Source organism: Larimichthys crocea, chromosome XVII (assembly GCF_000972845.2).
Source record: "Larimichthys crocea isolate SSNF chromosome XVII, L_crocea_2.0, whole genome shotgun sequence".
NCBI classification, from domain to species: domain Eukaryota; kingdom Metazoa; phylum Chordata; class Actinopteri; family Sciaenidae; genus Larimichthys; species Larimichthys crocea.
In genome coordinates, this window is record NC_040027.1 from 16398458 (window position 1) to 16457942 (window position 59485).

General features: G+C 40.6%; 2 protein-coding genes across 6 annotated transcripts; both read left to right on the forward strand.

Moving 5' to 3' along the window:
- Positions 1-1866: 1866 nt before the first annotated feature.
- Positions 1867-14774, forward strand: bsg (basigin). Of its 2 annotated transcripts, none has more exons than XM_010730597.3 (8): positions 1867-2045; positions 8428-8596; positions 10004-10092; positions 10173-10306; positions 10502-10778; positions 13297-13321; positions 13412-13484; positions 13591-14774. In XM_010730597.3, exons 1-7 carry the CDS (start codon positions 1985-1987, stop codon positions 13470-13472), a joined length of 816 nt encoding a protein of 271 aa, XP_010728899.1. In that variant the 5' UTR covers positions 1867-1984; the 3' UTR covers positions 13473-13484; positions 13591-14774. The 2 variants fall into 2 exon arrangements, with proteins under 2 accessions (XP_010728899.1, XP_019127938.1); XM_019272393.2 differs by having other exon boundaries at positions 13309-13321.
- A 799-nt stretch (positions 14775-15573) lies between these two features.
- hcn2b (hyperpolarization activated cyclic nucleotide-gated potassium channel 2b) lies at positions 15574-58198 on the forward strand. 4 transcript variants are annotated; one of them, XM_019272379.2, is made up of 9 exons: positions 15578-15788; positions 16051-17100; positions 18681-19104; positions 23380-23541; positions 33353-33571; positions 42441-42587; positions 43347-43587; positions 47342-47506; positions 52055-58196. In XM_019272379.2, the coding sequence occupies exons 2-9, from the start codon at positions 16232-16234 to the stop codon at positions 53023-53025; spliced, it is 3198 nt and encodes a 1065-aa protein (XP_019127924.2). In that variant the 5' UTR covers positions 15578-15788; positions 16051-16231; the 3' UTR covers positions 53026-58196. The 4 variants fall into 4 exon arrangements, with proteins under 4 accessions (XP_027146367.1, XP_019127924.2, XP_019127925.2 ...); XM_019272380.2 differs by having other exon boundaries at positions 15579-15788; positions 16241-17100; XM_027290566.1 differs by lacking the exon at positions 33353-33571 and having other exon boundaries at positions 15574-15788; positions 52055-58198.
- The last annotated feature ends 1287 nt before the right edge of the window (positions 58199-59485 follow it).

A 59485-nucleotide genomic window follows, 5' to 3' on the forward strand; every position in this document is an offset into this window, starting at 1 on the left:
AGAAGATGTCTTATCGCTGGCACATCTGTTAGATTTTATTCACAGAGACATCATATTTGTTGGATTTTACAGGTTTTACAAATAAAATAACATTTTTGGCAGTTTTTGCTTTAACATACATCTGGGTGATTTTTCTTTGTAGACATAATATTTATATGGCTGGTATGCATGTCTGTCCTATGAATATGCACTATGAAACATGTTTCTAAAACAAAACATACTAAATTTACACAATTATTTCATTACATTACATTTTTGAGACCTTAACCTTCAAAAATAACTCCTTTAAAAACAGGCAAAAATCAATGTAGTGGTGTTATTTTCTTATTTTTTCATTACACATTTTTAAATTGAGACTTTGTTTTGTCACATTACATAAGAATATGATCATTATTCCTGAGCAGCTCCTTCAGCAGCAGACTGTTACACCCATGGTGTAAGAAGGAGAGGAGAGAGACTTTACAACACCTGCACCACCTGATTATGTTGTAGTCTCCTGTTCATGTCTCATTGCAATTTATTTGTATTTTTATTTAATTTATACCTTGCAGTTATTATTTATATCATGGTCACTTACTTTTGTAATATTATTTATATTATGGTCATTACTCTTGCAATAATATTATTATTTGTATCATGGTCACTTTCTTTGCAATATTTCTTACACTATGGTCACTTTACATTACAATACTCTTTTTATACATCATGCCACTTTTATCCTCAGTACTTGTCTGTTTTGAAGGTTAATTGTTTTCCGTGTTTATTGCGTAGGTTATAGATATTTCTGTATGTCTGTCTGTTTATTTTAATGTCTTACTTATAGAAAATTAAATAATGTTTAAATAGCTTTTCTAAACTTTCTTTCTTTCATATTATTATTTGTATCATTGTGACTCTGTCTGCAAAATTTCTTACACTATGGTCACTTTACATTACAATACTCTTTATATATCATGCAACTTTTATCCTCTGTTTTGAAGGTTGATTGTTTTTCGTGTTTATTGTAGGTTATAGATATTTCTGTCTGTTTATTGTTGTTTTTTGCCTTTTTCTACTTTTTTCTAATTCTGTAGTGTATGCTACACTTCCCTCTGCTGCTGTAAGAAGTAGATTTCCCCGTGGTGGGATGAATAAAGCATATCTAATCTAATCTAATCAAAATTTACACGATTATTTCATTACATTACATCATTCATTTGAGACCTTAACCTTCAAAAATAACTCCTTTTTAAAACAAGCAAAAATCAGTCTTATTTTTTCATTACACTTTTTTAAATTGAGTCTTTGTTTTGTCACATTACATAAGAATATGATCATTATTCCTGAGCAGCTCCTTTAGCAGCAGACTGTTACACCCATGGTGTAAGAAGGAGAGGAGACTTTATGACACCTGCACCACCAAGGTTGATTGTTTTTCGTGTTTATTGTAGGTTATAGATATTTCTGTATTGTGTTTTTTTCTACTTTTTTCTAATTCTGTAGTGTATGCTACACTTTTCTCTGCTGCTGTAAGAAGTAGCTTTCCCCATGGTGGGATGAATAAAGCATATCTAATCTAATCAAAATGTACACGATTATTTCATTACATTACATCATTCATTTGACACCCTAACCTTCAAAAATAACTCCTTTTTAAAACAAGCAAAAATCAATGTCTTATTTTTTTAATACACATTTTTAAATTGAGCCTTTGTTTTGTCACATTACATAACAATATGATCATTAAATAGGTTTTAAGTGTAGAGCAATGTATGTGCATTGACGTGACCACGCCCCCCCGAGCATACGTCATGCGTACGTGCCGATCAGGGCGTGTACGTGAGGTGCAACTAGAGGACGAGCGGCTCCAATCGGCGTCACACTCACAAACACTCAGCTCCTACGTCTCGGCTGCCTCCAGAAAAAGGAGGAGGAAGAAGATTCACCTCGCCGTAGTTTATAGCTGCGTCCATTCGACGATTTAGTAAATACTAAACAAGCAGCCATGAAGTCGCTGTGGGCTGTCGCCCTTCTGTTGAGCTGTTGGCGAGCCGACGCGTCCACAGGTAAGGATTTTTTTTGGTTGTCAGCCATGTTGGTTTGAAGACTTTGCCCTAATTAATCGGACACGACACAAAATTTGCATTCCTGCTTTTTTTGTTTGTTGTTCACGTATATTATATATAACTCGACGTTAAATACGTGTTTACAGCTGCCAGCTTTAACAAAAAACAGCCTCCATAACATGAGGACGACACATTCAGCTCATTTTTCTGCCGTCGCGGTTAAACCGTGTTGTTACCAAACAATCATTAATGTTGACTAATACCTGCTATTCACCGTCTGTCGTCGTCTTACAGGAGATTATTTTGACGGTAAACGTTAACAAATGTAACCAATCACGTGATCTCTGTGGTTAATTTGAAGCCAGCGGTGTGTTGTTCCGCAATGTTTGCTGTTATTAGGCTAAGCTAAACAACAGCAGCAGCACAAATATGTCGCTTTATTGTTTTCTGTGCTTTTGTACGTTTTTCCTAAAACCTCCTCCACTGATAAAAGGGAGTTAAAGGAGGAGGGGGTTTGAATATTTTTAGCCCCTGTTCATCACAGGCTTTTAGGAGCTGGAGTCTGGGCTTGTTCAATTGTCATTGATTCAGTCAGTGAGCCTGTAGGCCCGAACCGATCCACGTGATGTGGATCAACTGGCACCGTGCAGTGTTTTCAGCTTTCTCTTGTACTCCGTGTGTGCTATTTAAAGGCTTGAGGACAAGTCTTATCGGTGGCACATATGCTATTTTCTTTTGTTTTGTTAAATAATCTATCATTTAAAAAAAACATCCCAACAAGAATGGCAGCAGTAGTTTTAGCTGTTAGTATGAAACATTTTTAGTGACACTGATTCAGTTGTTCTTGTTCAGACATGCCATGATTTTAATGTCTGTCTTATAGGAAATTGAATAATGTTTAAATAGCTTTTCTAAACTTTCTTTCTTTCATATTATTATTTGTATCATTGTGACTTTCTCTGCAATATTTTTTACACTATGGTCACTTTACATTACAATACTCTTTATATATCATGCCACTTTTATCCTCTGTTTTGAAGGTTGAATGTTTTTCGTGTTTATTGTAGGTTATAGATATTTCTGTATTGTGGTTTTTTCTACTTTTTTCTAATTCTGTAGTGTATGCTACATTTTCTTCTGCTGCTGTAAGAAGTAGATTTCCCAGTGGTGGGATGAATAAAGTATATCTAATCTGATCTAATCATTTACACGATTATTTAATTGCATTACATCATTCATTTGAGACCCTAACCTTCAAAAATAACTCCTTTTTATAACAAGCAAAAATCAATGTAGTGGTGTTATTTTCTTATTTTTCATTACACTTTTTTAAATTGAGTCTTGTCACTTTCTCTGCAAAATTTCTTACACTATGGTCACGTTACATTACAATACTCTTTATATATCATGCCACTTTTATCCTCAGTTTTGAAGGGTGATTATTTATTGTAGGTTATAGACATTTCTGTCATTGTGTTGTTGTTTTTTACCTTTTTCTAATTCTGTAGTGTATGCTACACTTTTCTTGCTGCTGTAACAAGTAAATTTCCCCGTGGTGGGATGAATAAAGTATATCTAATCTAATCTTTCCTGTTAGTTTAAACACACAGTTACTAGTAATTGCTTAACTACACAGAAAGCCCCAAACTGAGTCATTTTTCCTCTCAGTATTTAATCATCCTGAGGCAAGAGAGAAGTGCAAGCACATGAACTGACGCACTATGTTGTGAAACTATAGACCCATGGCAAATACACTCGTTATTTGGTCTGGCTTCCTAAAGCTTGGGGGGAGTAACTTGCAGAGCTGGTACCAGTAACCAGACTGTTTATCAATGTTAGGCACATATTAGTCTTAACACACGCCGACATTTCCTGATTTGGTAATGACCGCTCTGGAGAAGATCAGAAGTAAAATTAGATTTCCCTCGAGCGTCTGCTTCTTCTTCAGCTTAACTTTAGCAAGAAAAGTGGGTTATGAGGCACACACGTACGTGTGTGTGGGGAAAAAGCCCCTTTCACACGTTAAGTCGCAGTAATTTGGTACAGACTCATTTTGTTATTGACCACCATTTTGTGGCTCCTGCTTTACCTGCTCCCTGATAAATTGCCAGATAAAAGCCTGTGGTCTAAGCAGTACAGAACAGACTGATGTTTTTTTTTTTACTTTTCTCTTTTGAAGTGTGGGAGTTGACATCCTTTTTCATAGCGGTGACAAGTGCTGGTCTACCACAGCTGAATAATTACATTGAAAAGTGGGCCACACGATGCCACATACATAGACGAGAAATACTCGAGTGGATTCATGCAGGCTGAAAGTATTTGCCCCCACACATCAGAAGGTGTTAATTTCAACTCCTGACCTTAACCAAATATTACAGGGCTGGAATGGAAGCTTGAAATGGCCCCGTAACAATGTGTTTGTTTCCATGAGTGTCGCTGCTTTCGTCACTTTTTGAAACCGCTGCCATCCATCTTCTGTCGGAGGGGGACATTGCATTGTACTAGCTTTTCCTGTTAAGCAATCAATATTTCAGTATGTTTGTTGTACGAGTGTTGAATGTGGCCTGAGGATTATATGTTTTAGTCGTAACGGCTGAGTAAATTTTAACCAGCCGGTTCAATGAAAATGAACTTTATATGAAGATAAAGCATGTATCCCCATAGTGTGGATTTATCTGCTCCAGTCTAGTTTTTCTCTGTATTGCATCAAATATTTAATCTTCACTGTCATGCCTTATGTGGTTGACATTTAGGCCTAATCGTAGTTGGAGCTGGGTCCTAGACTATATTTAATTTTGAACTTTCACACAGCATGTTAAGAAGGTGACCTTTTGTAAAAGCGGGGAAGCCACAGAGGTAGTACAGTTACATGATATACATGTAGAAGCCGAGGCTCGTGGTGACAAGTTCACAAGGCTGGCTGTTTTTGTCTCTAATTGATATGTGTTGACGGTTTTGAAAATTGATCTCATCCATATCTTCACAAAAGGAATGTAATGTGAGATGTTGTGACATGTTTTTTGCTTTTTTTGGGAGGTTTAAAAACCGTTAACAGTTTGACATTCAGTGTGAGCTCTTTCATTTGTGCTGTTTTTCACCTTGAGCCCAGCCCTTTTGTTCGGCTGTATATTAGTCTAAGATCTTTCTGAAAAGGGGGGAACAAGCTCGCCGTGCTTTGGTCGGTATTGTGAGAATGTTATTCTTCCTTGGACCCACCTAAGACCCCCTCCGACCACCACTGAGTGTCCAAACAAATCCACCCTACCTGCTATGAATGTGAAGAGCTGCGGCAGAAAGGACGCAAATATCTAGTGAAGTATTTAGTTTATCACCCTAACCGCTGACACTAGCAGAGAAACGGCAGCAGCCAAACCCAAAATGCTCGGCATGTGTGTCCTCAGGCTCTCATGGATTTTTAATAAAACTTTCATTATGTGAAATGTTTTTCATTTCAGCATCATCTGCTTTTCTCTCCATGGTTTGTTTCATTCATTGCACATTGTTTTGATTTCACGGGAATGCTTTTTAATGTCTCTCGTTTTTGTTTCGTTATTTTGCTGCCTGCTTTTAGGGATGTCTCGATCAAGCTTACCAACATTTTTATGGAGTAATTGCTAATACTTAACTTTTATGATTTGAAATGAAAGTCTGCTGACAACAGATTGAGCCTATCACACTTAAGTGAGGTGGACAAAATATTATAAACACCTCCTGTTGTAATGCAACACGGACCCATAAACTGCAACACAAATTTAAAGCTTCCAAACCAAAAACTTACAACAGTTTGAACAAAAATGAAACATTATAACCATGTGTATGTGCAAAAACTGCAGAATTTCCTAGAAACTTTACATGGGAAGTTAAGCTGGGGATTTTTGGATATATCCAAAATCGGAAACTTTCCATGGGAATGTATGAGAATTAATGGGAATTTATAGAAAATAACTGGGGGTAAACTAGCATCATGATGGGATAGTATGAATACATTTGTGTGTGTGTGTTAATTTCAAGTTAAACATTAATAGCATACCTCAAATATATTTACCCCATAATATCATCTAAACTTACTTCACTCTATGTCAGTGTAGTCTTGCACTCTGGACTCAAAGTGTGGTCCAGGGTTGTCGACATCATCAGTGCATGTGATGAACAAATGCACAGGTCATGTAGGGGGCTCGACCTCAATAGCCCTGCAGTAAGCAGTGCATGTGATTGAGGAATAGTATAGATATTCAAAATCTGGTTGTTTAGTCAATTTTATTCTAAAATATATATTTCCTCAACTATATTTAAATTCCCTGTTAAGGACCAACCTTCACTTTTGTAAATTCCCGGTTTATTCCTGTTAATTCCCATGGAAAGTTTCCAACTTTTGCAGCCCTAGTGGCTTGCTGCTATGCACTCAGATCAGCTTGGTTTGTCCCTAATTGCCTTTTCTGTTGCATTTCTAATTTTGGTCTTAATGGGTCAGAGTACCAGGAATGATTTATATGGAAAAACATTTACTAAAATAATTTGAAAATGTTGCTCTGATCTATGTTCTTTCTCTCTGTGCTTGCTTTCATTTTTCCATTTCATTTGTGCTTTTATTAACTTTGTTTCTTTCTTTTTCCTGTTTGCTTGTCTTTTTTTCCATCACTGCATTTCATCATCCATGATATCACCTGGTTTACTTTAAACCCACCACATTCAAATTTTCTCGACATCTTATGTTGCTTGCTGGGCTGACTGTAAACGGCGCTCAGCGGGCTTCATCAGGTCTCCCCTGTCTCGGATGAAGCTGATCAGTGACAGCGCAGAGCTGCACTGTGAGGTGATAGGAAACCCCATCCCCGAGGTCCAGTGGTGGTTCATAGAGGGCGAAGAGCCCAACGAGACCTTCACTCAGCTCTTTGACGGCGCACGCGATGACCGTGTGCAAATAAACGCCACATATATAGCGCACGCCACTAGCACCATTCACCTCACTAGCCTCAACTTCAACGACACGGGCACGTACGAGTGCCGCGCTTCCAACGACCCCGACCGCAACGAACTGAAGAAGACTCCAAAAATCAAGTGGATCCGCTCGCAGGCAAACATTATTGTGATCGAACGTGAGTGGCAGAGGAAGCATGAGGAGAAATAGCTTGGCTGTTATCTCCTCATTCATGACGCCCTGGATATACAGCTCCCACGCTTCCCGGTCCAATACCCTCTCCACCCTACTCCACTCAGTACCCACTCCCTCTCCTCTCCCCAAAAGCTCAGAAGTTGTCCTGTAGTAGATTACAAACCTGGTCTTTATTACCCGTCACACATGTCTTCAATCTGATGCCTTTTTCCCCCTCTACCTTGTTTATGTATTATGATACCCTTCTTACATAACATAATACTGGTCATAAGGTTAGAAATTGGCACCTGCAATATGAATATCTTACTCATTTTAAGAGAAACAAAAAACGGTGTCAGATTTTAGCATTTAGCATTGCCTTAATTGATACTAACATTGGTAATGCCCTTTTTGTTTACGCTTGTAGACCATTCCAGTGGCTTATAGCATACTGAATGGTAGGCACAGAAGATGGTAACTCATGATTAAATGTTGATTCTTGGCCACGGGGCGTCTTTCTGCCTTCTGGTCCGGTATTATATTTCGTCACTCTGGAAGAATTGATCAATTTCTTCGCCTGATTAAAGCAAAAATACTTCAGCACATTTATTTATGTAATTGGTAGTAAAACTGCCAATACCATTTCAACCCCTTTTGTGTTGCTTCTTCTGCATGTATCTATTAAAAGATATTTTCCCCACGACCTTGTTGTAGAATAGTTTCTAGAATTCCAGTACGGCTTTTATCTCCCCTCCACTTTGCTGTCGGTAGGACAAAGCTCTCCAATTTTAGTCTGTGAATATGGTCAGAAGTTGTATTTGTACCACAATGTTTTCTTGGCTTAATTTGTGAAAACTGTTCTCAAACTTGGTAAGTTGAAGGAAAATGCAGAGGACTTCGTTGATTTCTGCTTCTCTCTTAACACTCAACAGTTGCCTTAACAAAACAAACAAAAAAGACATTGTATCGCAGTAAAAGTTCTGTGATCTCATAGTTAACCTCTTTCACTCTGCCTATCTTTTTATATATGTGTTAATTAATCTGAGCATAACACTGTCATGTAAATGGCTTATGACATTTTGTACTATCAGTCCATTATTCCTGTAAAACAACTGAGTGCCGAGAGACAAGAAAAGATCATTAAACTAAAGCTTAAAGAATAATGCATCGAGTGGTAATGATGCATTTCAAGGCATTACCTTGAGCAGATAAATGATGCAAATGGTGTTAAGACGACATCCAGACCTGCAAAAATGATTTATAACTTATTTCTCCCTCTCTCTGATTAAGCTCCAAAGATCTCTGCTGACCCTCCTGAGGTCAGCAACCAGACCTCCGCCCTCCTGACCTGCAACATGACAGGGTCCAGTCTTCCCAGCAAGGGCTCCTACTGGACGCACAATGGCCAAGTCCTGGACGATACCAAATCCAGTAATACCGGTCTAACCATGTCCTTGAAGTAAGTAGTTACATTCAAGTGTGCCATATGGACAGATCTACCCTGCAGTTAGTATGATGCTATGAAGGCACTCATCCTTTGATGGTAATATGAATGTCCTCTCTCTTGAATCCGGCACTGTTTATAGGCTATTTCCCACTGACTCGTAAAGCGGAGGAATTCCTTGTTTTTCTGCGAGGGCTGTCTCTGATTAGCAGCACTGAGTGAATGAACTAACAAGAGAGGGCGCGCCCAGTTGGCTTGAATGCTTTTAGATGTCCCATACCCTTTTCTCAGCCTAAAAGAGAGTAGCTGGTGTTGCTCGTCTTTATTTCTACCCATCTTTACTCTTGATCCTTATGCTGTCCCTTAATGGATCTCTTATTACATTCAACAACCATCATTATCCTCTGAAGTTTTCTCCTTCTCACTTTGCCTTTCGCATGCCTGTCCTCCCTCCCCCCCGCTCACTATCCTCCCTTCCCTGGCTGCCTCCATTAGCAGCAGAGCCAGGGGCACCATTCAGGCATTCACTGCTATGAGCAGAGAGATGGACCGTGCAGTCGTGCATCTTTGCCGGTAGTCTCAGCAGCAGGGATAAGCGCCCCTAGCAGTGTGCTCACTTGCTCTGACCTTAATTCTCCGTTGGAAAAAAGGAAGCAGGCAGGACTGTACGAGACGGCAGCGCCAAACAAAAGTGGGATTAGTGTTTACCGGGTGAAATTTTAAAAAATATTTGTTGTATAGACACTTTATTTTTAACCGCAGCTCTTGAGCGTAAACGGCATAGTGTCGTAAATTTTCTATTTAGCTACACCGAAAACTAATAAGTCACCACCTGCCATACGCTTATATATTATATAACATATCTAGCACTATATATCACCTGTACAATGTAGTAACTACAGCTAACTGCTAATTAACTGCTGCTCACTGAATCTGCAGTTAACAAACAACACATCTGGGCTCAGCAGCTGGACTGTTCGAGCAAAGCCTCTAAAACCTTCAGGCACTAATGTTACAGTACTATGGTGATTTACAGACTTCCCCGGTGAAAAGATTGGCAAGCAGTGAATTGTTAACTGTTGTTAGCTTGGTCAGTCATGCAGCTAACCGGACTGTCTCAGCCCCAGGACGCCAAGAGCCAAACTTGGGCAAGAAAATTACCCCACTAGGCTAGGAAAACCGGCCTAGCCCTGTTTTCACTGGAAAGTGGACGCTGACACTAGCTCATAGCGACGGTGGAGTTTATTTCGCTATTGGCTACCATAAATATCTTTAGAGAAAACCCGTCCTGCCTTTTTACAGGAAACGCATAAATATGTTGAAGCCAATGACACTCTGCTTTCACTTTAATGGGAACATAATGACAGATGTTGCAAGGTGTTCTTCTTTTAATTTTATTTAAATTTCTTTTTCTTTCCACAGTTTGGAAAAGATCACCCACAGTACGAGTGGAAAGTATGAATGTGTGTTCATGACTGAGCCAGAGGCGAAGGCTACAATTGAAGTCAAAAGTAAGTTATTGGAGTCTGAACTAACGTGGTTGCAAATGTTTTTAGATTAAATATCCTTAAGTGTTTCTCTTCTGCTGTAGCACTTCCCCACGTTGTTGCCTACAAGCACTCTGAGCATGGCAATGAGAAGGACAAAGGTGTGCTGGTCTGTGTGAGCCATGGCTATCCACTGCCCACTGACTGGAGCTGGGCCAAGGACGGCGATTCCCCAATGGTATGTGTCTCTCAAGCTTAGAAGTTTTATTATTTTATTATTCATGATTCATGTTCTGAACTCTAGTTCTAGACATTTTAACTCACATTTTTAATAATGAAGTGGTTCATAAATTATGTATGTCCAGTACTTAAAATTGTTCACACGCGTCTTATTGTTACATGCATCACTAACTTGTTTAAACGTAATCCTCAGCCCATCTTCAACGGCACTAGTGAAAAATATGAGATCAAAAGCACCCCTAACAAGACCACTTTGACCATTAATGACCTGAACCTCAAAGACGACATTGGAGACTACATCTGCTCGGGGACCAGTGAAGTTGGCACAACCTTTGACAAGATCCACCTGCGTGTCCGCAGTCGCTTGGCTGCTCTGTGGCCTTTCCTTGGCATTGTGGCCGAAGTCATTATCCTGGTGACCATCATCTTCATCTACGAGAAGAGGAGAAAGCCCGATGAAATCACTGACGGTACGTACACCACGCGGCCTCCACCACTACTCATTACATCAGCTCCTAGATCGTGTTCAGATGATGTTAGCACTGTGTGATAAAACGCTGCCTTCTAACTAAAATGAAAGGAATCTCTGTCTGTCTGTCCCTTGATTTGTATTTTTTTTTCTCGACAAACGTTCATCCGATCGATTTCACATTCGCCGTGTTGCTGAGGACCCAAAGAAGTGCAGCGTCAAGTGCGAAGTACTTGTGATGAGCGGTTCTCGAGAAAGCTGAGAATCATCGCCCTGCAGAGCCAGAGAGCCGGCGCAGTAGTCTGGACACAGCAGTTTGAGATTCACAGTTTTAGACATGCAGTCGTCGACTGTCAAACCCAGAGCCATGCAGAGAGGGTGTGAGGGTAAGACAAAGACGCAGCTTCTTTGTCTTACCCTCAGTCAAATAATCGTCATTGAACAAAGAAGCCAAAATGACAATAATGATTCATTTATTTTTGTTTGTTTTTGGCATTTCTGCTTTATTTGATAGTGCAGAGAAGAAATACAAGAAATACTTGCTGTAGAGAGCACCAAAATGATTATGTCTGATAATAAAAGTAATAGTCATTCATTTCGATGTGGCTCATGTTTTGGAAACTGCTGTGTCTAGAACTTCAGGGGCTCTCTGGCTCTGTAGGTCGACAATATTGAGAAAGCTGCAAGCATTAATACTGCAGGCCAAGCAATCAGCCCATTCCAAATGGGCACTGCACTAGTTTTAATAATTATAATTTTATGAGTTTAAATGAGATCACTGTGTTGACCCGCTAAAGGTCACTCTCCTTTTTTATAGCACTCTGTTGTAAAATCTTGTCCCATGCTACTATTAAGTGCCATTGATAGCTCGTATTTCATCTTCTTACAATACCTGAAAGACCAGTCCTGCCTTCCCCAGACCAAGAGCACTCTGTTTTTGGACTAATAATTGGCCACAATGGTTGGTGAATTCCAAAAACATGCTGGCCATTTTCCTAGATTTCTTACGAAGGATTTATGTTTGTAAAAATACCATCAAATAGTGAATAGTTGGCTACCAGAGTGGCTGTGAAAATGTTGGTAGATATGGCCATTTCTGAACCTGTGCTCCACTCTTGTCCTGTTATAATGTAAAATCTGATAGAGTATATGTATTTATAAGCATAGTGTGTGTGTGTGTGTGTATATATAAGAGTACTGAATAAATAAAAGTAGCCTCTTTTAAGCAAACTGTAGTTCACCCCCCAAAGACTTTTGTCTTGGCAAAGCATTGCTTTTCAGGTGAGGTATTGGACTGTAGTTGCATGCATTCAATATGAATACTCTTATTTATCTTTGGTTTTGCCGTTATTTAACTTTTCAAAATAAAGGTCAGGTTTTAGCCTCCGCCTCTGTATAAACAATCTGTGCTAGAAACCTATTATTTTTATTATTTACATTTTTATTTCTCTGTTCGCTGCTGATTTTGCATTTTGGTAAGTGAACAAAAACTGCATGTCAGACTGAAGTGGTTGAGCTGAGATGACGGCGTGGAGAAGAAAAAGCTATGGGAGTCTGAATGAACTGCTTTCATAGTCGCCACTTCTAAGAGGAATGTGCTCAAAGATTTGGTCACTCTTTCACTGGCCCTGCAATCAGAGCATTGAAATACTTTAAACTTCATGAACTGGTCCTTTTTTTATTATTATTATCATTTAAAGAAAAGATAAATAAAAATAAAAATCTGTGTTTGAGCCAGTGAAAGAGTGAAATGCGACACGTCAGCTAGTGTAATGGTTTGACATGCAATTGGATATTCTGAACAGCGAGAGGTTTCAGCATTCTGTCTGCATGCCTTCTGCATCTTGTACTCTGCATGATGAGCGATAGGCAACTCGAGATCGGTACGCCATTTACATTTGTCTCATTCAGCACTTGGCCACAGAGGTAGCCTACTCTTGCCTTAGCTTGTGAATACGTGTTCTTGCCCTGGTGTGAACTCTGCCACTACACATGCCAGGTCGTGTGTTAGCTCTGCCAGTTTCAAGATGTTCAGTCTTTTTATCTTAATACAGCCTCAACAGTGGTTTTTTTGGTGTCCTCTGCTTGTATTGCATGAGCCTCTGTGATGCAAAGGGGTGACTCTGGACAACATAGAAAAACTATTTATGTCAATCTTCAAATATTATGAGAGATCTACTGAAGAGCCATGTATACTGAGCGAGATTTAATCGTGTTCTTATAGAATATGTACAACGATTGTTTGTGGACTTTCTCGATTTTTATGGATTTCCAAAGGATTTAATCATTCATTGTTAGAAATGCAACAGACGGGCATGCTTCAGTTCATGTTAAATTTGATCATAACCTCATTGGAGTCATGTTGCAGAGGATGTCATGTTCTAACATTTGCTGCCGTAATCTTAGAGCAAGGGGCGGGTTGGCATGTATTGCTCGCACCAATCACAGACGTTGTGACCTGCTATTGACTGACTCTTGTTTGTTTGCCTTGCCTTCATTGATCATCTACCGCTGTCCAGATGACGACTCAGGATCTGCTCCGCTGTAAGTACCGTAGGCAGTTTAACACCTTGATTGCCATGAAAGATTTTTATTTTACCAAACTCATGTTGGTGTTATTTGTTTTGTTTTCAGGAAGAGCAATTCTAATGCAAATCACAAAGACAAGAATGTGAGGCAAAGGAACTCTAACTAGATGCTGAAAGAGGTGCGTGTAAATATCCGTGACTGCATGTTTAATAGATAAAGATAAGATACATCTACAATCTGAATATAATTCTTCACTCACAGAACTTTTTTTTTTTTCTTCCTAGATGGACGTCCAGATGGCAGTCCAGGATTCAGCTCTTGTGTTGCACAATATACTGTGCACCCTGCAATTTAAAAACCTTCTTGTGCTTGGGTGTTAATGTTTTAAGAAGTTGATTTTGATTTCCTCTTCTCTCTCTTTATTTTCTCTTTTTTTCCTCTCCACATTGTGCAGCCAGAGAACATAGTGTGACATAATTTCTGCTTGAGGCCGTGGGGCATAAACTTGCATGAGCCGTAATAGAAAAAAAGTGTGTTCGTCGTAAAATCATGAGAAAGTTTCACGTGAGGAATGCTTAGTTTGTGGTTCTTTTCTGTTGATGCTGATGCTTCCTACACTGACCTCAGTCTTCTGCTTTTTATATTCTCCAGTCTGGAATGGTTAACTTGTTATGCAGTACAGGTTGTTGTTGTTTTTTAGGAGGATCTCAGACAGTTTGGATCCTGATACATCACTGCCATTCATAAAGAGCAATGACTGAAGTCTGGTTGAATTCACACCTCTGATCTGTCCCTACACCACCACAAACGTCCCATAGCAGAGTTTAATACTTTGCCTTAATAAGCACCATTTCTCTCTTCTTCTTTTTTTGTTTTGTTGTTGTTACCTCTTAACAAGATTTAAATTAAAAATGGAATAGATACACTGTCAGCAAGGTTTTTGTTGCTGTAAGAAATCACACGTCTTGAAGTGGCAAAGCTTTTGTACCTTTTTTAAAAATCACGCTTGTATTTCCTTTTTCACATATTTTAAATTGGAGGTTTTAGTCACCAATGCTTTTGTTGCTGATGTCACACCCACATAAAAAAAAATATATATTATTGAGGACCAAGTCGAATTGTCGAATGCAACTTGAATACTACACACTGATGTTTCAATCTAATCCAGTCGATAAGATATAATATATCTAATAAGATGTTTGTTTTTTTCTTTCTCACTCGATCTGAGGTAAAAAACATTTATGTGCGATTGTAGGACCGTCGTCTCTGTTCCCTTCACTGTGTAGATGATTCAGAAGCCATATGTTCCCTTTAATCCGAGTAGTGTTGTGATTGGATGTTACCACTTCAGAGTTAGCCAAATAAAGAAGACCTAGCCAATATTGTGTCAAATTGTTGTACCTTCCAAGAACTTGGAGTACCATCTGTTGTACAACTTGCACACACTGAATAAAGGTATTGGATTTTACGTGTCTGTTTATTTACTCAACTCTGATGAAACTGATGAAAGGGTGGCTCAGAATTGCAGGTTAAGGCTTCGCGAGCGGTTGACCCAAATAGCTGCACGGAAGATCATAAGTCATTTGTTTGGAGGATTTACTGCCCTCAAACAAATGCCCTCAGTGTCAAGGTGTATCTGTTGCCATGACCTTTAGACCAAACAAGACCTGACATCAAAGTGCCCCTTACCTTCGTCTGTAGCTGACAAAGAATTTGAGTCAAAGGCTAAGAACATTAGGAGCTGTATTTAAATAGATCAATGAATAAATGCTCGAACGGACACAGTAATTCGTAAGAGTTAAAGAATTCAATGTTTCAACCCACATGCCATTGTTTGGAAGAGCTCACCTTTAAATTCAATAGGGCTGTTGTAGACCTACACACACACTTTCTGAACTCCAACGTTGTTTAAATTAAAGACATGTCTCCAAATGTTCAACAAAAAAGCTTTCTTATTGACTTTACCTGCATAAATTCCTCCATAAAAGCTAATACTAAGCTTTGTTTTTGACCCTCCTCTTATCAATAGAACCATGAATGTACCTGATTATCTTGTGTGCTTCTGTACAAAGATTTATCTTTCAGAGTTAGGCATATCTTGGGATTGTTGAAAGCCAAAATTTCCCCATTGGAATGAGAAGCTGCAGCAGATTAAGAGTTTTTCCCAAAATAAAAGTTGATATGCAGTCAGAGATGTTCATGCTTCTTCCACAAGGTGGAGCCATTTAACCAAGAATAGCAGCCTCTTACCAATGTTGGCAGACAATCAACACAAAGCAACAGGCAGACGCTGAGGATGCACAGCAGAAAGATCTAGTATAAGAATCACCGTGGATCACCTGACCGTGGTAGTACACATCACTGACTGGACGTCCATCTACCTGAGATCAGCTGCTGGGTGACGAAACATGGAGAAGTTGGTGTTTTTATTTTGTGACCTTCACCTGTCACCTTTGTCCTTGCTGTTCCTTTCTCCAATCAGGTGAGTTTATGTGTAATTAAATCATATATGTATGTATTGCGCGTGTGTTTATTATCTGAATAGTTTATTCTCTTATAACACTGTCAGCTTATTGGGTGTGTCCTGCTTTGACAAACCCGATTTCTTTTGCTCACATAGTTTTTTTCCTCCCCAATATAAGACACCTGTAAGTGGTAGCAGCACAAAGGTAATGTCTCTCTCTCTCTCTCTCTCTCTCTCTCTCTCTCTCTTTCTTTCTTTCACACACACATCACAATAACAGGAGCCAGGTTGCAGCCATAGCAACGCCACCGGTGCGCTCTTATCCTTAAACTGGTGTGTGGATGGAAAGCAGAGGGCTGTTGCTGCTTTGAACTCCACCTTCCTCCGCCACCGCCCAATTGTCGCCAGGTTTCAAGGTACAGGAGCTGACCTGTCTTTGTCTTTTTTTTTTGTGCCTGTTGATGGATGAGGCGGAAGAAGGCGAGGAGGAGCCCAAATTCCAACAGCCTCGACCACCTCAAGTAGCCAGCTTGGCAGGACGCGGGGATCATGGGAGCAGCGGAGGTACCAAGATGAAGAAATTGACGCCAGGAGGCGGAGTCGCGTCCATTGCGCGCAAAAACTCCAACAACAATGAGCTGTGGCTCCTGGAGGATGAGGACTCCGCACCTGTCAGTGCCAGTGGCAGCACATCCTCTGCTCTGTTATGCCAGAGGGATGCTGCCGGCGGTTCAGAGTCAGACCACACGGGTGGAGGGGACACAGTGTCAGAGCCAGGCGTGTTAGGAGAAAGCGCCATCGGTATGATATGCAACAAAAACGGAGATTGTAGAAGGGACCCGACCAGTTCAGGGAGCCTCTCTTCTCTCATCTCCAAGCAGGAGAAGCAGGCAGATGGAGTAGCAGCAGCAGCAGCAGCAGCAACAGCAGCTGAAGACTGCAAAGCTCCAATCATGGACGGCACCATCACTTCAGCGACCCCCCTGACACAGGGGCATGGGGACGAGGTCAGGACCGCGACAGGGACGGACAAAAAGGACTCTAGAGTTTCCTTCTCCTACCCCCCGACTAGTAAAGGACAGACCCCGAGTGTGGAGTCTAGAAACTCTGTCACGTTTTCCAAAGCTGAGGACGGCTCTCAGATAGTGCCGGATGATGGAGACGTCAGGGGAAATCAGACTTACATGCAGCGGCAGTTTAGTTCCATGCTTCAGCCCGGAGTTAACAAATTCTCCCTGCGCATGTTTGGCAGCCAGAAGGCGGTGGAGAAAGAGCAAGAGCGCGTAAAGTCAGCGGGTAATTGGATTATCCACCCATACAGCGACTTCAGGTATGAGTCAAGCTGAGTCAGGTAGTGCGCACTGTAACATATTGTCTGGTACTCCACTTCATATGAAACTTTATATGAGAAAACACTAGAAATGCAATAGAATATTCAGGTTTTTATGAAGACACCTGCAGAATAGAATATCCTGTATACCTTTATATGCAGCCAAGATGAACCTGAAATAAAAGCAAATAAACATGAATAATATTAATAATGTTGCATTACATTTAATCCATTGTGACCACAGTGCATGCCTCACATTTGTTTACTTTTTTTGTATTTCATCAGAGGAATACTGCACGTACTGATGCATTTGGGTCTGGACAACTCTTGCTTACACACAAAATATTACTCCAACCGCAATATGACACAGATATGTGTCCTTAAAAAGTCTTTATTTATTGATTTTCTTCTTAGAGATGAACATGAAGTTTGAAAAAGTTGGAATGCGTCTCAACATCTGCTTCAGCACCGAGGACAGCTCCTCCAGTTATCTCAAATGTAAAACAGCTGCCGGCTGGAGATTAAAAAAGAAAAAGAAAAAAACATTTGAGCTTTTAACTGGCAGATTTTCCTCAATATTTTTAAATAGAATATTGAGTTTTGGTGTTTATGGGGAATTATGTCATGATACTTTCAAAACTGAACAGTAGGACATTTTCTGACTCAGCAGAGCTCTTCAATCAGTTACTCCCTTTGCTTTGCTTTGATGAGACAGCAGTGTGACTTCTAAACTAAAACAAAAACATAGAGACGTGCACCTAATGATTATTTTCATTAATCTTCCAATCCTGATTTATTGTTTGGTCTACAATTAGAATTAGATCACAATCTACACAGAAAATAGTGAAAAATTTTAATTTCCTGAAACCCAAATGTGACGCGTTGAAATGTTAATGAAGAACAGCAAACACAGGAACCAGACTGTATTTGGCATATTTGCTTGAAAATATAAATATAGCTCCTAATTAAGTTTACATTAACCTGCTAATCAACTATTTAACTAACAGCACTCTTTGAATGCTGTTCATAAAACCATTAAACTACTGGTTTTGTGGCATCATGTAAGGGTTGTCAACTACGAATCAGATATGGAAGACAAAACTATCGCTGTGCTGAGACATCCTCTGTCTGTTGTTCTTTGATTCGGAATGAACTGCACCCAGCTTATCTTTCCTGTAATATTTCTGTCTCTCTGCTTGTCCTTGGTTTGACCTTGTCCTGAGTCAAACGGTATAGGTTACCTCACCGTGAGACGATACTCTGCACTTAGTGAAAAAATCCGGCCACGATCAGCTGTTTGTCACTGTGTTTCGGTGGTGGCGCTGTTTTCTGAGTGTGGCCCCTGAGAGAGTATCGCTGCAAGAAAACTAGAACAATCAACTTGTCACAGACAGAATTAGAATCAGCATATTTGCTGGCGTGTGATATGCTGAGCAATTAACAACTCTGTGAGTGTCTAGACTTCAGTGTTTCAGTTGTCAGACATGGTTCATGCACACCAAAACTGGCTCAAACACTTTTCTCTGTAATTAATGTGTTCAGCACATTTTGTGTTTCTGCTCACTGCTTTCCCCTCTTAGGTTCTACTGGGACTTCACCATGCTGATGTTCATGGTGGGCAACTTGATAATCATCCCTGTGGGCATCACCTTCTTCAAAGACGAGACCACCACACCCTGGATCATCTTCAACGTAGTTTCTGACACCTTCTTCCTCATGGACTTGGTGCTGAACTTCAGGACCGGCATCGTGTTTGAGGACAACACAGAGATCATCCTCGATCCTGAGAAGATAAAGAAAAAGTACCTAAAGACCTGGTTTGTCGTGGACTTTGTCTCTTCCATACCTGTGGATTATATCTTCCTCATCGTGGAGAAAGGGATCGACTCTGAGGTGTACAAGACGGCCCGGGCCCTCCGCATCGTCCGCTTTACTAAGATCCTCAGTCTGCTGCGGCTGCTGAGGCTGTCCAGACTCATCCGTTACATCCACCAGTGGGAGGAGGTAGGCTGAGATTCAGCGTTTGTGATCTGAGGACAGGGACCAATGACGGTCTGGGTGCTGATCTCTAAAGGAAGTTTTGTTGGAGACCACCCCATTGGTAGTCGTTATAATAATCTAAGCCATCAGCACAGCTGTCAAAATGAATTGAGTGTAATAGTCGATATGGAAATTAAACATAGTAACATCAATAAAAACAGAAATACAAACAAAATATTTCCATTTTAAGAAATTAGGATCAGTAATACAGAAAGTAATGCCCAATACATAAATAAATAAAATAACACTTTTTGTATCCTCCTGTTAATTTTGGTTAAAATATACTACAACTAGACTGATAAGCCATCGTAGCTGCTGATATTAGCTTATTGCAGATATATAATTGTTATTAGATATATCGGTATCCACCTACGTGTTTGCCGATAACTAACAAGAAATTGAAAATCTGCAGTTTTACCACCAGAGGGGGCTGACAAGTTGATTTGTCTACTGTGAAACGCCCCGCTTAGTATTTATCTCTGTCATTTTGAAGAGTTTAACAAATGATTATGTCACATATAATCATCTGATTTTATGTACTCAATAATCAATATCCGTGTCTGTCTATAAATCCAGCATCAGTCGGGCTATAAGATAAAGTCTGTCGCCTTTGCTGACGGTATTCCTAACGTCTCTTCAACATTTACTTTAACGTAAATGAAACTTTGTAAGTTACCATGAAGATGGAGGCGGGTGCAGTCGTGCAGGATCACCAGCATCTGTGAAGGAATGTGCAGATTGTTAGGAAAGTCTCCACAAAGGCATTTATTATAAATAATACTGCTGATGAATCTCAGCTTCACTCACACTTCAAAGCCATCAAAGCTGTATTGATGTCGCAGCATAAAAGGAAGCTGCAGTTTGGATTGAAACACAAAATATGTATTCATCGCTTTGAATTGTTGTTTGCTTATATTCAAAAAGAATAGCCGGTCTAGCTCAAATTAATAATACGATATTGGATTCCAGTGGAGTGGTTTCTGTCTGTTTCTATACAAAAACAATCCTCCTCAGTATAATTACTTCCTGACACAAACAAAAATGAGGTTTTATGTTGTATAACAATACGCTGGATAATAGCTCGTCACAGAGCAGTGGACTGATGCAGTTGAGAATTCATGAAAAATGAATTTGTGCTTATCATTGGGAAAGAGAAAAGGGATTTTCCAAGGAATGAATCACCGGGGGCGCTAATCACCTTCTTTTCTTCTCATAACAAGAGCTACCTTTTCTTTATTTTTTTTTTATTGTGGCTTTTCAACCAATCAATGCGTCAAACATTTGTTAGGAGATACTGAGAGGCTGGATAATGCAAGCTTTCTGCTGACAGGACAGGAAATAATGCTGGTGACAGATTATCCATCATTCAACGATATGCTACACCATCACAATTAACCCCTAACACCTGTTCTGTGCATGTGTACGTACATAAACTGAGGATCCCTGTTTAAATTTCTGAGAATAACCACCTTCTAATTACAGAGTGGTAATTTGAACTCGACGAGATCCCTAATTACTGATTTAAACACACGCAACTGAATGCTTTGACTCAGCCCTGCCCTCGTTTGGCTTAGTTAGCTCTGCTCTGCTCAGCTCAGCTCAATCCAAACGTGGCTGGCCACGTTTCCCCTTATGCCTAGCTCGGCTCAGCTCGGCTCAGCTCGGCTCAGCTGCAGCTGAGCCGCACAGGTTTCCTAAAAATATCATTCTAGTGTTGTGGTGATATCACAGGACAGCCAACTTATTGTCAAAAAAAAAAGAAAGAAAGAGAGAGCAGGTATGACGTGATCGTTGAATAGATCAACGTGTGTGTTTGCTGAAGCAGAGGTAACCATTGTCAGGAGTAACTAGAGCAATTTCCTGAGGCAGGAAAGCTTGTATCAAGGCTCTCCACTTACCTTCCTGAGTTAGACAGTGATGGTGAATGGGTGGCGGCGGGAGTGCACGCATTAGAGTGGGAGTAACATTAATCAGGTTCAATAGTTTTCTCTAAATGTTTTTGTCTGAATCGTCCGGATCACTGTGTGTGTTATCATGTGCGGCAGAGAGAAGCAGAAAGTATTTTATCTGTGTTTTGTCAGGCTGTGAGTTGTGGACGCGGTAATGTGCCTTGACCCAGATTGTGGTCTGACAATGACACATGGCCAGGTGCTGTTCTGGTGTCGGGGGGAACATTAGTCCTGGAGACTCATTAATCATGATGGGGATGCTTCCTAATCACAGGGCAAGGCCTTCACAGTGTGTTTCCCTTTCTCCTTCTCTAAATTAGCTAAGGCCATTAGCCATTATAGGAGACAGTGTCTTTGGTCTGGTCATCTTTTTATAGGAGGAGGGGATGTTTAGCGCACAGACAGCTGATACACAAAGCTTAGGGGCACTTAGAGAACTCGGTGTGTAAATAACACACAGAAAATTCACAGGATTTGGTATACAGACGAGAGAAAAGCTACATGATGCACGCGCAGTGAAAGTGGAGTATGATATGTGTTGGCCGGGTTGGATGGAGGAATATGTTAAGACTGGTTGGCTTCCTTGTGTTGGCGCTGTAATTAACAGGCGGCATTTGCACCCTGGAGTTTTAGAGGAGGGCATGTTTTAATATTCAAGTGAGCAGCGAGCATAGGGCAGCGAAGCCTCTGAGGTGACGGGGATGAGCCCTCGAAAGTCTCGACCTGGCTGCTCTCAGACTGTACATTCATAACTGTGTGTGTGTGTGTGTGTGTTATGTCTACACACACACACATAGCATCTGTGTGTGAGTATCTGGCCTAGTTCACATGTAGGCCGATTCTCTTGTCTCAAGTGATAAAAAGAGCTGTTGTTTTTGATATAAGAAACCGTCAAATTGGCTCATAAAGCAGGGCTTTCCAATATGCATAAATCTATGCTATATGCAGAGATACATCCAGCATCTGGCCTACTTCCCTTGTAGGACAATTCTCTGTCCCTAGTGGGGAATATGCTTTGCTTACAATTTAGTAAAGCCTCCAGTTGGCATAGCCAGCATGGATTACACACTAGTGCACACACATGCATAAATCTACCCTCATACACAGACTCACACGGAGTGGTAACAAGGCCTGGCCGATAGCCAGCACAGCCACAGCGAGGGGTGTTTACAAGGCTGCGACCACAACAGCAGCTCCACACGAGTGAGCCTTCTCACCTGAGGGGAGTAAATGTAAGAAACAGCAGAGACGAGAGAGGCTGGCCCGGGTTGCTGATCAAAGCTTCATCAGAGTCTGATGAGGTTTTTTTTTTTTTTTTATATCATGAATGAGTTCATTTTCCCCACCTGCTTATTATGTAGAACCTCAGCCTGACACATTATTCTACTCAAATGAGGAGGGAATGACATACAGCACGCCTCGCAAAAAAACCCAGATCACCAGTTCGGTTGCCTGAGAGACATCGTACCGTGTTACATGATGCTGTTTTAAACCTTCTGTTATACTCGCTATTTCAGGAAGACATGTATCAAAGGGAAATCCAGCTAGTTTTTCAAACTGAAAAACAGGTTTTTTAAAATATAGTTCCTTACAGTCCTTTCCCTTTACTCAAAGCTGCATGAATCAATATTTTTGTTTTAACAATAGGTCTAATGACTGTTACCTTTACCCTTAATGTAAAAAGTGGGTTGCTTATTGTGTCAAACTCGCAATTATCACCTGATTCTGCAGTTCCCTTCAGCTCGACAGGGCGTTTTAGTGTCATTCAGCTTGTTGTTTTGGTTTTCTGATCTTCAACTCTCCTGTTTTGATTCACTTTGATCTAAACTGCATGCTACCTGCCCAACAATGAACAGCACACCAACAAAGTTAGCAACCAGCTGAATGAAATGAAAACAGAGCTAAAAGAAAGGGAGTGATTATTGGACCACCATTAACCCGGTGGCCAGACTCCATATATATGCTAATGTTGCTCTGTAACCTCTGGATGTATAAATAACCAACTGTATGCAAACATGTCCATCATATCATCTTCATAAGATGATAATATTTCAGTCTCTTTTATAATATAAAGTGTTAAAATACATCTACATTGTGAATCTGTACGGTCAAAACATGCTACATCTCTCCTCAATATAACAAAATCTGTTTGAGAAAACAGATTTCAGATTTGACCTCAGTCTGTCCAAACATGAACTGATTCTTCATTCCTCTCGCACATCTGTCTCTGTCTATTTCTCCTCTCCACTTTCGTAACCCTCTCTCTGGCCATCTCTTCTCCTCCTGACAGATCTTCCACATGACCTACGACCTGGCGAGCGCTGTGATGCGAATATTCAACCTGATTGGTATGATGCTGCTGCTGTGTCACTGGGATGGCTGTCTCCAGTTCCTGGTTCCCATGTTGCAGGACTTTCCATCTGACTGCTGGGTCTCTCTCAACAAGATGGTGGTAAGTGAAATGAAGTGCGTCAGTCACATGAACATCGGCGTGCATAAGTGTTTGGCAGAACAGTTCCTGCAAACACAGAGCATAAGACATATCCTCCATGGAGCACAAAAGGTGTGGTATTTGCAGGCAGATGGGGAAATGGGAATTATTTAAGGTTGAGTCACACACACACACACACACACACACACACACACACACACACAGGACAACCTCAATTAAACCCTCTCTAGTTAAACCCAGGAGACGAGCCAGTGTACTGTGAGTGAGGGATAAAAAAAAAGAGCCTGTTGTTGCTCAGTTCATGCAGCCTGACATGTGGTTTGTTTTTCAAGCCGTTCTCTTCTTTATCTCTCCCTCCCTACTTCCTCTCGGATGTCCTCCCTTCCCTCTGGTTGGCAGGTAGCTTCTGGCCATCTGCTGACAGGCAGACCATTAGGAGAGCTTTTCTCCTAAATGATTGCTGGCATATAAAAAAAAAAAACTCTCAGGAGATCAAGTGGTGCAATGCTTGAGCTGCTTGAAAAACAATTATCTAACCAGACAATTAATAATTATTAAAAGCATGACCTTAACCAGCCAGAATATTTTTCTCTTTAAATCCTCTCTCTAGCTTTAGAACTTGAAAAATAAAAATCCACACTACGTGATAATATCACACGGATCGATAAAATTCAACAGCACCACAAAGTACAGCTTCTGAACAGCCATTAATTTGTTTCAGCACCCGAATACTGAAGGTAGGATTGATTGCAGTTACTCTTCAGTACGCCTAAAAAACAGACTTTATTTTGTATCTTCTTGTTTTTACAACACAGGTAAAGGAAATATTGAAAGCTAAGATCATATGGAAAGACTCATAGGCACACTAGAAGAAAAAAAGAAACAAAGGTAATGCTAAACTTGCAGTGAAGAACACGTAGGAACACATAAATCAGTAGATACTCAAAAAGTACAAACAGCTTAAGCAACAGCATGTTACTGACAGGAACAGGTACTGGTACAGGATAATCTGGCACAGGAGTGGTGTCTTGACCGGCTTTTATATCAGGTGTGACTGCTGGATGAGAGACACGTCTACCTGACCTGCACAGCCAGTCACGCCCTCTGCCACAGACACAGCCACGGATAGAAACAGAAAAAGGAGGGGAATAACACAGAAATAAAACCAAAGAGCACCGCAAACATAACCATGACAACATTTCCTCTGACATGTTTGGTATCTTTGGAAAACTTTAAATAGACGCGAGGAGAATTTAAAAATGAAGTTTGGTGAGTTTGAGAGCCCGTCTCTTTATATCTGCTGTGATCCACCAAGGACAAACGCCGACCTTTGTTACAAGCTATTAGATATCTCAAATCATAAATCACAAATTTGCAACTCAAACACAAAAGACAGAGAAACGCCAGGAAAACATTCTCCCTGTTTTCATTTAATTTTATTTTAAACTCTTCCATCCTGTGTCAGAGATAACAGACTGGACTGGTTGGTGACTGACAGCAGCAGAGGCACAAAGAAGTCAGGGGGTGTGAGCGGTGCAACGCATATGACTGCTTTTTTTTCTTACATACTGTATTTCACACACATGTACACATTCACACATCCCGGCTGTATTACTTGTGGTAGAATGAACAGGGCAAATGGACTGGAATTAAAGAGAGACTCAGAGAGTTATGAGAAGCTGCTAATAATTTAAACTGGCTTTCGCTGTAGCTTTCTGTTTTCCTTAACTATTTCTTGGTGGGAACATCACATGATCTCTTTGTCTAAGTTCAGCAGACTGGATAATTCCTTCCTCGTGCTTTTGTCAGGTGCACGATGTTTCCTGAGTCTTCTAAGCTGTCGCCGAGAAATGTTTTTATACGCTGAGAATGAACCTTCTAATTTTGGCGTATAGATTTGTGATACTCAAGCCTCAAAAATACTGTGTACATGAAAACACTGTGTACTCTGACGCACTGGTGTACGTGCCTGTGTCCATAGGTTTGTGTGTGTGTGTGTGTGTGTGTGTGAGAGAGAGAGAGAGAGAGAGAGAGAGAGAGAGAGATCTCCAGGAACAGATGGATCTCACACCCATTGACCCTGGGGGACTTCACTGTTGCTTCTCTGTCGTTCCGTCTCTTATTTCTCGTTTCATCATTGGCCATCTATATTTCTCACTTCCCCTCCATACACATTAGAGACAGTGATGGCAGAAGTACTCTGATCTGACATTGAGTAGAAATGTGTATTTTTGCGATTTTGCACCCAGAGTGTCTTATGATCAAAAACTAGCAAGTTGAACAGCTTTGCTAACAGCCAAACATCAAGCAAACGCAACAACACAAGACATAGCAGGCAGCTAATATTACTTCCTAATCCAACAGGAAAAACCAGCTCGTCGTCTGTCTTTCAGACTTTTATTTTTACAAAACTTGCCAACAACTAAAAGTTGGTCCCAGATTTACTCTTGCTTGGTCACTCTTTTTTTTTTTCTTAGCTTCTTTCATTAATGTACACTTCGATCTTTTGGCCTCTGCCATTATGTCCATAGAGGTTTCTGAGCCCAATTACATTGCCACCTTGCTCAGCTCCGGTTCTGGCACGACACTGGCGCTGCACCTCTGAAACGTTTCCGTAATTCCAGTTTCACCATAATAGCTGAAATAGTTTGTGGTCTATGATTTCAAAATTGTAGCAGAGTAGGAGTATATAGTATCAGAAAACAAAAATACTAGTAGTACAAGTACCTCAAAGGTGTGCTTAAATACAGTACTGAGTAAATGTACATACTTTCCAACAATGGCGGAAGCTAACAAGAAGCCCACTGCTCTGTCCCAACCAACGACAGTATAAAGAGTGTCTGAACCAGGCTGGAAACATGTTTATTTCTGCTGTGAAGTTATGGAGATTAACACTTCCGCACTGGCTTCACTTGGTGCCAACTAATTATGACTCAAACACAGTAAACATTAGTAATATCTTTGACTTTTGGTTTAACTGAGGGACTTTGGATGTTCCTGGCCTCCTCTTAAATCAAACATGCCTCCCCTCATCAACATCTGGAGTTGTTATCTCCCTTGCACAGTTGCGCTCAACTCTAATTCCAAGCCGCATGTGGTGCTGATGTTTCCCAATCTCAGAAAACAGGCAGCTTAGATCACATTTTTGTGTATAATGTTAATTATCACCAAAGGGTATAAACACAGAGAGAACAGATTACTAGACCCTCCCTTTTACATTCACTTTTCTCTGTGATGCCTCAGATTGATGCGTGCTGTTTACGTCTGTGCCAGTGAGCACCCGAGTGGCTTTGGCCGCCTGGCGTGCTTGTGATGCTTTCTAATCTCAGCGTAATCAAGGTCAGAGATCCTCTTCATCGTGGCTTTGAGATGAGAGACGCAGCGTTAAATGATCCTCATCCTCGTGCTTCACTTAAGGCCGGCTGGCTGGCCGGCTCTCTGGCTCTGGCGCTGGCTCACGACTCCACCCTGTTTTTCCTTTTTGCGTCATCCGTGCACTTAGGTTATGGAAATACAGTCAGATATAAACAACAGCATTAATTCACTCACTCATAAGGCACTCTTATACCTGCTTCCTTGTTTCAGGCTTTGTGTATATGTGATACGCAGATAAGTGATAATCGATATTCTTCTTCCTTCTTCTCCTTCCTGTGATGTCGATATCTGTGACGCAGCACAGAGTGGTGTTTATTATAAGGCTGATAATCAGGCTCCTGCGGCAAAATGATCACACAGGATCAATTAATCATTGCTGTTATTTAGCGGTCTCTGTTGCGTGGATGACAGGTGGATTGATCCTATCTAGAATAAAGACTCTCTCTTCCTCTAAAGGTCTGGTTCAGTCTGAGCTCTGTTTCTGTATTTAATATTTAGGATGCTGCTACTGCTCCTGCTGACACATTACCATAGAGGAAGAGTTGCTGTAATTGCAATCATGCACTGATTTTCGTGGATTTATTTTCTGTGCAAACGTACACACAGATGCAATTCAAGAACTCCTCCTGCTTTGAAAGTTAATAAGGATATCCTCCATTCACTCAATTACTGAGGCGATCTAACAGGCAGGCGGCCCTGTCAGCATGCATGAGAATAATAGACTGTTACTGAGATCTGTGTCTGGAGGTGTCGGTGTGTATGTGAGTGAGTGACAACTGCCTGTTAGGAGCCTATCTTTTTCATTATTAATATGGTACACGTACTATAAAGTCTAGCTGATCTCAGTAACACAACATCAGTTATTTAAATACATTTGCAAGAGAAGAAACTTTGAATCGAGTGTTACAGTTCTGGATGTTTTATACAGGTAGTCTCAGGGTATTTTTGTCTCGATTTAATGGAAGAGGACACTCGTACACGTGGGCTGGTTAAGTACGGGCCGAGTTGGAGCTGCAGTCTTTGTGGGGCAAGTTGCACCTGTGAGACCAACCCCATTTTAAGAAGAAAAGTTGTCTTGTAATATTTATTCTTTATATCTTGAAAATAGTGACTCAGCAACTTAAATTCTGGATAAGGTACAGAAGATAATAATAATAAATTATAATAATAATACATTTTATCTATAAGCATCTTTCTGGATATTCATAAAATAACATAAAACAGTACACTAAAAACTAATTGAAAGGTGTGTTTTTGTCAGAGATTTGAATGTCAGAAGCTCGGTGCAGTCACGGATGAGTTTGGGGACACAGTTAGCAGCTACAGAGAAGGCTCTGTCACCCCAGGTTCGGTGCTCGGTGCTCGGTGGTGGAGTCAGGAGGTTAGCATCAGATGAACGGAGGCTGCGGGATGGATTGTGGCGATGGAACAAGTCAGTGAGGTACGAAGGGGCCTGGTTATAGAGGACACTTTTCAAATACTCTTTCCAAACGCAGACACGCTCAGACTATTTTCAACTGACGCTGCAGACAACAGTTGTTCTTACTCTGAGGTAACTTTTTGCATTTTGTTCGGTAAGTCTAACTAATTAACTAGATTATTACTTAAAAAAACACATTTAAAAAACATTTAAACATTAAAATTATGGAATTGGATCACTTCTGCTTGAGTCCTCACAGGAGAGTGGATCACATCCCTCCACGTCTCAGATTTTTGAGCTGGTATCCTGCTGTATGTGAGTGAACTGACTTTAAAATACTGCTGCTTATAAAGCACTGAATGGTATATAAGATACATTTCTGATTCGCTGCTCCGTTATGAACTGTCCAAACCTCTCAGGTCGACTGGAACGGGTCTGCTTTCTCTCCCCAGAGTCTCAACTAAACACGGAGAATCAGCATTTAGTATTTATGCACCACCTATCTGGAACAAACTCCCAGAAAACTCTGCTCTCTAAAATAAGGGCTCAAGATATTCTGTTTGTCACTGCATTTATTAAGTTAAATTTGGTTTATTTATATCTTGCACTGTGCTGACATTTTCTGTCACTGACATCTCATTCTGTTTCGGCTTATTTGAATTAGTTATACTTTTAAACAATTAAAAATCCTATGTGTCTTTTTATATTGTGTTTTCATTTGACTTTGTGAAATGTGCAATTTGCCTCAATAATATTAGGGATCCTCAAGCTGTCATGATGGCATACAAAGAGCAAACTGATGGCTAAGCCCTGAATGTTCAAAACAGTTCAGATTTTGTTACTTGGGTGTAGTTTCAGCTAGTTTACTTTCAGTTCCCTAGTGGTCCTTCTGCTCTAGGTGGGCCGGCTGTCAGACAAGTTGAGACGGCATGTACATCCATCTCCAATATGGTGTATGGGTTGTATATGTGGATAGCAGTGCTTTGAGCTGAATACTAAGCATGTTAACACATGATAAATGAGGCCAGCAGACATCCATAGAGCCGTACTGTGTTCTTCCAGTGTTAAATTCAAAAGCAAGACAGGCTTTTTCTTACTACCATGACTACAACAAAGGGCTACATCATACTTCCTCACACTGCCTATTCATTTGTCTGTTCATAGGCTGGATCCTCTGAAAGGACACGGCCTATAAAAGTGAGTCCTTCAGAGGACCTGAAGGCCAGAGTGAATCTTCTCTCCCTTATTGCAAATAAGTCTCTCCTCACAAACTTGTTTCAGTAGTGCAACTGCAATTTTTATTCCTCTGTGTCGCCTGTCTGCAAAAAGTTCCACTTGCACGGATGAATTTTTCGATTTGCTAAAAAGGAGAAGAATGACAGATGTGAACACAAAATTTGGCCAGCTCGAAAAGAACTTCAGTCTTTATACATAGTAAGGCCTTATACAACAGAGTGAACAGAAGGGTGTGATAACCATGTGTCAATATTTAAAGAACAGATTTTGAAAACATAAAGCCCCTCTCCTGTTATTCCCATCCTCCCTGTAGCTGCCGTAACGTTTTTCTGCAACTGTTCAGCGACGTATGAATCGTGTAATTGCTGAACCCCTGCTGTAACTCTATAGAACAAGAAGTAAACAGATCGTTTCATCTAATCTGTTGCATTATGTGGAAGCTGTTTGTTGAGTACATGATGTTGAACTTCTTCCTCTTGATATCTGTCAAAGGAGAAATATCAATAAAGTTAATGAACTCAAACCAATGACAACAGCAAATTGAGCAGCAAGCTATGGTCCACGGAGTCGAATTATTCTCACAAATCAATTAAAATCCTGCCACATGATTTGCAAGCATCCATTTCACATCTGATGAGCTCAGTTAAGGATACACTGGAGTCAGCTCAGGGAGACTTCCATAAACCAGATGAAAGGAAAACACTGAAATCAAGTACACACTTTATGTTTCAGCTATAGTAACGGTGCGTCTCTTGGGATGGCAATGTTGGCGTTGTTTAGTGGGTTGGCCCTCTCTGGTACAGACTGCAATACTAAATATATGTCTAATTATACATTCATAGGATTGAAATGGAATGGAATATTAATTCATCCAGTATTTTAGGACAAAAAAATGATTTGGTACCACACCTAAGTTGAGTTCAAGTGAGAAGAGGATTCAACATTGCAGTTCAAGTGATGCAACCACCACGATGCCCTTAAATTTGGCTCATTACTCCTTTATTTTTATTTCAGCAGACACTAATTTAAGTTATGCATGAGTCAGGATAAATATCTTAACTTTTAATGTCCACATTTCTTATTAATATCACTAGCAGACACCAAACAGCCTTGAAACTTTCCGTACTTATTTGGATTTTGAACACAAACACGGACCCACTGGATCTAAATAATAAATCGCCGCTAACAAGGTTTCTTTTTAATGTCAGTGTCATCTAAATGTCAGTCCTGTCAAGCAAACCAAACCCACTAGACTGTCAGACAGGCACTGCCACGTGTCAAAGAGATGCAGCACGTAAACCCAGATGGATGTGCCAGCATGCACGTACAGTACACTCTTCTAAACTTACGGCATCATGCATCATAGATGTCCCATACTCCCTTTGTGTTCCTCCCTAAATGTATTACGTACAATTAGCTATCATCCACGCTGCTCAGTGAAGACCGATTGCAAATAAAATGAACACAAGAGATAATTTCATTTGTGCCCCTCCTCACGCAGGGTGGTATCTCTGTAGAATTAGTTTATTATGTTACTATGAAGTCTGTAATTTGCAATAGTAAGAGACAGCTGTATACTGTGTCAGTTTTAATCAGCTATTATCTCAAACTTAAACACATCCTGACTCGTCACAGCTGGTCAGCATGTGTTGTCTCTTTCTCAAAGGTTTTTCCTGCTCGTTTAGTCACATGCAAGGGAATTGTTCAACATATTGGACTTTGTGCTTCTTTGCTTTCTTGCCAAGAAATACAGTAATCGAGAAGTTTGACACTCCTGTCCTGCCTGTTGAATATGAAGCTCCAGCCAGCAGCCGATTAGTTTAGCTTGGCATGACTGGAAACAGCAAGAAACATGCTGGTTAACAAGCACAAACTCCACAAAGCTACTGCACCTGGCCAAGAAATAGTGACATAAAACCAAGGTTTCTGGGTGCTTTAGATGTGGTAGGTGGATTTTGGACCTTTGGACAAAGCGAGACCAGCTTTTTTTCCTCTTTCCAGCCTGTATGCTAAGTTAAGAAAACCTAAAAATATCCAACTATACCTTTAAAGTCTACATGTAACTAGACACGCTATATCCATTTTACTTTATTGTATATGCAAACATCATACATGTTTCAGTACGTAAACTTGGAGCATCACTTCTGCCCAATCCAGGTTTTCTGTTGCGCTTTATGTTTGTGCGGAGCAGAAACAGGAGACTCGTCTGTAAACGTAGGCGCTGACGTTGTTGAAATCATTTCTAGGAATACAGGAGCTGATTCATACCTTTCACCAACACACACACACACAGAGTAATGCATCTTCGACCTGTAGATGAGTTATGCTGTTACTGGCAGCGCGCCAGTTGATTTACAGTAATGTTGTCTTGTAAATGTGACAGCAGCAGATATTCTGTTTTATCATCAGGAGTCTTTGTAAAGATCACAGACAGACCATCTAAGTGCTAGTTCTTACTGGGAGTTCTTCATAGATCCCAGTAAAGTAGTACTCTGTCCACAGAAGTACTGTATATATATATATATATTGTGTGTGTGTGCCAGTCAGACAGATAAATGCAGTCATGTGTAAGAAGGTGTTTATTTCCATGCCTAGGCTCTAGGTTAGGGTCTCTCTACTCCTGCTGTTTATCCACCAGCAATGTGGCCAGCATGCTGATGGCTGAGTGGAGGCATTCAGCTCTGTGTCTGTTCACCGACCCTGGGGGCAGTAGGGAAGAGATTCACTGAGGCAATGTAAATGTTCTGTCAGGGTGTGTGGGAAATATGGATGACAGTGAGACAAGGACTGCAGTTACATGGCCACATTGTATAGAGATAAGAGCAAAGCTATGAGATATGACGTTGGTGCTTATAACCTTAAAGGCCTCAAACTGTTGTTTCTCTGTCTTTTATCATCACAAAGTCCAGTTTATCTCCTCAAAGAAATCCAAACAACTCATCCAGCTGACAACTCAAAACAGATAGGAAACTTTCTGAAGGCATGCACGCCGGAGCTCAGCTCTTATTCTGAGACCAGGGGCGAGTTTCTGGTTCTCCTGCTGCATGCATTTAAAATCTTCATTCGGTTTAGCCTGTACATCCTCTCTCACCTCCTTCAAAACCAACCGAATTTGAATCTCAAATGAAATGCAAATTCCCCTGGAAAAACACAAATCAGATACAAATCCAACGAGTCAATCAGTGAACACACCACTTGTCCCAGAGAGGGACAGACGGCGCTTGAGAAGAAACACATACAGTACACAGTGTGCGAACCACAGCTGTTTGAGGGGAGGGTGTGACTGTGGAGGGCTTTTTAATGAATCTAACATGGGGGAATTAGGGTTGACTGAGTGTGTGAGCACCAATCAAAGGCAGACTGGAGCAGGCAGATGTAGAGGCTCCTCATTAACACCTTTTTCCTCTTTTCCTTCTGCTTGGTGCTTGGTGATGATAATAAGGCTCTCCGCCAAACCTTAAACAATCATCAGACACAGAGTCGTATACTTCACCAGGGATGAGCCCTCTCATTCTTAAAATTCACTCTCTCTATCAGCACTTCTGCCACGCACCAACTTGTATAACTTTTCACTGCATTGCGTCTACATTTGGCAGAGATGCAAGGCTCAGGTCATCAGGTCAAAATCTTTGCAGCATGGAAGTAAAAATATAAAAGTAAGGAGCTATTCTAGGAGGACAGAATAACCTTTCTCTGCCTTCTCTTCTACCTTCCGTAAATTTTGTTTTCTTGTTTCTTTCTTTTTTTGTCTCTTTGCTCTCCTTCCATCTCTACCTACAGAATGACTCATGGAGCGAGCTCTACTCCTTTGCCCTCTTTAAGGCCATGAGCCACATGCTGTGCATTGGCTATGGAAGACAAGCCCCAGAGAGCATGTCGGACATCTGGTTGACCATGCTCAGTATGATTGTCGGAGCCACCTGTTACGCCATGTTCATCGGTCACGCAACCGCGCTCATCCAGTCTTTGGACTCATCCAGACGACAATACCAAGAAAAGGTAAGAATCTTACTGACACTCAGTTAGCAAACCAAGTTAATGTTGATTATGTTGATGATTTTGATGATCAAAGAATTCTCACTTATCCAAAGCAGTATATAAAAATGCAGACAGATGTGGTTTTATTTGTCCCGTTTTTGAGATATTCAACTCTGAGATTCCAGAAATGCTATAGTGGAGAACTTTTTGGTGTTTAAAGCATTTCAATTTTTGTCTCATTTGCTTTTTTTCTGAGAGTTAGATGAGAAGATCGATACCACTTTTGTGTGTTTGCGTTAAGTATGAGGTTGGAGCCAGGAGCTAAGTAGCTTAGCTTAGCATAAAGATTACTAGCAGCTTTAAAGCTAAAAAATAAACACGTTATATCTGATGAAAACAATGACAAGTTGTGGGTTTTTTGTGGAGTTACATGCTGTAACAGTTTCTTCCAAGGTCTTTGTTTCCCCAGTCTTTATGCAAAACTAAAATAGTCTGCTCCTCGCCCACACTTAATGGATGGACCTAAGATCATTTCCTCAACTAACTCTCCCTGGAAACAGAACAAATAATATCTAACTATTCTTTCGATTAAATCCATGGTCATTGAGTAATCCACAGACCATGCTATTAATGGTTGTCATTGGAGCTACCTTCTACTGTAGAAATAATCCTGATGAAAACTGTGTTCTGTGGATTATCCAGAGTTGATGTTGTTGTTGATATGTTTTTAATTTCGTTTGTCTGAGAATGCTGCACTGGGGTTTCTTCTTCATTCAATGGACACGCCACCACAGTCCTGGAGCTGAGAATACTGCAAATTTTTACCCGATTTTGACACGTAATTTCATAAACTTGTCGATGTTTTTAATCATTCAAATTTGGCTGGGTGCTTAATAACACTTTCTTCTTTGGTCTGACAAACTCAGAAGACATATTTATTCTTACTTTACACAGACTTTAGAGGAAACTGGTGCACCAAACCATCTATCTGGGTAAATAGTACAGCTCTCTAGCTTTTGTGGAGAAAAGAACAGAAAAAAAGGGAGTGGTGGTTTTTACTAGAGATCTTTAGATCACTGGTGAAATAAATCACGGTTTGAGCTACAGGATTACCTTGCCTGGGTCATGCCTCTGTTTAACGCATCGCAAGACACCATAAGGAGACTCCATAAGGAGCTTGCCCTCCACAACGATGTGGATAAGGTTATCACATCTGATATGAACAGAGAGGGTCTGTTCATTTGATTCCAACACACTTTGATAGGAACAGCATCTGTTCCATTAGTTCGATATTCATGGCTGCAGCTTGCTGGGCCTCGCCCTGTCTGTCATCTCCATACAACGGCAGATCAAAGCTTTCTTTGTCTGCAGGCCAGGTAGAAGAGCACGCTCCTGCTTTATAAGGCCATGGTGTCAGCTGTGCTCTGTGTCTTGTTAGCTTCCTTAGATCCTGGCTGATGTGGAGATGTCTTATGCTATCTGTCACTCTTGCACATGCATCAAGAGACGCACATACACATCAGAGTGATTGGTCAAGCTTTGTTGTTCAGTCATAGCCTCTGGCCAATGTTTAGAACAAAGGCTGATCAGGTTTTCATCTCTCTTTCTGCGTCACATGCTGTATTGACCTCAACATGTAGCTTTATTCTGTTTATGTTCTGGCTCTCGTGGCTTAGTTGCGATGTACATCATGTTGGAGAGAGATGATCATCTTGCTTGATTTTCTAGGTCATGATATCAGCGAGTATGCATGATGATGTTAGCAGACCAACTCTTGCGTGGTTGGTAGATTTTAGTGGAATCTGTTGAAAGGTTAAATCAAGGTTTAAGAAGGATGTGATTAGTGTTTGGCAAGGAATGGCACTACAAAGTGTCCATTTATGAAAACATTTATGTATATGCAATGTATGTGCAAAGACAATTCTGAGATTTCTTTCTAAATACATTAAATATGTTGGAAAATAGTTGCTGAAAACATGAAAAGACTTTGAACGACGAACTCTAACGCGAGTTAGAGGTTAAAACAGTTTTCAGTCCAGGATTTTGTGGGCGGTCCTAAAGGGTGGCTCGATGACACGCTGAGGCCACCCTGAGCATCCCCCTGCAACCCCTAGCAGAGAGACTAATTCATCTTGCTCAAAGTTTTCGGAACTCATCTGACATTCATTTTCATTAATGCCAGCAATCTAAAGGGCATCCTCTTACAGTGACCACAGAGACTAAAGTGAAAATTTGAGAAAAAAGGGCAAACGAGCTGCTGAGTCTGTCCTGGAGTCTCTGTTTCGTGTCAGTTACGTGTAGCACTGCACTCTATCAGTGATGTGACGTCTGCAGCTACAATCAGTTCCTGCTATCACTCTCATTCTCCATTTGTTCCATGATGCACAGCAGTGAAATAATGAGCAAAGTGGCATCACCCTGCCAGGCCGGACTAAGACAGCTCATCCAACATTCTGTCCCTCTCCAGTCCCCCATGACTGTTTGTTCATCATTAACCAATGAACTGAATCATGCTGCACTGCAGTCCACAATAAGTCTCACTATCAGATAACAGACTGGAGACAGAGCTATGGGTTGGAACTGGCGTCTCTGACAAAAGACATTCTTTGTCTAAGATAGTGTAAATGCTGGACTTGTATTGACATAACACAGAGTAAACAGTAAGCATCGCGCTCAGCCTTGAGACAGAAATGTCATAATAGCTCCAGCACTAAGCATCTTCTCCTGTCTGGACTCTAACTGTTTACTTTAGGGTTCAAGAGTTAAAACAAAGCATGCTGGTATTTTTTTCTGCTTCATCAGAATGGACACATGTTGTTTGGATAGCGATTAGTTTAGCAAGTCCAGGGACAGGGATATAAATAGACACACACACACACAGTGAGTGTGAGATAAAAGAGGGGCATATTAATGGAAACACTGTAGTAGTTCCCAACAATTGAGTTGTCTGCGCTTCTGTCGGAGCGGAAGATCCTGGCCTTTACATTACGTGTCACACATGTAATGAGCTGTGCACGTGCAGCACGGTCCTGTTATTCTGTTCACTCTGCGGATGAGAGGGCTGTAACATACATACATGCAACGCTTACTACAAGATGAGTCAACACTGTGTTTGAATACTGCCAAAGCACACACGACTGACCTCCAGTATGATATTTAAGAACAATATAGAATGGCAATAATAAGGAGATTATATAGCCTACCTCTTAGAGCAAGATGCTTTCTGGTTATTGCCACAAATTATAGGCCTGGCTATGGATTTTCATAGATGTATTCCACTTGACTTACACACTAAAGTGACTATGAGAGACAGCAACTGTGTTCAAGATCTAAGCTCAAAAAACAAAATGTGAATCAGGAGTTTCTGCTCTGACGTTCTATGTGGCGAACATATTCATGGTGAGAAACAGGCTAATGTTTCTCTTCATGGCACCAGCTTTAAAGAAACAATTAGCCTTACTACCTTTTTTCAGCCTGTCTGTTATCACCTTCTCCAAAAGTGTGAAGTTTGTGGTGACATTGCAAAATAAATATGTTTGTGTAATATGTCATGTAATAATGCTGCAACTTCATGTATCAGAAACTTTGCGGATTAAAATGTGCAGGATTTTTTATTACGAATAACAATTAAACTTACAGTATGGTATCTCTTTTCAATAATTTCTTTGAATCTGAGCAACACGTTAGAAATTTAAAATTTTAAAATCAAATTTTCCATGTTGAAAAATTTCCATGCATCTCTTTCTTCCTTCCTTTATCCTTGCCTTACACCTAAGAGTAAAAAAAAACGAAATGTGAAGATGATGTCGTGAAGATGCAGATGCTGTCACTTGACTTTTTGTGCATGTGTCGGTGGGTGTTCACAGTACTATAGTACAAATGAGGCAGGCAGTGGTGGCCGCTTAGCCTTTTTTAATCTTTTGTCGTCTCCCTCATCCCGTGTTTCTCCACGACACTCTTCCCATCTCCAGCCCTCCCCTTGCTTCTTCTGTCCATTCGCCCTTGTCTGTTGGGGAATACACCATCTGCCAGCGGACACCTCACATGGACAGAGGGCATTAGCCATTATGTAACTGCACTCCACCTCCCCCATCACTTCCTCCCCCTCAATAGCAGTAGAGCAGATTTGATAGATCAAACACAACGAGTGGAGTTCGACAAAAAAATTAAATTAAACGGTCCACTTACTTTCTTTTCTTGGGGCTTTCAAACATACAGTATCTCACAGAAAGAGAGACAGACATGGGTGAAAGCTCCAGAAATAAATCACAAGTGGAGCTTGAGTTAAGACTTTTGTTTTGTCAGACACTATTTCAGAGTCTAAGATGTATTTTCATGCTCAAATTAAATGAAAGGTTCTTTAAAATGATTCCATTGACCAACAACAACCATTCATTCTCTGACGTTGACCCCAGTTGTCACTTTTCTGATATTCCTATTTTCTCCTTTATGTTTGGTTTATATAAGAGAAATCAACATTTGATAATGGCTTCAGAACACTTCATGACAAGAGCAAATGTCTCTAATATTAGAAATATACTGTATTGGTGAATCACAATGAAATCAGGAGGGGGAAAAAAATGACTTACATCACACACTTTCTGACATGAACTTCACTCGTCTCTTCTGACATGATGTTTTTCGGTCCCTCCACACCATCAACACACACATTTGTAATGTAGTGAGCATATGGCCTCATCTTTGTGTCTGCCTCAGGGTGTGTTTACACATTTGTGTGTTTATTTCTCCGCTCTTCAGTCATTGAGCTAAAGGATGCTGCTCAAGTCAACTTTTATACACTCAGGACCTCACGCACGTACACACGACACATATAAGTCACATCCTGAGCTCTGACACGGCCCATTAATAGGAGGGCCAATTCAATTTCTCCATTCCCTCTGTGGCAGCTTACAGTGACAGCCATGCATCATGCTCTCAAACCACCAACTAGGGGTTTTATGTCCCATAAAAAACCTCCATGCTGTCCACAGGCTGAGAGGAACAGATTGGATTTTAAAAATGTGATGTAGTTTTATACGAGTAGGAAGGTCTTATCTGTCATTTCTGGCCACAATGTTTCATTTTTACAAGATGGACATTGTAATTTTAATACAGTTTAGACAGGATCTTAGATGTGTCAGTGTATCTGCTAGTGTTGTGCAATAAGTGGAATATTTTGAAGTTATGTTTCTGAAAATGTGCAATAAGTGGAATATTTTGAAGTTATGTTTCTGAAAAAATCTTCTTGGAAAGTAAATATTCATTGCACATTGTATTAGGCTATAAACATGGGGATTTGTTCATATGTACGGATTCTGCGTCAGTGTTTGCGAGACACTTCAGGATGCCAGACACACGTCATCTTCCCCTTCAAACGTGATAACACAGCATGCATTATGCATTTTCAAAACACTCGATAGAAATAAATTTCAGCTCACACGGCCGCGTCCCACTTCAACTTTTGTAATTAAGGAGTGAGCGAATTTTTTTCTTTTCTTTGGGGGTAGGGGGTAAATATGACGCCCTTTGAGCCTCACTCCAATCCCACTGACTCTGAGTGACATGGTCACTAATCTAAGTCTAATGCTGAGGAAATCAGAAAGTCAATAAAACGCAGCTCCTTCAACAAACACTTTAAAAAAAAAAAGGAAAAAAAAGGGGGGAATGAGAGAGAGAGAGAGAGATGTCAGTTCAGTTTAATTGAGACTGTCACACGCTGAGTCCTGAGGCAGGAAACACTTAATAGGAAGCTCCCAGTTTATCCTCATGCTTGATTGAATGAGCCGGATACGCTGAAAGTTGGCTGAACCGTTATTGTTACTGACACATGGCAAATGGGGAGAAATTTGTCAAGTTTCTAACTCTTTTTTTTTGGTTTATTTGGTTTGTTAGTTTATTTTTATTTTTATTTTAACCGTCTCGTTTGTTCTAAAGAGAATTCATATTGTTGTTGTTGACCTTCAAGATGTGTCAGAAAAGACGGCTGAATGTGACAGCCTATAAGTGTTTCATTCAGTTCCTGCCATAGCTTTTCGAGATGAGTGAACCATGGCCCGAGGCAATTAATTAAGATTGAGATTAAAATTGGTTTATGTAAGAAAGAAAAAAATGTTTTTGCACATGTAATGTCATTATATTGTTATATACAGCATGTATAAGGTCATGCTCTATGTATGCAGTATTTATTTGTGCAGTATACGCTGCTTTATATCATGGAGAGAAAATCCTCCTGCAGAGAAATAAAATTAATGATGTCCTATCACGACAGCCAGTCTGTGCTGTATTAAGGATATTATGATTTGCCATGTCACCCAAGCCACCCGGATCAAGCTTCCATTTTATTCTCTAACCCATATGTCACCTTACCCTGTGACAAAATGTAATTTCCTGAACAGCGAGCAAGGTCATTGTTAGCGCCTTCATTGGTCCTCCATACATGGTGTGTCCTTATAAATTGTGACTGTCTGGTCAAGACTCCCAAGTGGGACAGTATCGGCACTCTGTATGATTAAAGAATCGGATTCCTCTTGACACGTACAGGATGTATGTTCACACAGAGGCAACTAAAGATCATCTTTATAGCTACTGTTTCTACACCTCATCTGTTGGCCAACCAGAGACCTAACGAGATAAAGAAAAAAGAAAAAAAAAAACAAAGTGTTTGAGCCATAAACAAGCCTGCAGTGATTCTTCACATAGTGTAGAGTCTACACACCTACATGTATTGCTCAGTTCAAAACATTTTTTTAAATGGTTATGGTCCTGAACTGACATATGCAAAGGTCAATAACACATGCCAGGTTTTGGTTTTCCTGTGTTGTTTCATTTTGTTTGGCTTCATACTAACATCTCACCTCAAATGGCACCTAGCCTGTCCTTCAGTAAAAACCAAAGTGAGAGTAACTCTCAGGATAAAGCAGTGGGTTGTGTTTAGTTTTTCTTCTTTGGTGTTGCTGAGTCACCGGCACTTTCGCAATTCCAGTCATGTTGTTTCATTCATAAAATAGTGATGCTCCTACTGCAGGAAAGTAGCCTACTGTTTATTTAAAGAGTGAGGACAAAGAAAATATGTTTTTAAATGGGTTGTGTTATGATGATTTTTGTCATATTTGGTTACTGTAACGTGAATCTTCAGTTGAGGTCAAAACATTGAAAACTGACTGCGATGACAGCTCCAACTTCAAAGGTGGAAGGTAAAAGATTCATAGCTCTGCCGATTACTTCACAAGATGTAATACAGTAAGTGTCACTGTAAAAAGTGTTATTACCCAAAAGGTAACCATCATATTTGAACTCAGAAAATTTGAGCTGCATCCTGTTTTATCTTTTCAAGTGTGGTGTTGGACACGGGATGATGGTGATCTCCACCAGACTCTCCCATGACCCTCTGCTTGAAATCTGATTCACTACTGATTCAATTGACATTCCACAGTGGGATGACTCACACCACTTAACACACACTTGAGAGACTTTACGTTTACATTTACATTTTGAAGCCACTCCGACTACGTGGCCACATGGATTTGTTGCGCCTCTTGCATAGCATTGATCGTTTTAACAGCTTTTCCGTCTTTTGGTTCGATAAAAAGTTCCTGCAATGATATTTAGGCTTTTTGTTTGTGTGTACCAGTTGTTGCATCTTTCTGTATCTTCTTGGGTTTTAGAGTCGGCTGCTTGTATAACAGGAAGTGAACAGATCTCCACTGTATGTATCTGTTGTCATGTGTCCACTTTTTCACCCTCAGGATGTTGTTGTGTACGAATGTAAGGGTGTGTTGACGCGTGAAACCACATACATACATTGTCCCATCTTTCCCGCTATAAATAAAACAAACCTAAAAGTAATTTGTGTACAGTGAACGTGAAATAATAGCTATATTTATCCCCCATTTGACACGGTGCCATCCAATTCCACCTTACAAAGAGAAGCTATACAGTAGATCCAGCAGCTGCTATTTTCACAAGGAATCCAGGCATGAAATGGAGCATCATAATGAGTTGAGAGAAGTGGACATTCAGGCTGCTTTTGGTGTAGATAAACATTACAGTGTTGAATGTGATGGTGGGAATCACTTGGGTGAGCAAACGCGATGTGATGCAGCCAACCTCGATTTCCAGCATCTTCTTTTTTAGCCACGTAGTTACATATTTATCAATTCCAACATAAATAACAAACATCTCCCTTTCTCAGAATAGTAACTCGAGTGCACAAATCCCCACTGCTTCCATTTAATTATTTACTTATGTTTTTTTTTTTTCCTGTACGATCTTTATAGATCATGGAAGAGTTGTTGTCATATATTTATTTCATGAAAAAACAAATAAAAAATAAACCCACTCACATTTGTACACTGAGAAGAAGAGATTCATGGTTACTTTCTTCTCTAAACATAGTAGAGCGTGATGAATCCTCATGGGTTTAACAGAGCTGTCATGTTTCCTTAACAGCTTCATCACGGCTTTCCTCTCATAGCTACAAGGAATAAATGGGTCACGGGATGTTCATGTTTGCAGAGCTGTATGTCTCAATAACACACACTATAGCTGATGATAAGACCGACTGAGAAGAAGTTACAAATTGCTGAAGAGTAACAGAAATGTGGGGAGAGAGAGATGGGGAATGACATGCGGGAAAGAGCCACAAGTCGGATTCGAATCATGGGTCGCAGCGGCAAGGACTGAGCCTTTGTACATGGGGCGGTTGCTCTACCAACTGAGCTAAACGACACCCTGAGAAGAAGTCATTTTAAGTAAACGTGAAATGCGTCGTGTCCCCACAGCTGCTACAACTTGCAGTGCAGTAAGATAGAAAAAAAAACAAACTTTAAGCTTAAGTGTTCCTTTATCCTGTTTTCATTGATTTTGTTTCTTCTCTCTCTCCATCCTCCAGTACAAACAAGTGGAGCAGTACATGTCGTTCCACAAACTACCGGCCGACTTCCGACAGAAAATCCATGACTACTACGAGCATAGATACCAGGGCAAGATGTTTGATGAGGAGAGCATCCTGGAAGAGCTTAATGAGCCTCTCCGTGAGGTAAGGAAACACCCATACATCCACTATAATGTGCTAGTTCACCCACAAATACACACACTTCACAACTGTACACTGAGGTAAGTGGACTGAAATACATTCATCATAATACTCATATATAGTATCTTTCAGCCCAAAGGAAAACTTTTATCCAAACTTCTCTGTATTATATTTCACTCATTACCTGCCCTTCAATGAACTCACTTGAAGTTTTTACCAGTTTGCAATGATAAATAACTTTAAAGAAAGGAACAGATGGATTTAAATTGGTTTTCGCATAGACTTTATGTTCCCACGCACTCAAAAGCTGCTCTTTCTGCTGCCAGCGGAAGAACTGCGGTTCACAATAAACGAGGTGCTCTTGCTTGAAGGACAGCTCAAAGTGTGCTCAAGGTAACGGAAGATGAAGAGAAAAATAAGGAGAGTACTCAAATGAGCTGTGCCCTCGAGACAAACATTTCAACGTGTACTGAGTGTTTGCTTTTTTTATTATCTGGATTTTAGTATAAACAGTTATTTACCTTAGTGTTTGACCTCTTTTCAAAGACAAGAAGAGAAGTAAACTCTGAATCAATACTGAAATCAATAGTTTTACTTGCTGAACAACCAAAACAAAACACTCCCTAAACAAATTAAGTCTCAGCCCCAATTTTCCACAACTGCCTGTTGAAATTCATGCAGCGTAACATTTTAACAATGCTGCACTGTCGCATGGAACACAGACAACGTTATGACCCAACGCTGTTTCCTGTCGACATTTAGGAAATCGTCAACTTCAACTGCCGTAAGCTGGTGGCCTCCATGCCGCTGTTTGCAAATGCTGATCCCAACTTTGTGACGGCCATGCTGACCAAACTGAGATTTGAAGTCTTCCAGCCCAGAGACTACGTCGTCAGAGAGGGCACCATCGGCAAGAAGATGTACTTCATCCAGCACGGGGTGGTCAGTGTCTTGACCAAAGGAAGCATCGGCATGAAGCTGATGGACGGCTCCTACTTTGGAGGTTTGTCAGCTTATGATCGTTCAGATGATATTAAGGCTCGAAGTAGCGCATAATTAATAGCGCTGCCGCTTGATTGACAGGTAAGTGCCGTTACAGGTGGCTTATTCGAGCATGCAGGCGTCATTCTTAGGCCTTAGATGATGTATATCTTTGCCAGTATTTAGATTAACCAGGAGGCGGAAGAAGCAGTGCGTCCAACATGGCGCTTTGGAAACCTACGGGGTGACATCAATTATTATACATTATGTAACATAACACAGATACAATAGATTTGAATAGCAAGCTTAGAAATTGTATTCTGCTCTGTTATATGCTATTCTGTTGTATTCATAACATGACATAATAATAGAATAAAGTAAAACAGAACAGAAATGATTGGTTCTACTCAATTATGTTGTAGTCAGTGCTAGCGGGCATGTGTTATTTACACTTTGAGTCCCACTAGAATCCAGTAGAGGACTATCACTGATGTGTGTTTACTATTTAAATAAGAATCATAGCAACAAGCGGATAAAGAAAGAAAAAAAAAACAGCACCCTGACATTTTACTTCTTGTGCAGTGTTGCCTCACAGCCACTTCTGTCCCACTTTCCCGTTCTGTTGTTCCTCTGTGGCTGCCTCTGCTGCCATCATCACCCATAAACCCACACAGGTGTGCACAAACACACGCCCCCAAACTCTGCTTTAAGTCATGTGGGTTGATGGTCCAGGCTACATTTTTAACATCCCTCTGACCTCTTGCAGCAGACCAGAGTTCAGTGGCAATAATGTGCCAGCAGCCTTTGGGGCTCTGTTGGAGTGACACACACACACACACACACACAATTAATAACAGCTAATTAGCACAGCGCAACAGTGATGATGGGGGCCATTTATAATGTCAAGCATAGACTGTTCAGAGTCATCCCTGCTGACATGGAGGAAATTTCAAGTCTGTCTTCATACACAGAACTGACAGTGGGCAACATTGTTTAAACACATCAGTGTGGTGCAGTGCGGTGTGTATTTGTGGTAAAATCCCTCAGTTATTAAGTAGCAGGAAGTAGATAGTTATATCAGGCCAAACATGTGACTTTGTTCCAATTTATATTTATAGAATCTAGCTGTATTTAGATTAGCGGTTAGAAACGTTTTGGATCACAGATTGGATATATGTTACACATACTACAGGAAATCTCCTGTCGTTCGCGATTCTTGGCTTGACACTTTTCTCATCAGCGAACTTTGGCTGCATCGGCTCGATTATTGCACTTGACATTTAGAAAAAAAGACAGAGCTTTGCAAACAATTTTCTGTGGCTGCAAATGCAGCTGAGTCTGCAGCTTAGCCTTTGGCTTTTTTCAAAAGTGCTGTCTGGCAGAACAATGCACCACTTGTCCAGCCACAGCCATCACATTACTTAACATTTGTTAATTAAATAACTTGCTTGATCTAAAATCCGACTGGGTGAAAATACTGGAATATGAGTTTTGTACAGTTACATATTCACTGCCTGATGATTAATCTGCATAGGTTTGTGTAACTGCTGTTGTGACTGTGTGGGTCTAAACTGCCAAAGCGTTCACAATATGTTGCATCAAAGTCACTTTGTGTCTTGTAATTAAAGTAATTTATATTTCTAATCGTACAGATGGAGGAGCTTATGTTGTTATCTGATTATCTATGAACTGGCACACATTTTTAGAATTTAGAAGACAAGAATAAGAGAATGTGTTTTTGTGTGTACCAGAAATATAAAAGGGGATTTTAGATGTTACATTTTCCATTAACGGGAACAGGAAATCATGCCACCTAGACTAAAGAAAAAAAGTTAAGGCAGTCATGATCCCAAACAGTGCTACAAATATTCAAATCACTGCTAAAGTGAATTGCACCCATCCTGGATTTCTCTGTATTTGAGGATAACACTTGCCCCATTCTCAAGCTACAAATAGTTACCCTGTGGTTTGAACAGCTTTTTAATGCAGCCCACGATGGATTCATTAGTTAGACTCTCCCAGCACTTCCCGCTAATGATGCTAACAATATGCAAATGGGTGTGTTATGTATGAGCAGGAAGCTCCCGAGTGACAACTTATGAAAGGACGTCTGGAGCATCTTGTAGACTTTTTCCACAACTCTTACAAAGCTGAAGCGTCTGCAATGCTTAAAACCTTTATTTCACAAACAAAACTGGACGAAACTTATGCAAGAAAGAAAACTCTACTGAGATTCACCAAATTGCTCTTTAATAAATAGAGTAACGCTGTGTCTACATCCCACGGTTCTGTCTAAAGTGGTCTATACAGCACATCCCACAGCTTTTAGTTCCATTACAGCAGCTGGCCACAAACATATATTCAGCAGCAGAACGTCTATCTGCTTAGGATATTAATCATTAATCTGCTGTGCATATATAAATCCTCTATCGGATAGGCAGAAAACATGGTCATACTTAAGGTCATTCTTAAATAACCTCTGAATACAAAAACACTGTATCCTGACTCATAGTCTGTGAATGTACTGTACGTACAGTGCACATTTGTTGTATAGAGACAGTGTTTGCATGGAAGGGAAGACACACTGAACATGTCCAGCAGTGATAGCACAGATCCTTCATTATTTCTTTTGTGCCTTTTTTGGGAAATACAGTTATTATGCTGCCTTTTTGAGAGTTGAGATGAGAAGATTAATACCACTCTAATGTAATATTGTATGAGGCTGGAAAAAGGGAAACACCTAGCCTGCCACTGCAGAGATAAAGAACAAATTAGTATTAAAAAATGTGTAAAAAAAACACATTGTAGACTCTAGACAGACCCGGGTTAGCCATTTCTCCTGTTTCCAGACCTTGTGCTAAGCTCAGCTAAACTGGCTGCTGGCTGTAGCTTTATCCTGATTATACAGGTACAAGAATATTATCAATCTTCTCGTCTAACTCTCACTAATAAAGAAAATAAGTATATTTCCCAAAAATCTGCAATATGAGCATTTAATGAACATTCTACTTGAAACATATGAAATGCATGTGTTTATGTGTCCTCCTGGTCTTCTTTGTGCAAACAGACCCACTTACAGTCCATTCCAGTATAGTCCCCCCATGCATGGTCTTAATGGAGTCTCCTCGTGTTTTCGTTATTTCTCTCCTTTTCCCACAGAGAGTCAGGGGAGGTCGACCTTTCAGGCGGGGGAAAAGGAGGGCATACGGTTGTCAAGACAACAGTCAGCCCCAGCCTACATAAAATAAAGCTAGAGAGAAGAAGATAGTAGATGAAGAGAAGGGGAACAACTGAACGTAATGAAGCTTAGCTGCACGTCTCCAAATATAGAGTGTGCTTCCTTCGCAGAGCTGTCAGTGCTGGAGGAAATACTCAGTTTTACTGTCAGTGGGTCATCCTGACTACACACAACAACCTCATGCAAACCAATTTCACTCAGATCACACATTTGCTCGAGGCATAGAGTTTTGTACGGGCCAAATTTTGTAAGGCTCGACAAATCCAAACATTTAAATGTACAGATATAGACACTAAAAGTTTGGGCCACAGTGTACTGAAAAAAGAAAGGAATGAAAGTGAGTACAACCGAAGCATATCTTTTGTGTATGCTATTTTCTAATTGTGTAATAGCAGGGTATCCGTTTCAGACTGCTCTCCTCATTTATAGTATCTCTGTTCATTTGTCTCTTTTCACCATCTGACACCCTAAAAATCTGTCAGTCTGCCCATTTTGTGATCTGACTCTCTCTTGTCTGGTCTCTCTTTTACCCCATCAGAAATCTGTCTGCTGACCCGTGGCAGACGGACAGCCAGTGTGCGAGCAGACACCTACTGTCGCCTGTACTCTCTCTCTGTGGACAATTTCAATGAGGTGCTGGAGGAGTATCCCATGATGAGGAGGGCTTTTGAGACGGTTGCCATTGACAGATTGGACAGGATAGGTAAGAAGGCCACCTGGTTCAACAAAAAAACACCATCATTTGCCTTTTTTATATTGTTTAACAGTGTATTATAATATTACATGGTGTTTAAACCTGAAGATTTAGTTTGGATCTTATTTTTTATTCTTGTTTTGTTTAGTTCATTTGGACAGAAGTCTACAGCTTAGTCATTATTGACATTATTATTCTCAGATTTCTGTCATGCCAAGCTATTTTTTCATTACTTGTTTTCACTTTGCCTATTCAGCATGATGTCCGATTTATACACAGATAAATTCAGACATCTGACATCTGATATACATATATACATGCATATCGGACCCATAAAACCATGCAGGTTTGGTTTCCAGTCATCAGATTTCTGAGCAGCCAAGAAGCTCATGTTGCTTTTTATTGCTTTTTAAGCCCTGCATTGTGTCTTTAGAACAAATATGTAACAGATTAATCTAAAGACCATTATATAAAACGGGTCTTTAGTCACGGATGATTAGCATTACGCTTCACTGATAACAGCCACAGGTATGGTGTCTTCATATGAGTCAATCACCAGATTAAATCGCGCATAAGGAAAATGTATTCATTCATTAACGTGACGTCTCTGTCAAAACACTGCACTATCAGACAGCTGTTATGTGCTGTGTGAATGAGCCCAACAGGGACTTGCGCGTATGATGAAAGCAGTTGAGGCTGAAAATGTATTCATGGCAGTCGAATACTTCCTGTGGATGTCTTCCATTTCTGAAAATAGTCATTCAACATATGTGACACTTGTGAATATCAAGGCAGAAACTGCTGAGCAATATTACTTTTGCACTCTCTCTCTCTTTTTGTCTGTAGTCTCCTTCGATGAATTTATAGATTTGTTAAAGTGACTGCTCAGCAGTGACTCTGCCTCTTTGTTTTGAAAGCAGAAAAAACACACACACACCAACATGCACAGCTTTGTCTTAGCAAAGCCTTGGGAGCCCCCTTCTTAGCAAGTCAATAGACACATGGTATTTTTTTCTACCGATGTCACCCCCCCCCCACACTCCCATCACATGACCACACTTCACATGTTTACAAAAGCCCTGCATCCACCACCTGCCAGCTGTTGCCATAGCAGCCAGACTCCACACATGAGCAGCCTTCAGTCAGTCACATAATTGGAGGCAGGCTGACATGTCTGCTTTACGACCAAATATTCCCAAATGGCTCCATGTGCATGATGAATATTGATCACTAATAATGTGTCCTTTTGTTTAGCTTTGTCAACAGTGTTTGTCGGAAAAAAAAACATCTGGGTCAGACAGATGCTCAGAGGGCTCCCAGAAGCTGTGTTAAGCATATAAAATGTCAATAAAGACTTTGAGATAATGACACAGGCTTTGTTCCTTTTACATGGAAAGAGTGATTGTTGGATGTGTTGCCATAAGATGCACATTTTAAAATCCAAGGTTCTTCTTATTTAGGATCAGTTCAGCCTGACAGACCGTAATTACTCACATTTTTGGAACCAGGCTTGCTCCAGCAGCCATCGATACATTTTCACAAAAACAGTCTGACCTGTTGGCCATTCCTCCATAAAGAGGAGCTAATCCCTCTTATGGCCATTGTCTTCATACCTTTGATGCATTGCATTGCAGTATAATCAGCAGAAGAAGCTGCAAACAATGATTTAAGTGTGGATGGAGGTGTTACGTTGTAATGAATACGCATTGTTGTGAAAGCGACGGTGCGAAGGATGTGTGAGTTCTGCGAAACGGATGTTTCAACTGCTTCAATTTCAAAAGAGGCTTCGTAACCCCCAGTGAAGCAAGAGAACTTCTTGCCTATCAGGTGGTGCTTGCTCTGTTCCCTTTCAGCCCACCTTTAAGTGCCATCAGCAAGTTGTCAGCAGAATCTGTTTGACATCCCTAAGTGCTCAAAATGACCACTTGGCTGGTGCTACCAGGCAGATGTGGACACTTCCGCACTACCAGTTTCTAGCCTTGTCAGGAGGAAGTGAACTAAGAATGACCCCGGCCATTTCTTTGAGGAAAACCTTGTGGAAGAACTCTTTAAATGTTACTGCCAAGCTTCTCCAGGCTGTAGCACAGCAGATGGGGTTTCCTCTGCCATATCCCTCCCACCTAGGACCTCATGACTAAGCCTTGTCTGCAAAGCTGTGTGTTTTGGGTCCATAGATGAAACCCATGCAACATGCTCAGAGGGTACAGGAGTCATCACAGTCTGGATCTGCCTCCTCCCCACCCTTTTCCTTCTGACCAGGCAGCTAACAGTGTTAGAGGAACATTTTTGACCTCTTTGTTTCATGAGCACACTGTTGTGCTGACTAACAACCTAGCTCTCTTGCCAGCTTTCTAGAACGCCTGCTTGATCGGAGAAATAAGCTGACCCACAGTGGCAGAAGTGCAGAAGAGCTAGATGCACTATTGAAGTTGCCCTCGGGCACACACACACTTCCCTACATACCCATCTTCTGTGAGTCCCTCATCCCCAAGGTACGGCAGATGGTGGATCATCTGGGTGCCCCTAAGACAGCCAACAAGCAGCTGAAATCTTGATTTTAGTCCCAACCTTCTTCCTCAGCAGCAGAGAGCTGGCCTGACTGACCTTTAAAATCATCACCATCATTGGCTGGCTGTTGGAGCATTTCAGCCCACCCATCAGCTGGCTGAACTTAGAGTGCCAATCTTGTGTGTCATTCAGGAAGTCCAGTAAACACGAAATGACAAGAGTTGGTAAATAGACCTGTATTTATCCAGCGTTTTTCTGGTCTACTGACCACCCTACCCTTTGCCACGCTCACACTGATGCAGAGGCTTTGTTAGTGCTTCGTATCCAGTGAGAATGAGTTGTTGGGCTTCTACTCTCGCTTTGTCAAGAAGAATGATGTCTCCGTTTACCTCCTCCATCACCCTTTCTGTTCATCATGTCAGAGAGAAGAAACTTGTAAATTCAGCTCTCAGCAGGTTTCAGACACAATGACCTCTAACACTCGTCTTACTTACATGACAGCAGTAGGAAGCCAGGGAGTTTGAACCTTACAACTTCGTGATACTACATTCTTTCACTGACACAGCTTTGCCTGGTGATGGACCATTTGAGATCAGATCACATTTTCCTGCTGTGGCATCTCTATCTCCCTCTATGGGAAATGTTTTTGAGGAATATGAAAGACATGGGTCAGTGTTACGGTATGTCTGTTCCACTGTGCACAAATGTGCACCTGCTTTCAGCAAATCACTCCACCCCGGCTGTAGGTGTGATTGGACAATTCAATTTCTAGTCTGCGTTCAGGCACGTGTGCGGTCTTCCAAGTGGCTCGCAAGTTTTATTTACGGGTGAGAAGTCACAAGTATTAAAATATCACTGAGTGACGCACAGCTTCATGTCACATGAGAGATGTTGAAGTTACATGTGAGTTGTTAAAGTGGCGTGGCCTTCATGAGTCATCAGAGTGACTTGAATTAAGGTGGGGCTGATGTAACTGGTGTGAAAATAGTTGCAAAGGGATGTCAGGACACAGTTTTATTCAGATATTATTTTTTACTCCAGTCCAGGGTTAGCTATGTCTCTTTAATATATACATTCCTTATTGCATTTGACTGCATAGTAACTTTTTTATGTTTTGGTGAGCCCTCACTTCAAAGCCCATTTCTCATTGTGATGTGCATAGTCAGGTTCCTGATCATTTGCACATTTCCCAACAGGAAATGATAGTCCCCATGATGCTGATTATCTTTCAACTACAAAAAGTGCACGCTACATTTACCTCAAAAGATACAGCTACTGCCCAAGCATCAAGCACACACATGAGCCGGATTTGGCCCTGCATCTTCCATTACATTCAAGCATTCACAGACACACAGTGAATATTGTGATTCACGGACCGCTCACTGTGACTACTTCCTCTAACGGTGCATTCAGCTGGTTCTTTGTTCTCAGTTTCCTGAGGTTAAGGAGAGCTGAGCTGTGAGCTCGCTGCTCCTTTGTAAGGCATGCCACCATCTAACTCAGTGGTAGGCACAGCAGTTGCCTGCGATGTTGCAAACACTGACGACTTTTAGAAGGCTAGACCCACACTTGTAAAGATGGTGTAAATCTAGGTAACTATTATTTTCTTCTGATACATGCCAGGCACTAGCCATGTGCATGTAACAACACAAAAAAAAACACGTATCATCTAATTACATACATCCATAGACATGTTTTCACATGCTGTCTGTCAGCACTGAGGTGACTCTGCAAAAAACACTGGCCTATTCCCATAACAGGGAATCAGTGCAAAAGATAAGATGCTCTCTATTTCTCTCTCTATCTGTGTGTGTTTGTCAGTGATGGATTTTCTGTGTGGAGAAAATGTCAGATAGTTCCATATATAGGGTACTATATCCACCATGGCCAGGAATAGAATAAAAGTGTTGAGGTAAACAATGAAGCGGTTATTTCTGTGTCTGTTTAAACTGAGAATAAGAGAAGGTAGAGATGTACTACGGCTGTTATTCTTTTCTTGCAATCAGTAGTATCTGCTTCAGCAACAATGCTACTTTCTGTCTCTTGCAGGCAAGAAGAACTCAATCCTGATGCACAAAGTTCAGCATGATCTGAACTCGGGTGTTTTCAACAACCGCGAAAATGAGATGATCCAGGAGATAGTTAAATATGATCGGGAGATGGTTCAGCAAGTTGATGCACCACGATCGCGGGCCATGTCCATGACACCTCCTCTGCATGGTTCGATGTTTACTCATCCATGTTCCTCCACCCAGCCCCAGAATTCAGCAATTGCCACTCTGCAGCAGGCCGTAGCCATGAACTTTTGTCCCCCCATGCAAGGAAACTCAGTGGGAGCGGGAAACCTACAGTCCCCCAGGATGGTGAGGAGATTCCAGGTGATTGAAAATGTATCCAGCCCTGTCTCAGCCTCTCCACTGCAGTCTCAGCTCCTTGCTTCTGGTGCCTTTGCTCCTATCCTGTCAAGCCCTCCTGTCCAGAGCCCACTAGCAGTTGGAGGACGATCATTTCAGTATGGATCCAGTGCCCTAGCTGGTCCCACCTCAGGCTCCCAGCTTTCTCTAGCCCAACAGCACATAGCCAGCCCTGCACACAGGCCCAGCACACATAAGAGTACCCATTCCTTGCAAATGGGAAGTCTGAGCCAAGACGCCAGGGCACTCTCAGCATCTCAGCCCTCACTGCCTCATGAGGGAGCGCAACCAGGTGCCCCTAGTCCACCCCAGTCTACACGAGTCTCCTCTACTTCCATTGGACCCCCTCAGACCCCATCAGGTCACACTGGTGTCCGGAGTGCTATTCCACATAGGGTGGTACTTCCCCACCAGATGTCTGTGGGCGCCTTTCCTGTAGCATCCCTGCCTGGTTCTGTGCAGAGTTATGGGACTGGTCCAGGACTGGCAGTAGGGGGTGTGGGTACAGGTCTAGGAGACTCAGGACTACCCAAGAAGGACTCTATAGCGAGCATTCCTGAGAAAGACCACGTCAAAGTCAGATCCAGGCTATCCTCAAACTTGTGATCTTAATTAAATCTTCTGAGGAGTGACTCAATGAGGGGCTTGACTGCAGGGACACGGGGAGGGGATTTACGATCCTTCCTCTCTTCTCTACCCACTCTAGTTTGACTATCCGAATGTATGAATGTTGAGTGAGTGGCAGCAGGGAGAATCTGAGAGGAGGCTATTCTAACATAATAAAGTCTGTATGGTGACTTTTAAATCTGCAGCATTGAGATGTTTCTACTCACAGACCATAGTAGTTGCACAGAAGTGGTAAAGTAGCATCTTCCCATCTCCAACTCCTTTATTTGCTGTATTTCACAATATAGTTAATAAGATAGGGGCATGTTTGCTTCATCATTCTTTCATTCACCTCATTTAATGCAAACTTGGGGTTGGATGGCACTAAAAGAAAATCAGGGACCTGCTTGAAATATCAGAAGTTGGCACTTCAATAGGGTTTAACTACTGTATCTACTACATTTTGTCAGTTGGCTGGCTGTAAAAGATAATACAAAGGCATAATAACTGTGGTTTCATAAAAAGTCATAAAAAGTTTGAACAATAAAATGGTGTGTTTTTCTTGTGTTTCCTAAGAATTCTTATAGACCAAATTTGTAAGCACAAAATGATTAAAAAATATTTAATAAGAGATAATATTGAATATGTTCAATCCAATATTGTAAGCCATATTTGCCCCCCCCATGTAGCTGCCCTCTTTTGTAAGTCTTCCTTGCCTCTGATAGACCCCAAAGATGTGGACCACAATGAATATCCTTCTTATTGAAAATACAGCTGTGGGAGAAATTGTGTAGTTCCAGCCAAGCCATTGATTTCTACAGGAAATGTTTGCAAGTTTGTTTAATTTAAAGCTGCATTAATCAATATATTTTATATTAACAGTGAATCAAATTACTAAGAGTAAATGGAAGTGAGTTGCACGTAGAGATGATTGTATTGGTTTTAATGCCCACAAATTTTCTCTGCAGTTCAGTCTTATTGGTAATGAACCCTGTTTCAGGTAGCAAAAAACTACAATCTGCACATTTTGCAAGATAAACAGCCAGATATTTTATTTAGAAGTAGGTTCAGACTAAACTAGATCTGGACAGGTCAAAACATTACCTGTAAAATTCAATATTGTTCTATATACTACTACTGTTGCTAGAGTTTTGACGTCTTCAGATTTTCCCGTTTCCATGCACCTTGGAAGTAGGTGAAGTTGCTAGAAATCCCTACTGTGACTCTACAGGACTAATCCAGAGAGGGGATAAAAGGGAATAAATATCAGACTTACATCTGTGAGGTGGTCAGAAAGAGGACTCCAGCTGGATTATAGTGTTGCTTGTGTCTGCTGGATTTGTAAGTAGGCACTTGTCTAACGACTAAATGTCAGGACTGTGTCTGTCAGCTTGTTTTGCTGGTTGTGTGCCCCCGAGTGGTTAAAAAATTGATTAATGCAGCTTTAATATTAATGAACAAGATCTAATAAAAATGTACCTGTTTAAAAGAATCCTCTCAACAGCAGATTTGATGTCTGAAGTAACAGGTTTTTTGGACTGTTGTCATGTGAGTAGTAATATCCCACACTTTGTTAAAGTATTCTATTGTATCTTATAAATTATAATTCACTGCCAGTTAATAACAAAGAATTTTATATGACTGAAATTGTAAATCTATTCACATAATCAAAATATAAATCCATCATTTTCTAACCCTGAATCTCGCATTTCTTGTAGCAGCAGTTTGGGCAATGTGACACTATGCCAAAGTCTATTCATACATATTATGAAACTCCTGCAAAGCTCAATCCTACTGTAAACACTACTGTTTTGATCCACAGCCAAGGACAGTGCAGATACTGTGCAGGATTTGCAGTGTGCCTCTGTCATTAATGCCTCAATAAGAGTTCATCGGATGCCACTGATTTGTGTCCAAAAGCATTAGGAAGGGAACCTTTTCTCCCAGACCTGACATTCTCTTCACCTCATCTCACTAATGCCTGAACCATTACTGGGTAATGAGAGTGGAAATTGGAATCCCTCTGATCTGTTTGGGACTGTTATTATTCTCCTTCGACTGGATTTCATCATACAGTACAGTGCCAACGATGAGTTCCTCCACTATGATCATTTTTGCATTTTCATTTTGTTTGGTGTTTTCAGTTCCTGCATTGTTGTCCACCTTGAGAGTTCTGAATGGGACAAAGTTGAAGGTTTGTAAGTATTTTTATACAGTGTTTTGGAGGTCTGTTGTTTTTGTTTTATGCCCTAAATTATGCCCTGTGGAACCTATTTGGATGCTCAAAAATAATTACTATAGACGCTTGTTATGAGACTAGTGTTTTACTGGACTTCACATTGTGTCCTGGAGGCACCATCTTTATTATAGACATTTTGTATTTTACTGGGAAGCACACAGTAGAGGAAGACAATTAAGCAGAAAGTAAGGACATCAGATGGATTGCAAAAGGCTCAGCAGCTAAACCTAAATCACAAGCAGATATTGGTAACTCAACCCTACAATTTTAATAAAATATGAGTAATGAACAGATTGAAATCAAAGTTTCAAGAGTTTCAGGCTAGAATTCTTTTGTATGCAAATGTTAAGTTATGAATGGCACGTCACAGATTGAATCATTCGCACTGACTAAACACAAATCAGACAATATTACACGAAACTCATTCAGTCATATTGTAGGAAAGTGATGAATAGCACGCAAAGCAATAACTGTTAAAAAAAAAAGTGTCAGTTTATGCAGATGATGTTCTGTTGTACCATTGAGGTGTAAATGGAAACGCAATATTTCACCTTTTTGGATCTATTTCCCAAACTTTACGGAGGATTTCTGTTTTTTTGGAAGAACTTAGAAGATATTCAGATATAAAACACACTCTTTTGTGACAATAACTTGATTGACAATGGTTGTAATTTCTATGTGTAAACATAGTGTTCATCATGTAAACCAGACTATTTATTTATTTAGCCTAGTTTACTGTAACTGTAGACATACTGAAATATGTGAAAATGGAATATCTTTTAAATCTTTGCATATTATCATCCGAGATGAACTGATATTACTTGAGCATATAATTAAAGCAGAGCAAAACTGTTTGCATTAACAAAAGATGTATCACTTCTTTTTCTACAGTCGCTCACAGTACCACCCACAGTTTGTATATAATCCTGTGCCAGTTGCTGTGCGGTCTGCATGGTTTCTATTGTGTTTGTTTTATTTGATTATTTATTTTTCTAATCTCACACCCCAGTCCATTTGCAAAGCCTGGTCCTTCATATCTTATCTCTTTTATGCTATTACTGCTGTCATCTAATCAGCATGTTGCCTAAAACTCTGTAAATGCTTTTTACAGTTACTTTTCTCTCTTTTTGCAACTTTACAAACATATTTAGTGTTATGTAAATGCTACGACGAGTCAGCTGATCAGTTTTTATCAGTACAGCTGAAAGGCTTTGCACACCAAGCAGACAACATCAACAGATCTGGTCCTTTTTTCTGTCTTCAATGCCACAGCTTCTCCAGAGTTCAAACTATTGCCCATTCCAATTTTTATTCAAATGTGTTTCTGGGATCATCAATGACAGTAAAGCACGGAGATTCAGAGTGTTAAAAAAATGTTTACCTACAAGGGCTGTTCATGTAGATTGAGCGATGATGTGATTTTGTGTCACACACACAAAGTATATTCATGCAAATGAGTTTGGATTATTTCTCTCCTACTGGCCAGTAACGACCACGCCGACACTGACAAATATATAATGCACTTTTTATATTAGTTAGTTCTGTATTTTACAGGATACACTATGATTCAATATCAAACACCAATCATTTATTTGTTATTTTCTTTACATTAGTGGTTTTTGTTGGCTTAAAGGAGAAGCGTTGGTATTTTTCAACTTGGACCTGAACTTGCAACGTTTTTGTGTCTAAGTGACTAATGGGGAAAACATTTTGAAATTGGTCCATTATTGAGTGAGAAAACAAATGGGCATAAGAGTGGAGAGTGAAATACTTCAGGGCAATTGCTGCCAATGTACAGTATGTTCGCTTGCTTTTGCCACTGACAGGCTCTGATTGTTGTTGTAAGTGTCTGACAAGATCACGGAAAGGACCCTACCCAAAACCCGAAGCCCTTTTAGCACTTTTAGTAGACATACGTTAACAGTAGCCCGTAGTATAACACACTGCAGCCCATTTCACTGCTGTCGAATATTTGAGCAATTTCAAAAAATGTTGTCTTCATTAGTCACTTGAAAAATACCAGTTTACCTTTAACTCTTCATTGCTTTCTCTCTCAGATCCCAGACCTGTGAGTGTGTAATTGCATTCAATAATACAGTTACTGATTACAAAGCTAACACCAATACTAAAATCAATCCATACTTTGGCATTACAGACACACACAGGCATGATAATGTACACTGACATCTTCACCAGTAATCCTGAATTCTCTTGAAGCAAACAGTCGATCTCAGGCAGTCACTGTCTGTGAAATCAGATACTTATAGTGCAGGTGCAAGTGTTTCCTTGACAGGGACCTGATTTTCTTTTATTGAGCCAGTCTACAGTTGTCACATCCCATAACATGTACTGTGCATACCTAGTGCCTAGTAAATATTGTAGTCTCCACATACATATTATATTCGTTGTGTGTGGCTGTAAAAATAAAAAAAATAAAAATAAATGCAAGCTCCGTACAATGCAAACATCAGTCAGTTATATCCCACTGCGATACATGTAAAAATGAAAAAGAATAAATTGTATTTGAATACAGTATGAATTCACTGCTTTATATTTAGGTCAGTCATTTCAGTTAGTGTATTGGAAAAGCACAAACAGGTTTAGTGGTTTTGCATATCCTCAATATAAACAGAACTTCTTAATGCAATAAAGGCATGTGATGGTGAATGCCTCTGCTTTCTGTTAGTCATGATGTAATTGTTCGTGTGTCAAAGGTACAATGGCATCTGAATATTTGTTATTGATTGTTTACCTTCCTACTGATTTAACAGCTTCTGATTATCTGCCTGGTTATCAAGAGATAAAACCTTCAAACTCAGTAAAAAGATTGGATTATTTCTTGTGTGGAAAGCTTTCATTATAAAATGTGCTTCCTGATTTCACTTATCATTTCCTGAAGCTACATTAAGATCTATTACACTTCCCTCCACCTCAAAGGTTACATATGTGAAGCGGTCACTTAACTTATAATATGTTGTGACATTGGTGCCTGTCCCATGCACCTCTGCATTTAATCATCCCCCCCTGCTGAAAAGCATGAAAATTATCCTTTGCATAGATGTATGCACCAAAGTTGGAAGTAACAACAGTGCTAAGCCGTTGTTGTCAAGCATTTGACTGAAGTCATTACACAGAGGGTCAGAAAACGAGCTTTGTACCTGTGGTAACGCTGTCAGGAAACATTTAAGAATCACAAAATATCTCGTCACTAATGACAGATGACAATGACAAGCACTGATAAAAGAATGCAAATCAAAAACTATTTTGATTTGTGATATGGTCAGGGACATGTCTTTGAAATGCTGATGTGTGATTCTGAAATCACTCAAACAAACGTAATGTAAAATTACAATTCAATTCAAACGCCTAAAAGAAGACATCTTTCTTTCAGAACATCCACTTCACCGAAGCAACACCGCCTCAGGCACCAGATGTGTCTACTGTAGGTGTTTGATCATTGTTAATCAACCCATCACATCCTGTCAGTCAGAAGAAAGGTCAGACAAAGGCATCTCACACCTGCCAACACTGTACCACCTGTCTCCCTCTCCACTGTGCTGCCTCCTGCTGTTGGAGAGCTCTGGCTCCACTTGCTCCCTCCAGGCCTGTCTACACACTCTGCTCCCCCGCTAGTGCTGCTGAGTGCTGCCCGCTCATGACGCCACAGGGAAGGAGATAGGCCGGGAGAGCCCAGGAGCCTGACAAGGAAAATCAAAGTGCTCTCGGTGAGTGTGAGTGGTTCGGCTATCAGAGAGTGACTTCCAGCTCTGGCATGCCTGACAGATAGCAGCCAACACTTCCATAGTGTCCCCTCTCTGATGATCCCGTGGCTGGAATAAAGAGCTTGCTAAAAGCCTCAAACTACTGTCTGTGCTTTAGATTTTTTTCTGCAGGTGTCTATACACATATCATATCAGCAAACATTTAATTCAAATGTCATTTAAATGTGAAACAGACCAGGTGTCAGTCAGTCATGAGGATGATTCATCACTTCTTGGATTCTGAAAGAAAAATTTTCCATCAACTAATGCAATCACGGTTGTCCATTGTTTTTAACAGCTTATGTCTATTTCTGGTCACGCTGAGCTGCAGCCTATCCCACCGTGATTTGGGTGTGAGACAGGGAGGCACACCCCACACCAACAGGTCCCTGCTATAGCACAAGGCTAGCACAGATAGAGGGATGCTCACATTCACAAGTAATGCCGAAACTTGTCCGGC

Coding starts and splice junctions, on each gene's coding strand:
- bsg (XM_010730597.3), top strand. CDS start 1,985: ATGAAGTCGCTGTGGGCTGTCGCCCTTCTGTTGAGCTGTTGGCGAGCC. Junction 2,046..8,427: donor GCGAGCCGACGCGTCCACAG/GTAAGGATTTTT, acceptor TCTCTGATTAAG/CTCCAAAGATCTCTGCTGAC. Junction 10,093..10,172: donor GGCTACAATTGAAGTCAAAA/GTAAGTTATTGG, acceptor CTTCTGCTGTAG/CACTTCCCCACGTTGTTGCC.
- hcn2b (XM_019272379.2), top strand. CDS start 16,232: ATGGATGAGGCGGAAGAAGGCGAGGAGGAGCCCAAATTCCAACAGCCT. Junction 17,101..18,680: donor CACCCATACAGCGACTTCAG/GTATGAGTCAAG, acceptor TTCCCCTCTTAG/GTTCTACTGGGACTTCACCA. Junction 47,507..52,054: donor TGACAGATTGGACAGGATAG/GTAAGAAGGCCA, acceptor TGTCTCTTGCAG/GCAAGAAGAACTCAATCCTG.